This window comes from Psammomys obesus, unplaced genomic scaffold, assembly GCF_907164565.1.
Source record: "Psammomys obesus unplaced genomic scaffold, mPsaObe1.curated_primary_1811, whole genome shotgun sequence".
In the NCBI taxonomy this organism is placed as follows: Eukaryota; Metazoa; Chordata; class Mammalia; order Rodentia; family Muridae; genus Psammomys; species Psammomys obesus.
In genome coordinates this window covers 1,323,138-1,395,226 of record NW_026594428.1, presented here as the reverse complement: position 1 = coordinate 1,395,226, position 72,089 = coordinate 1,323,138, and positions in this window count along the sequence as shown.

The window sequence follows — 72,089 nt, the reverse complement described above, 5'->3', positions numbered from 1 at the left end:
AATTGCTTCTTATATAATATGTTTAATTCACTTGTCTGTTTCAGAATTATGGAGGTACTGGGCTTTTTAAATAATATAAAATGCAGTCTCTCTATATATGATTTAATTAACTGAAATACAGACTTGTAGAATTAATTGAACACACTATTCAAAAGAGTATTAATCTATTAAACATGAAATGAGTAACTTAACAGAAAGTTTTCATTTTGTTTAAATATTCACTTCATGTTTAAATATTGACTTAATATTGAATTGTTTAAAGTTGAATGATATAAAAATGTGAGTGAAATATTTCTCTGCCTTGTTTTTCAGTAGTATCTAAGATCAAATGAAACATGTTTAGACAAAATAAGTCATTATTAGGGCATGCCATTAATAGGTTAATATTTTCATGGGTAGTTTTAAGAGGCATGTGAGCTTTTGAACATGCAGAGTTTTAAATAACACACATTGTGCTATGTGTAAAAAAAAACTGTCAAATGATAAGACAAGACGATAGAAATAAACCATGCCATTTTATAAATGTTGAGAAAGGCAGAAGATGAGCTGTAAGCTGTTCACCTAGAGTAAGGTCTATGGAACACTACATATAAGTTATAGTGCATAATAGGAGACCAAATTAGATGAGGTATATAACGTTCAAAAAAAAACTGAAGTATAAATGTCTAACCATGTTACAGGCTTAGAATTCAGATCAAGGAACCTATGGTGGCATTATCAGTCTGTTCTCTTCCTGGAAACAGGTTTTCCTCTATTTCTTCCATTTTCTTACAGATACTTTGTTCAAGCCTTCAAAATGTCCATATCTGTATCTATCATCATAGTATCTTCTATTGTCTACTAACATCTGTGAATAACTTCTGTCTCCATGCTATGATGCACATGAGGCTATATTTTGATTGTATTAAATAATAAATTATAATCTTCTGACATCAAGATTTATAATGCAGCACTTACAAGAGTTTTCCCATGTAACATAGACAGTTGTAGAGATGTCCACCTTAGTAAGGGCAAGAAATCTTTATTCAGACTCAAATGCCATCAAATAATTTAGTAATAAAATTGATGGGAAGCTAGTCATGATGTTTTATGCTACTATGAGGAAGTACTGATTATTAAGAAAATAGTTTATTGAATTTCATACTAAAAATTCTCTGTGATCTTTATGTTTGATGGCAGTTAAATCAACAATCATAAATATTCAAAGATGGTTTTGTTAGTTGTATGTATTATAGTATTAAGATTATGTCTTAGCCACTGAGTTCATGACAGGGTACAACCCCTGCTCCCCTTATTAGGGTGCACACTTGGGGGGTGCTGACTTGCCAGGCCACAGAGAGATACAATGCAGCCAGTCCTGATGAGACCTGATAGGTTAGAGTCAGATAGAAGAGGAGGAGGAGTGCCCTATCAGTGGGCTATGTGAGGGGGTGGGGGAGAAGGAGGAAGGGTGGGATTGGGAGGAGACAAGAAAGGGGGCAACAGCTGGGATACAAAGTGAATAAATTGTAACAAATATTAAATAAAAAATTAAAAAAGATTATGTCTTTGGTAGTCCCCTAGACAAATTTATCTGAACAACATTTGCCTCTGCTTTGGGGCTTTATTTTGAGAACACAGTTTTCCCTACAATTCAGACAAGTTGGTTTATCCATGAGGTAAAACACTGATATAGGACCACTATGTCAGGCTTCAGCAGGGGTTTTTGAGATAATTATAGCCAAAGTCTCTTCATAGCACAGAGTCCTTCTTAGTGTCTTCTTTGATATTCTTTATCTGCCAACACCCCAATTTTCTTTTGTGTTTTTGTTACTGAGCACCAACCACCTTCTACTTCAATGTTTGAATGCATTAATCCCTATACCTATCATGATAGCTATGGAGAAAATCAGTACCAATGTTTTAACAAATGTCATGAGTAATTTATTTCCTTAACAATTTGAATTACATTCCTAAGCTTCAAATAATTATTCATTATACATTTTTAACTCATCTTAAAAATTTAGAAGCATTTCTTTAAGTGTTTCTCTGCCATTCGATGTTCCTCTTTCGAGAATTCTCTGTTTAGCTCTGTTCCCCATTTTTTAAGTGGATTACTTGGTTTGTTGCTTTTCTGCTTCTTTACTTCTTTATATATACTGGATATTAGCCCTCTGTCAGATAAAGGGTTGGTGAAGATTCTTTCCCAATCTGTAGGCTGTCTATTTATTTTGATGACAGTGTCTTTTGCTTTACAGAAGCTTTTCAGTTTCATGAGGTCCCATTTATTGATTGTTGCTCTTAGAGCCTGTGCTGTTGGTGTTCTGTCCAGGAAGTTGTCTCCTGTGCCAATGAGTTCTAGGCTGTTTCCCACTTTTTTTTCCAGCTGATTTAGAGTATCTGGTTTTATGTTGAGGTCCTTGATCCACTTGGACTTTAGTTTTGTGCAGGGTGATAAATATGCATCTATTTTCATTTTTCTGCATGTAGACATCCAGTTGGTCCAGCACCATTTGTTGAAGATGCTGTCTTTTTTTCCATTGAATGGATTTGGCTTCTTTGTCAAATATTGAGTATTCATAGGTGTGTGGGTTTATTTCTGGGTCTTCTATGCGATTCCATTGATCCTCCTTTCTGTTTCTATGCCAATACCATGCAGTTTTTATTACTGTTGCCCTGTAGTACAGCTTGAGATCGGGAATGGAGATACCTCCAGATGATCTGTTGTTGTACAGGATCGTTTTGGAGATTCTGGGTGTTTTATTTCTCCATATGAAGCTGAGAATCTTTTTTTCAAGGTCTGTAAAGAATTGAGTTGGTATTTTAATGGGAATTGCATTGAATCTGTAGATTGCTTTTGGCAGGATGGCCATTTTCACAATGTTAATCCTACCAATCCATGAGCACGGGAGATCTTTCCATCTTCTGAGATCTTCTTCAATTTCTTTCTTCAAAGAGTTGAAGTTTTTCTCAAACAGGTCTTTCACTTGCTTGGTTAGAGTCACACCAAGGTACATTATGTTATTAGTGGCTATTGTGAAGGGTGTTGTTTCCCTAATTTCTTTCTCAGCGTTTTTGTCTTTGGTATACAAGAGGGCTTCTGATTTTTTTGAGTTGATTTTGTATCCTGCCACTTTGCTGAAGGTGTTTATCAGCTGAAGAAGTTCTCTGGTTGAACATCGAATGGCAGAGAAAATCTTAAAGAAATGTTCAACCTCATTAGCCATTAGGGAAATGCAAATCAAAACGACCCTGATATTTCACCTTACATCCATCAGAATGGCCAAGATGAAAAACTCAAGTGATAGCACATGCTGGAGAGGTTGTGGAGAAAAGGGAACCCTCCTCCATTGCTGGTGGGAATGTAAACTGGTTCAACCACTTTGGAAGTCAATCTGGCGCTTTCTCAAACAACTAGGAGTAGTGCTACCTCAAGACCCAGCTATACCACTCCTAGGTATATACCCAAAATTTGCTCAAGTACACAACAAGGACATTTGTTCAACCATGTTCGTAGCAGCTTTATTTGTAATAGCCAGAACTTGGAAACAACCCAGATGTCCATCAACAGAGGAATGGATACAGAAATTGTGGTATTTTTACACAATGGAATACTACTCAGCAATCAAAAAGGAGGAAATCATGAAATTTGCAGGCAAGTGGTGGGATCTAGAAAAGATCATTCTGAGTGAAGTATCCCAGAAGGAGAAAGACAAACTTGGTATATACTCGCTTATATAGACCTACAAGATATGATAAACATAATGAAATCTACACACCTAAAGAATATAATCAAGAAAGTGGACACAGGCGAAGGTGATTAATCCTCATTTAGAAAGATAAATGGGATGTGCATTGAACTTATGACAGGAGTCTACCACAAAAGGCATCTGAAAGACTCTACCTAGCAGTGTTTCAAAGCAGACACTAAGACTCATAACCAAAACCTCGGCAGAGTGCAGGGAATCATATGAAAGAAGGGAAGTTAGTATGATATGGAAAGGATAGGAGCTCTACAAGGACCAAACATATCTGGGCACAGGGTCTTTTCTGAGACTGACACTCAACCAAGGACCATCTATGGATATAACCTAGAACTTCTGCTCGGATGTGGCCCGTGGTAGCTCAGTAACCAAGTAGTTTTCCAAAGTAAGGGGAACACGGACTATTTCTAACAGGATCTCAAGGGCAGGCTGTTTGACCCCCCCCACCCCAGGGAGGAGCAGTCTGTTAGGCCACAGAGGAGGACTTTGCAGCCAGCCCTGAAGATACCTGATAAAACAGGGTCAGATGAAAGGGGAGGAGGTCCTCCCCTATCAGTGGACTTGGAAAGGGGCAGGGAGGAGACCAGGGAGGGAGTGTGGGGTTGGGGAGGGAATGAGGGAGCGGGATACAGCTGGGACACAGAGTTAACAAAATGTAACTAAAAAGAAAAAAATAATAAAAAAAATAATAAAAAAAATGTAGAAGCAAGGCCAAAGACATCTGGGACCTTGTGAAATTAAGAATGAGAGAAATAGAGAGTAAGGATACATGCATACAATTTTATCTCTTAGCAGAGTGTCAACAATTTTATAACCCTTAGTGTTGTTATTAACTTATTTAAATTAAACTTATGCAAGATGAACTGCTTTAAAATGTTTTACTCTACATCATCAGAGGTTTCTATGGAGTTTTGCATGCTACACTTAGCAGTATTAAATATCTACTCTTAGTTGTTTTTTTTTAATGATAAACATTAACATTTCTTTGTTGACTCTCATTTATAGTCAGAAGTATTTATTTTTGCAAAGTTTTTCTTCTGCTTTTATAATTATTACATGTTATTTTTCATATGTTCATATGGAAATAATGGTTTTAAGTATCAAACATTTAATGCTGAATGTTTATTATAAATAATTAGAGGTTTGTAAACTTAAATCAATTGATTACCCATATTTATTGGCAGTTTGATCATAACTAATATTCCCTATTTGTTATTTATTTTTCCTCTTGTATTAACAATGTAGTTAGGTAGAATTTTATCACTAGAAACAATTTTATTTTAAGGAAAGTGTGCACTGCTAGTTATAGTAGTAATAGATGGTAAATTAACCAGGAAAGTGAAAGTTCTTATCAAATGATATTCCCAGTCCTAGAACTGCCTCAAGGTTCTTGAATTTTCCAGCCCAGGTTCCATAAAAACATCATAGTGGATGGGTAGCACATTGACACTGGGCTCAGACAGAGTGAACTAAATTCTTTTATGGGATGTTTAATTCAAAGGTTATAAATATAGAAGTTTCTTTCTTTAGAGTCCACTTGAAATTAGGTATTTCAACTGGCTATCTTTCTCCAGATATGTTGAAACCTAGCCTACATAAGATTTAAAAAAATAATAAAATTTGCAGACAATCTGCCATCTAATGATGGGAAATGATAATAGTTTCATCATTCTTCATCCAACAGTCATGGAGGATCATTGTGTTATTTAATTTACTTTGTAATTTACATTGTAGTATCTTGTGTAGTATCTTGTTTCAAGATACTACAATGAGAGGGTAAAAGAAAGACAAGAACACTCCTGTCCCTCAGTTTTTTTCAGAACATTTAAAAAAAATTACATGTGATGTAGGACCTCTGTAAGTGTCATTATTTCGCTATTTATTTATTTATCTATTTATTTATTTATTTATTTATTTATTTTTCTTTTTCTTTTTAGTTACAATTTGTTAACTCTGTGTCCCAGCTGTATCCCGCTCCCTCATTCCCTCCCCCTCCCCAACTCCCTCCCTGGTTTCCTCCCTGCCCCTTTCCAAGTCCACTGATAGGGGAGGACCTCCTCCCCTTTCATTTGACCCTGTTTTATCAGGTATCTTCAAGGCTGGCTGCAAAGTCCTCCTCTGTGGCCTAACAGGACTGCTCCTCCCCCCGGGGGGGAGGGGAGGTCAAAGAGCCTGCCCTTGAGATCCTGTTAGAAATAGTCCTTGTTCCTCTTACTTTGGAAAACTACTTGATTACTGAGCTACCACAGGCCACATCCGAGCAGAAGTTCTAGGTTATATCCATAGATGGTCCTTGGTTGAGTGTCAGTCTCAGAAAAGACCCTGTGCCTCGATATATTTGGTACTTGTAGAGCTCCTATCCTTTTCATATCATACTAACTCCCCTTCTTTCATATGATTCTCTGCACTCTGCCAAGGTTTGGTTATGAGTCTTATTGTCTGCTTTGAAACACTGCTAGATGATCTGTCCCTTTGTGAGAGTGGAGTGTTGAAGTCTCTCAGTACTAAGGTGCTAAGATAGACGTGTGATTTAAGCTTTAATAATGTTTCATTTAGAAATACAAGTTCTCTGTGTTTGGGGCATAGATGTTCAGGATTGTGATGTCCTCCTGGTAGATTTTTTCTTTAATGAGAATGAAGTGCCCCTCCTCATCTTTTTTTTATTATTATTAATTTTGGTTGAAAGTCTATTGTATTAGATATTAAGATAGCTACCCAAGCTTGTTTTCTAGGTCCTCTTCCAGCCCTTTACTCTGAGGTAGTGTGTATCTTGGTTACAGAGTTGTGTTTCTTGGATGTAGCATAATGTCAGATCCTATTTCCACAACCCATCCTGCTAGTCTGTGTCATTTTATTGGAGAGTTGAGTCAGCTGATGTTGATAGATAATAGTGATCAACGAATGTTAGTTCCTCTTATTGTGAGGTTGGTGGTGTTACTGTGTTTCAATGTTTGTTTTCTTTTATTTATTTTTGTTGTGAAGTTATCTAGATCTTGTGTTTTCTTGGGTATAGTTGATTTTATTGGAGTTTTCCTTCTAGTATCTTCTGTAGGGCTGGGTTTCTATGCAGATATTATTTAAAGTTTAGTTTTGTCATGGAGTATTTTGTTTTCTCCATTGATGTTGTTTGAAAGCTATGCTGGGTATAGAAGCATGGGTTTGCATCTGTGGTCTCTTAGAGTCTGTATGACATCTCTCCTGGGTAAGATGATCAATCCTCACTCAGGAAGGCAAAATGTACTGACATCAAATGGATCAGGACAGGAGCCGACCACAGAGGGCCTTTGAAAGATTCTACCCAGAAAGGTACCATATGCTGAGATTCATAGCCAAATTTTGGGCAGAATGAATGCAGGGAATCTTATGAAAGAAGTGAAAAATAATAAGAGCTGGAGAAGACAGGAGTTCTGCAAGGAGAGCAACAGAACCAAAAATTTGTGCCCAGGGTTCTTTTCTGAGACAGATACTCCAACCAAGGACCATGCATGGAGATAACCTAGGACCCCTGCACAAATATAACTCATGGAGGTTCAGTGTCCAAGTGTTTTCCCTAGAAAGGTGAACAGGGACAGTCTCTGACATGAACTCAGTGCCTGGTTCTTTGATCACCTTACCATAAGGGGAAAGCAGCCTTAACCAGGCCACAGAGGAAGACAATGCAGCCAGTCCTGATGAGACCTGATAGGCTAGGGTTGGATGAAACAGTGGACATGGGGAGGGGAATGTGAGAAAATGAGGGATGGCAGGTGGCATTGAGAAGGCAGATGGAGGGGGTTACATCTGGGATACAAAATGAATAAACTGTAATTAATTAAAAAATAAATAAAATTTAAAATCATAAAATAAAAATGACATATCTAATTTAATAGACAAAACCAATTCTAATAAAAAATGTAATTTTAAGTATACTACACACTATACAGTTTAGGTATATGTTTCCTGTTAAGCTCTGCTATTGAATATATTTTTCTTAAAATATAAACAGGGAGAGCCTTGAGATATGGTTTAGTGGTTAAGAACTCTGCTCTTCCAGAAGTCCTGAGTTAAATTCCTAGCAATCACATGGTTGCTTATTAAAGTTGATAATGGTATTTGCTTCCCTATTCTGTTATGCATGTAGACAAAGCACCCATATAGATAAAATACATAATCAATATGACTTTATTTTTTTAAAACTTTTAAGCAATGTATTTTCTTTCACTAAATTAAAGAGCCCGATTAATAGATGTAGCCCTTGTGAATGATAGTTTGTCCTTTTGGTTTATTCTGTATCTAAAATATATTAGGTCTTTTCTTCCACATTCACATTTTGCTACCTTGTTATATCACATACAGAGAGGTACCATGTCTTTAAGTTAAATGTAAGATAAGTTTGAAAGAAAAGTGCATGCTCTAATCACCTACCTATTATGTTTCAGAATAAGAATTGAAATTCAGGCAGGTATGATGTCACAAAAGGCCTTGACCAATTTTCTTGTCATCTCATCTTTATACATACTGTGATAATTAACCTCTTTATTTGTTTTGGCCTTTATTTTGACACATTTTGGATAATATCATGTCTTAGTATCAAGATATCCTTAGGAAATTTCTCTCTTTTTCAGAATCAATGGAAAAAATCTAGTATAGAGACATACAGCATTAATCACCAAGATTGGGGTGCAGAGATAGGAGGAGCTCTATGAGTTCAAAGCCTATTGAGAATAAGTTCCTCAACAGCCAGAGCTTGAAGAAGATGAAATAAAGAATGAGAAAAAAAATGTAGATCTAATTTACAGCAGAGACAAAAATGCAAATAAAGCTATTTTTCAATCTCTCATAAAAATCTGATGAAATTTTGAAAAAGAAAGAAATTTTATCAACTCCATTTATTCCACTAAATATTTTTAAGAAATTTTGTTATTATGCCTGTCTGTTAGATAAGAAATGCATTCAAGAATTATTTTCAGTTTTAAATTTAATTGCATGTTTCAGTTCTAAGTAGCATCTTGAAAACATTTCAATTTGTCTAATGTAAAAGTTCTCTTAATATTTAATTTCCAATAAATATAATAGTCAGTCTTTTACAAGTATTCTACTGATAAACTCTATTCCACGAGTCCATTTTAAAAGTACTCAGCAATTAAAAACAAAGAAATCATAAAATTTTCAGGCAATTGGGTAGAGCTAGAAAACATCATCCTGAGTGAGGTAACCTTGAAGCAGAAAGACACACAGGGCACATACTCACTTATAAGTAGATATCAGCCATATGACATAGGATGAACATACTAAAATGTGTAGTTCTAAAAGAAGTTAGGCAACAAGGAGGACCCCAGGAAATGGGTTTAATCCTCATTCTAAAGGGCAAAAAGGATAGACATAGGAAGTAGGAGAAGACAGGGAACAGGACAGGAACCTACCATAGAGGGCCTCTGAAAGACTACCTAGCAGGATATCAGAGCAGATACTGAGACTGATAGCCAAATTTTGGACAGAGTGTAGGGAATCTTATGTATAAAAGAGGAGATACAAACACCTGGAGGTATATACTCACTCATAAGTGGATATTAGCCATATAATATAGGATAAACATACTAAAATATATAGTCCTAAAGAAGCTAAAAAACAAGGAAGACCCTAGGGAAGATGCTCAATCTTCATTCAAAAGGACAAACACGATAGACATCAGAAACAGAAGATGGGGAACACGACAGGAGCCTACAACAAATGGCCTCTGAAAGACTCTACTGATACAGATATTGAAGCAGAGGCTGAGACTTATAACCAAACTTTGGGCAGAATGCATGGAATTTTATGAAAGAAGGGGGAGATAGAAGGACAGTAACTCCAAAAGGGGACCAACAGAGCAACAAAACAAAACAAAACAAACAAAAACAACAACAGCAAAAAACTGAGTCCTGGTGGCCCTGAATTGAATGATACTCTAACCAAGAGTCATGCATGGAAAGGACCTTAAACCCCGGCTCAGATGTAGCCCATAGATTCAGTCTCCAAGTAAATTCGCTGGTGAGGGGAGCAGAGACTTTCTCTGGCATGAACTCAATGACAGGCTCTCTGATCACCTCCTCCTATTGGGTATAGCCTTCCCAGGTCACAGAGGAAGACAATGCAACCAGTCCTGATGAGACGTGATAGTCCAGGGTCAAAAAGAAGGGGAGGAAGACCTCACCTATCAGTGGACTAAGTGAGAGCCATAGGGAGAGAAGAGAGAGGAAGGGTGGGATTGGTAGGAGATGAGGGTGGGGGCCACAGCTGGGATACAAATTGAATAAATTGTAATAAATAAAAAATAATATATATTTATATAAACACAAAAATCCCACAAAATGATTTAAAAACTACATAAAATATCGATAAACAGGGAAAGTGGTAAATAGCCTTGCCTATACAGAATTACAAAGTTCTTAGTAGGAAGATGAGTTTCATTGGCTCTACATCCTTAAGAAAAAGGAAATTCCCTCCTATTCTAAGGAAACTGTGCAAGGAATGAGAAAATAGTGATATAGAAGGAAATGACAAGAAGGCTAAATATTAAAGCACCAAAAATACTCAGGAACACTATGCAAAAAATAAGCTCAACAATAGAAATAGAGTCCTAGGTCTTACTAAGATATCTAATTTCTGTATCCAATATCACAGCCTTCTTATTTAGCAAACTATATGTGTTTCATTACCTGCATTATTTCATAAAGCTTTGAGATATTTTCTTCTTCCAGAAACTCTATTTTCCAGGAAGGTCTAAATTTGAGAGCTTTACCTGAAGATGTATTACCCATCTGTCATTAAACCACCGTCACCATAGTGATGTATGGTCTCAATACATCATCAGATTGCCATCACCTCCATGATGTATTATTTACTCCGAAATAGCTGTCAGGAACAGGTTGTGGAAAACTCAGCAACTTTTAACATATTCTTTTTAAAAAGATAATAAACATTTTTTTTCATGAAAAACTCCATGTTGAATGTACTTTTACTCAAAATGTAATTTTCCTTTGCATTGCAGAGCACAATATACTTGTCCTTCTCTTTGTGGTGACCCATACTTACCATCTGTAACATGATATAATCAGAAATCTCTGAGAAGGCTTACAAGGAAGGACCACTCAATAAGTGATGGATGTTGGTTTGACTTAAAAATTATCTTAACGTGTACTCATCACAATGAGGCATTGTCACTTTCAGAGAAAAGTGAAATTATTTTAATGACTATTTTTTTTTCTCTTTGTGGCTTATACTTTAAAAAAAAAGTCTTTGAAGTGCTTATTTCCAACTCACTTGAATGACAAAAATATTAAAAACGTTGAAGCAGGAAGAGTAGGAGGAGGGTGGGGAACAGAATTATTAGAAATACAGCACTCCAGCATAAAATTCTCAAAAAGGTAAAATATATATATATATATAGCTGCAGATATCTAATTGATTACCTTATTTTCATTCCCTTTTCCATTTTTGGTCAAGACATTTTAATGTCATAAAAATAGACTATAGGACTGACTACATACTGACAAACAAAACTGAATAAATTGGCAAAATTCTTACAACTTTTATAGAATGATTCTTCTAAAACAAATTAAGTCATCAAGTCTTCTTCAGATAAAACAAAGTGCTTATTGGTTTTCTTCCTAATAACAGCTCAACAATTCCTGCTTTTTTTCTTTCTTTTTGTTGGCTTGCTTGTTTACTTACACATTGTTTGTTTGAGACAGGTTTTTACTGCTGATCTGAATCACAATATGTAAAGTAAGTGGCCTAGAAATGGAGATGCTTCTGTGTCTGCCGTCATACTATTGTGAATTAGCATGGTGTTTTTTGCATCTTTACAAAACATATAATAAACAAAGATATATTGATAATTAATATAATAGTATGACAATATAACTTTAAATTAAGTAATTTAATTAATAATTATTAATAGTTATTATTAATAAATAATTAGTGGGAGAAAAATTGAGAGAGTAAAACATAAAGAGAAAAGTTATTGATAGGTTCATAGAGCATTATGGTGAGAAAGAAGAGAAGTAAGGGAGGAGAGAAGGAAAACAAATAGTTATCCCTCCTTCAAAAGGAAAAAAATGTTCCAGAAAGGGCTTTTGTTTCCTCATATATCCATAGTGACAAAAAGTGTATTGCAAATGCAGATTTTGCAATAGAATGGAGAGGGGACAATATTGCTTTGGACTGAAATCAATATGTAATATAAAGAGTATTGAATTATAAATATAAGTGCTGATATTAGCATAGCAACTGTCATTTTGTAAATTGTCTTAGCCTTGTTTAATTGAGTAAATCAAAGAACGTCTAAATTTATTTCAGATTTTCCCTATAAAATGTCTTGCTCTATACTAGGCACACAAGAATAGACACTGTATTCATATTAAACCAGAGTACAAGATCTGCCTGCTCAGTAGTATGAAGTCAGTCTTTATTTCATTAAAAATGTGAATAATATTTTCTTAGGTAAAAACATTAACCTTCAAACTTTTTTGATTTATTTTTATTTTTTATATTTTTATTATTAGTTACATTTTATTAACTCTGTATCCCAGCTGTACCATATTCCCTCTTTTATTCCATTGGATATTACTTATTAAGATTTATTTATTTTATTTTTAAATTTTTTATTTTAATTTTATTAATTACAGTTTATTCACTTTGTATCCTAGCTGTAGCCCCCTCTTCCATCCCCTCTCAAGCCCACGCTCACTTCTTCTCCTCTCTTCTTCTCCTCCAGGCAACTGATAGGGGAGGTCCTCCTCCCCTTTCATCTGACCCTAGTCTATCAGGTCTCATCAGGACTGGCTTGTGCCTATGTATGCTTACTTTTGTCTGGTAACACAAACAAATGTGAACCTGTGAACGTATGTGCATGTGCACATACACACAAGTACGCATATGTAGATACTTATCTGTACATATGCTAGTGTTCATGGTGCCAGAGGCATTGGATCCCTTCTAAAGCTGGAGTCAGAAATTGGTGAGCTGCCGGATATGGCTTCGGAGAAATGAACTCCCTTCTTCTGCAAGATCAGAACTCTCTGAACAGCTGAGCCATATCTCTACTTATCCTTTCGAATTCTGATACTTAAGATGATTTTGTAGTAGCTAAAGAAATATAAACTACACTTGTGCAATGCATAATTTCCCTGGTACACAGAAAGTTAGACTGTGTAGTACTTGGTAAACTAAAGCCAGTAGTGAGTTTATTATTAGAAAATATAATATTTGGCAATAATTTAAAACAAATTGCGCTAATGAAGTTGATCACAAGAATTTTTCTGTAACATAAATCTGCTAGGAATTGTAGAAAGCATGATGAATTGAAGAAGCACCATTACTGCACTTGGTAATTTTCTTTACTCTTTGCAGTTGGAATAGGTCATCTTGCTTCAAGGACTTAGTTTGGATTGGGACTTTCTGTGTATACTTGGTCATCCTTCTATTTCTGTTGTTTCTTCCGCAGACTCCAAAATGCTAAGACTAAAGCAGCACTCCATAGTGGGTGGGGCATACATATTTATTAATGTTATAAAGTTGAAAATTTCTATCTCAATGTAATTTTAGTTCTTTTCATTTTTAAATGAAACTGAACATGACAAGAATGTGTGTTAAAATCACTGCACATCAGAATTACATTAATCAAAATATTACTGTATAAATTCTAAAAATTTGTCATGGTAGAAATATGAGTAGTTCTACATTTATCAAGCAGGAGTAGGTATAATGTACAACCAAACGTGTTGACAAAATATCTGTAATGGTTCAGCTTCACTGGAAACTAGACAGGATTAAGAGCGAACTTGGAAAAGAGCATCACATGAGATCATATTCTGGGGAAAATATTTTCAGATAAAGATTTAATTGAGTTAACCCCTAGTGTTCAGAACCATTCCATAAGCTGCAGAATAATGAAATGTAAGTCAGAAAAAGAAGTAGATGAGATTTTTAGCATTCATCTTTCTGCTTCTTGTCCAAGAAGGCATGAACTTCTTTTTTCTCTGCTTCTCTTACTTACCATTTTGAGTTGAACTATGACTCTTTGTTTTTTATGGTAGCATTATTTATTATTACCAAAGACAAAAACAAATTAAGTGTCCATATATAGATGAATGAATAAGAACCACAAGCGTAGTTAGAATAGATTTTTACTCAGATTTTACAGAAGTGATGTCACGACACATAATGCTACCTGGATGAATCTTTAAAACATACCTGTGTAGAAAAGTTAGTTAAAGTAATATCTGGGAGATTCTTTTTAGATAATAAATTGAACTTAGGCAAAATTGGGAGATTTGAGAATCATATCTGAGATTACCAGTGTTTGTCAGGAAGTTAAAAAAAATGTCCAGGATCATTATTAAAGGGCCACTAGTGTTTATGAAGGACCATGAGAAATTAAAGAGAGCTCTTTATATAGTTTCTCTCCGTTCTTTTTTCTTTTCTTTGCAGCAACCAAATTATCTAATAAAAAAAAGTCCGTCTAAAGTAATGCAATTAAAACTATGAACATTAGAAATAAATTCAGCAAAAGCAGACACAAATATTACCACCTGCTTTTGGTTGAAATCCAGATGATATTTAAATAAATATTTTGGATAAACATGCACGGGCACTATTGATGTAGAAAGAATTAAAATTGCCTAAAAGCAAGGTTTCTCATTTCGTAGTTGTAAAATTAGCAGGGGCATCCTATGGGAGCTAGTTAGAAATGCAATAAGAAGACAAGCCAGAATCCAGCTGGAAAATCATTTCAGCTGGCTAGCTGTCATACTACTGGAAGGCAAGAGAGAAAAGCCGAACCATCTTATGCATTTGAGAGGGTTATGAATGAACTACAATACCCTGCCAGGCAAGATGTCCCCTCTGGTGCAGTAGTGACAGGACTGTTTCAGAGGTCCTGACAGCACTGTGAAGAGATGCCACCTCTGTTCTTCTGGAAGGAATCCATGTCTGATACTGCAACCTAGTCACAGACAAAAGACTGAAAAGAACATAAAGCTTGGGGAAAGGGATACTAATATTATTTTCTTACAATAATAAGCCATCAAACTGCCTTCCATACACTTATGTTATATTCTCAGACAAATGCTAGCTACCTCATCCTTAACTGGAAAAAAAATTATTACTCCTCTCTTGGAGAGAAGTAAATATAAATCCTCTTGTCTGCTCAAGGTTGAGAAATGAAGGAAAGCTGAGTCTTTAGCCCAAAAGCCCATTTATACTACATGTATAATGCTCAATATCTCTCACTGAAAAGGAGGCAGAGAAGACTGAATAACAGAGAGAATCATAGCAAAATATATATTTCCAGGGATAACACAGCCATTGCAATTATGAACTCACAGCAGCCACAGTGGACACCTCTAGGTCTATAGGAGACTGGAAATGTCAAAAATCCTGTCGTGAATGAGGCGACAGAAAGGCTCACAGTGTTTTGCCATTCTATTAAACTATTAGTTACTGAATGATTCCAGCGTAAAGAGTTGTCCTTTTCCCCCATTACATAGTTGATGCTCGTGGTCACGTAGAATGATCTGGTTATGTATATAAAACTGAGTCACAAAACAAAGCACACAAATATGAGAGTAAGACATGCAACGAGGCTAAAGATATAGTAAGGAGAAAAATAAGGAAGGGGGTGAGAAGAAACAGAATACATAAAAACTTTATTAAATTGCCTATAGAACAAATTTAATAAACAAAACAGGAGGAGAAAAGAAAATACATTTGGGTGGCACAGTGGCGTCAGAAACTATGAGAACAGGCACAGTCATCTGGGCTAGTACAAGCTTTCAAAAGGATTCTGAGGCACGCTAAAAGTTGAAAACACAAATTTATAGGACGCAAATAAAAAGAGGATAGTTGAATGGAGAGTAGTAGGATAAATTCTTATATTACATTTTGTAATAAAATAGCAATAGAGTTAAAAGTGTACTTTTAAAGAAACATGACAATAACATTGAGAGTAGTATATGAAAACCATTTTTTTTTCAGTTTTCAGAACCCAAGATGCATTGCTTATGAAAGGTTTTTATAAGAGAGTTATATGATAAATGACCTGGAGTTTTCCCATATGAATGGAGAGATTGAGAAAATGTTTTAAACACAAAGAAAATTCATCTCTTAATAAGGCTAGGCATTGTTTTCTTTTTTTGTTTATTTTATTTATTTTTTTAATTTTTTATTAATTACACTTTATTCATTTTGTATCCCCCCATAAGCCCCTCCCTCCTCCCCTCCCGATCCCACCCTCCCTCTCCTTTCTGCATGCATGCCACTCCCCAAGTCCACTGATAGGGGAGGTTCTCCTCTCCTTTCTGATCTTACTCTATCAGTTCTCATCAAAAGTGGCTGCATTGCCCTCTACCCGAGGCCTGGTAAGGCTGCTCCCCCCTCAGGGGGAGGTGATCAACGAGCAGGCCAATCAGATTATGTCAGAGGCAGTCCTTCTTCCCATTGCTATGTAACCCATTTGGACACTGAACTGCCACGGGCTACACCTGTGCAGGGGTTCTAGGTTATCTCCACGAATAGTACTTGGTTGGAGTATGAGTCTCTGGGAAGTTCCCTGTGTTCAAATTATCTTGTTCTGTTGCTCTCCTTGTGGAGTTCCCGTCCCCTCTAGCTCTTACTATTTCCCACTTCTTACATAAAATTCCATTCACTCTGCCCATCAGTTGGCCATCAGGCTCAGCATCTGCTTTGACAGTCTATACTGCAGAAGCTTTCAGAGGCCCTCTGTGGCAGGTTTCAAGGTTGTTTCCTGTTTTCTTCTGGCTTTCAGAGGCCCTCTGTAGCAGGTTCCGAGGTTGTTTCCTATTTTCTTTTTCTTCTGATGTCCATCCTCTTTGCCTTTCAGGTTGGGGATTGAACATTTTAGTTAGGGTCCTCTCTTTTGCTTAGTTTGTTTAGATGTACAGATTTTAGTGGGTTTATTCTATGTTGTATGTTTATATGAGTGAGTATATACCATGTGTGTCTTTTTGCTTCTGGGACAACTCAGGATGATCCTTTCCAGGTCCCACCATTTACCTGAAAATTTCATGATTTCCTTATTTTTCATTGCTGAGTAATACTCCATTGTATAGATATACCACAGTTTCTGCATTCATTCTTCAGTTGAGGGGCATCTGGGTTGTTTCCAGCTTCTGGCTATTAAAAAATAAAGCTGCTACAAACATGGTTGAGCAAATGTCCTTTTTGTGTACTTGCGCCTCTTTTGGGTATATGCCTAGGAGTGGTATGGCTGGATCTTGAGGAAGCGCTATTCCTAGTTGTCTGAGAAAGCGCCAGATTGATTTCCAGAGTGGTTGTACCAGTTTACATTCCCACCAGCAGTGGAGAAGGGTTCCCCTTTCTCCACAACCTCTCCAGCATGTGTTGTCCCTTGAGTTTTGCATATTGGCGATTCTGATGGGTGTAAGGTGAAATCCCAGGGTTGTTTTGATTTGCATTTCCCTAATGGCTAATGAGGTTGAGCATTTCTTTAAGTGCTTCTCTGCCTTTCGATATTCCTCTACAGAGAATTCTTTCTTTAGCTCTGTTCCCCATTTTTAAGTGGATTACTTGGTTTATTGATTTTCAGCTTGTTTAGTTCTTTATATATATTGGATATGAGTCCTCTGTCAGATAAAGGGTTGGTGATGATTCTTTCCCAATCTGTAGGCAGTCGCTTTGTTTTGATGACGGTGTCTTTTGCTTTACAGAAGCTTTTCAATTTCATGAGGTCCCATTTATTGATTGTTGCTCTTAGAGCCTGTGCTGTTGGTGTTCTGTCCAGGAAGTTTTCTCCTGTACCAATGAGTTCTAGGGTATTCCCCACTTTTTTTTTTTCTAGCCGATTTAATGTGTCTGGTTTTATGTTGAGGTCTTTGATCCACTTGGACTTCAGTTTTGTGCAGGGTGATAAGTATGGATCTATTTTCATTTTTCTACATGTAGACATCCAGTTGGACCAGCACCATTTGTTGAAGATGCTATCTTTTTTCCATTGTATGGTTTTGGCATCTTTGTCAAAAATCAGGTGTCCGTAAGTGTGTGGGTTTATTTCTGGGTCTTCTGTTCGATTCCATTGATCCACCATTCTGTTACTATGCCAGTACCATGCAGTTTTTATAACTGTTGCTCTATAGTATAGCTTGAGATCATGGATGGAGATACCTCCAGATTACTATGATACTATGATACCTCCAGATACTATGATAATTTGATTTCTTCCTTTCCCATCTGTATCTCCTTGATCTCCTTCAACTGTCTTATTGCTCTAGCAAGGACTTCCAGCACTATGTTGAAGAGATATGGAGAGAGTGGGCAGCCTTGTCTTGTCCCTGATTTCAGTGGGATTGTTTTAAGTTTCTCTCCGTTCAGTTTGATGTTGGCTATTGTAGAGGATTGTTTTAGCAATTCTCGGTTTCTTGTTATTCCATACGAAGTTGAGAATTTTTCTTTCCAGGTCTGTAAAGAATTGTGTTGGTAATTTGATGGGAATTGCATTAAATCTGTAGATTGCTTTGAGTAAGATGGCCATTTTTACTATGTTAATCCTGCTAAGACATGAGCATGGGAGATCTTTCCATCTTCTCATATCTTCCTCTAATTCTTTCTTCAGAGACTTGAAATTTTTTTCATACAAGTATTTGACTAGCTTGGTTAGGGTTACACCAAGGTACTTTATGTCATTTGTGGCTATTGTGAATGGTGTTGTTTCTCTAATTTCTTTCTCAGCCCTTTTGTCTTTTGTATACAGGAGTGCTACTGATATTTTTTTTTGAGTTAATTTTGTGTCCAGCCACTTTGCTGAAGGTGTTTATCAGCTGTAGGAGTTCCCTGGTAGAGTTTTTGGGGTCACTCATGTATACTATCATATCATCTGCAAATAGTGATAATTTGACTTCTTCCTTTCCCATCTGTATCCCCTTGATCTCCTTCAACTGTGTTATTGCTCTATCAAGGACTTCCAGCACTATGTTGAAGAGATATGGAGAGTGGGCAGCCTTGTCTTGTCCCTGATTTCAGTGGGATTGCTTTAAGTTTCTCTCCGTTCAGTTTGATGCTGGCTATAGGCTTGCTGTATATTACCTTTACTATGTTTAGATATGTGCCTTGTATCCATGATCTCTCCAGTACTTGAAACATGAATGGATGTTGGATTTTGTTAAATGCTTTTTCAGCATCTAGGGAGATTATCATGTGGTTTTTTTCTTTCAGTTTGTTAATATGGTGGATCACATTGATGGATTTCCGTATATTGAACCACCCCTGCATCCCTGGGATGAAGCCTACTTGGTCATAGTGGATAATATCTTTGATGTGTTCTTGGATTCGGTTTGCAAGTATTTTGTTAAGTATTTTTGCATCAATGTTCATAAGGGAGATTGGCCTGAAATTCTCTTTCTTTGTTGAGTCTTTGTGAGGTTTAGGTACCAAGGTGATTGTGGCTTCATAGAATGAGTTTGGTAATGTTCCTTCTGTTTCTATTTTGTGGAATAGTTTGAAGAGAATTGGAGTTAGCTCTTCTTTGAAGGTCTGGTAGAATTCTGCGCTGAAGCCATCTGGTCCTGGGCTTTTTTTGGATGGGAGACTTTCGATTACTGCTTCTATTTCCTTGGAAGATATAGGACTATTTAATTGATTTACCTGGTCCTGATTCAGCTTTGGTAAGTCGAATAGATCAAGAAAATTGTCCATTGCATTTAGGTTTTTAAATTTAGTAGCATATAGACTTTTGAAGTAAGTCCTAAAGATTGTTTGGATTTCCTCAGTGTCTGTAGTTATGTCCCCCTTTTCTTTCTGATTTTGTTGATTTGGATGGTGTCTCTCTGCCTATTAGTTAGTTTGGCTAAAGGTTTGTAGAACCTGTTGATTTTCTCAAAGAACCAACTTTTGGTTTCATTGATTCTTTGAATTGTTTTATTTTTTTCTAATTGATTGATTTCAGCCCTGAGTTTGATTATTTCCAGCCATCTATTCCTTTTTGGTGTGTCTGCTTCTTCTTTTTCTAGGGTTTTTAGGTGAGCCATTAAGTTGCTTGAATGCGTTGTCTCAAATTTCTTCTTGAAGGCACTTACTGCTATGAAATTTCCTCTTAGCACTGCTTTCATTGTGTCCCACAAGATGGGTATTTTGTGTCTTCATTTCCATTGAGTTCTAGGAAGACTTTAATTTCTTTCTTTATTTCTTTCCTAACCCAGCTGTCATTTAGTAGCTATTCATGTTTAAAGTATTGGAGAGATCAGGGATACAAGGCACATATCTAAACATAGTAAAGGCGATATACAGCAAGCCTATAACCAACATCAAACTGAACGGAGAGAAACTTAAAGCAATCCCACTGAAATTAGGGACAAGACAAGGCTGCCCACTCTCTTCATATCTCTTCAACATAGTTCTGGAAGTCCTTGCTAGAGCAATAAGACAGTTGAAGGAGATCAAGGGGATACAGATGGGAAAGGAAGAAGTCAAATTATCACTATTTGCAGATGATATGATAGTATACATGAGTGACCCCAAAAACTCTACCAGGGAACTCCTACAGCTGATAAACACCTTCAGCAAAGTGGCCAGATACAAAATTAATTCAAAAAAATTAGTAGCCCTCCTATATAAAAAAGACAAAAGGCTGAGAGAGAAATTAGGGAAACAACACCCTTCACAATAGGCACAAATGACATAAAGTAACTTGGAGTAACCCTAACCAAGCAAGTCAAAGAATTATATGAAAAAAATTTCCAGTCTCTGAAGAAAGAATTAGAAGAAGATATCAGAAGATGGAAAGATCTCCCATGCTCATGGCTTGGCAGGTTAATATAGTAAAAATGGCCATTTTACAAAAAGCAATCTACAGATTCAATGCAATTCCCATCAAAATTACCAACACAATTCTTTACAGACCTACAAAGAAAAATTCTCAACTTCATATGGAATAACAAGAAACCCACAATTGCTAAAACAATCTTCTACAATAAAAGATCTTCTGGAGGTATCTCTATCCCTGATTTTATGCTTTACTATAGAGCAACAGTAATAAAAACTGCATGGTACTTGCATAGAAACAGAATGGTGGAACAATGGAAACAGAGGACCCAGAGATAAACCCACACACTTATGGAGACATGATTTTTGACAAAGATGCCAAAACCATACAATGGACAAAAGACAGCATCTTCAACAAATGGTGCTGGTCTAACTGGATGTCTACATGTAGAAAAATGCAAATAGATCTACACTTATCACTCTGCACAAAACTAAAGTCCAAGTGGATCAAAGACCTCAACATAAACCCAGACACACTAAACAGATTAGCAGAAAAAGTGGGGAAGAGCCATGAACTCATTGGCACAGGAGACAACTTCCTGAACAGAACACCAACAGCACAGGCTCTAAGAGCAACAATCAATAAATGGGACCTCATGAAACTGAAAAGCTTCTGTAAAGCAAAGGACACTGTCATCAAAACAAAATGACTGCCTACAGATTGGGAAAGAATCTTCACCAACCCTTTATCTGACAGAGGGCTAATATCCAGTATATATAAAGAACTAAAGAAGCTGAAAAGCAGCAAACCAAGTAATCCAATTAAAAAATGGGGAACAGAGCTAAACAGAGAACTCTCTGTAGAGGAATATCAAATGTCAGAGAAACACTTAAAGAAATGTTGAATGTCATTAGCCATATGGGAAATGCAAATCAAAACAACCCTGAGATTTCACCTTACACCCATCAGAATGGCTAAGATCAAAAACTGAAGTGAGAACACATGCTGGGGAGGTTATGGAGAAAGGAGAACCCTCCTCCACTGCTGGTGGGAATGTAAACTTGTACAACCACTCTGGAAATCAATCTGGCGCTTTCTCAAACAACTAGGAATAGTGCTTCCTCAAGACCCAGCCATACCACGCCTAGGCATATACCCAAAAGAGGCACAAGTACACAAAAAGGACATTTGCTCAACCATGTTTGAGGCAGCTTTATTTGTAATAGCCAGGAGCTGGAAACAGCCCAGATGCCCCTCAACTGAAGAATGCATGCAGAATTTGTGGTACATCTACACAATGGAGTATTACTCAGCAAAGAAAAATAAGGAAATCATGAAATTTTCAGGTAAATGGTGGGACCTGGAAAGGAGCATCCTGAGTGAGCTGTCCCAGAAAAAGAAAGACACACATAGTATATACTCACTCATATAGACATATAACATAGGATAAACCTACTAAAATCTGTACATCTAAAGAAACTAATCAAGAGAGAGGACCCTGACTAAAAAGCTCAGTCCCCATCCTGAAAGGCAGAGGATGGACATCAGAAGAATAAAACAGGAAACAACTTAGGAACCTGCCACAGAGGACCTCTGAAAGGCTTTGTCCTGCAGACTATCAAAGCCGACACTGAGACTCATGGCCCACTTTTGGGCAGAGTGCATGGAATCTTATGTAAGAAGTATGAAATAGTAAGATCTGGAGAGGATAGGAACCTCACAAGAGAGCAACAGAACCAGAAAATTTGAATACAGGGGTTTTCCCAGAGACTTATACTCCAACCAAGTACCAGGCATGGAGATAACATAGACCCCTTGCACAGATGTAGCCCATGGCAGTTTAGTGTCCAAGTGGGTTACATAGTAATGGGAAGAGGGACTGCCTCTGACATAATCTGATTGGCCTGCTCTTTGATCACCTCCCCCCGAGTGGGGAGCAGCCTTACCAGGCCACAGAAGATGACCATGCAGCCACACCTGATGTGATCTGATAGACTAAGATCAGAAGGAAGGAGAGGAGGACTTCCCCTATTAGTGGACGTGGAGAGGGGCATGCATGCGTGAAGAAAGGGGAGGGAGGGTGAGGCCAGGAGAGGAGGAGGGAGGGGCTTAAGGGGGGATACAATGTGAATAAAGTGTAATTAATAAAATAATATTTAGAAAAAAATGTTGGAAAGAAAAAAATAGAAATGAAACCTCCAATGTTTTCTTTACTCATTTGGTGACTTCTCAGTACTTCAAATGCTCAGTGTTACCACTAATTTATTTGAGAATCAACACACTTGCCATTTTCTTTGTTTTGTTTTACATATTGTTCAAAGAAATAAATGACAAAACAAGTGTGTGAGCCCATTACTTCAGTGGCCAGTCGGGTGACTATGCCTGTTTGAAAACAATTTGTACTTCATACTTAGTTCCAAGGATTTTATTAAAAAAAAATAAAATTGTTTGAATCAGAATCAATCCTGGAATAGGAGCCTGATTCTCTGTAATGTTTTGACTCTGTATTTAGAACAGACAACAACTCTACAAAGAACAATGCACGGCCCTTTACATTTTAATAAGACATGCTTATGTGTTCATTGATGGCATGCAAATCTCAGGGTATTTGGTTTTTGTGTGAGATTAGACACTTGTGAGTATGAACGATACATAGAATATTATAAAATCATAATTATTATCTTATTCTTGGAGGTATTTGTATGCATGTGTACCAATTCCTATAGTCACACTTGATTGAAATTAGAATATCAGTAGTCAGAAAATGGATTAATGAATCCTTCTCTTTGATTTTGGAAGAAAGCTTCAGTCAAGTTTTGAGGTTGTGAAAATTATGGCATATGGGAAATCTAGCTCACAACTGAGGAAAGTGAAGAAAAAAACTCAGAGAAAATCCATAAATTCTTTTTGGTATTTGATCCTTTCACTTTAAAGAATATTTCTTCTTTTATGACTTTAAAATAAACATGTACTATATTACTTGGGTGACACTTCTTTCATTTCATTATGTTGTTAACATTTTTTAGCGTGAAACTCTTTTTATCTTGCTCATTTCTATTCCTGACATTTGAGGATATGAAGAAAGCTAAGCTTCATCCACCAACCATGAATAGAATATAGAAACTATAGTTAAGCTAAACAGCTATTGTTTCCAAGAGTGATCTGAATAGAAATTAGTCTTGAATTCTGAGCCATAACAATTAACACTAATTATGTCTACTGGGGCTGCGAAAATGAAGACAATGCAATGCGGGGATGGAGGCCTTCATTCTTCATTCAGATGAGAAAAAAGAAACGTATCTTTTAATTGTTTTTAGTTTGATGAGCTATGTTGTGTTTAGAAATGAAGTCACTTGTAAGGTGAACTTTGCAATAGGGAAGAAGAAATGATAGATAACATAAGAGTGATTAAGTCAAGGAAGAGATTGTGGTTAGTTGTTACTGCTGAGCTCAAATATAAAAACTTTGTCTTGCCTCCTGATATTCCTATTTGTTAATCATTTACTTAACTTTATTGTTTAAATTAGTTTGCATGGGAATTTGCATTACATTCAGTATGTCTTAATGATGCATTTAGTCCTTGCTAAATAACATAACATTTTTGCAGCATGACAATGATACTTACAAAAAAAATTTATGTGGACTTTAGAAAATGTTCATATTATAACCTCTTCAGAAATATTTGAGCATATTCCTTTTTTCATATTTTTATTTTTATTATTTTTTAGTACTAGTAACACTTTATTAACTTTGTATCCCATTATTGACTCTGTATTTTTGACTCTCATACTTTTGGTATTTCCTTTATGAAGTGTCTGACCAGATGCTAACGCTATGCATTATGAATTGTGGACAATATAAAGAAGGTCCGTTGTAATGAGAACTATCATTAATAGAGCCACTTAGGAAAAAAAATCCATCAGAAATTTAGATATGAATAAATACGTTGTAAAAAAGCTATTTGTAAACACAAAAGAAACCAAAATTAAGAGCACTGTTTGTCAATTGGTTTCTCATAGTAGGAGGAACAGGGACTATCTCTGACAGGAACTCAATGACTGGCTCTTTGACTCCCTCCCCGCCCCCCAAGGGAGGAGCAGTCCTGTTAGGCCACAGAGGAAGACTTTGCAGCCAGTCCTGAAGATACCTGATAAAACAGGGTCAGATGAAAGGGGAGGAGGACCTCCCCAGTCAGTGGACTTGGAAAGGGGCAGGGAGGAAATGAGGAAGGGATGGTGGGATTGGGAGAGAATGAGGGAGCAGGATACAGCTGGGATACAGAGTTAATAAAATGTATCTAATAATAAAAAATAAATAAAGAACAGTGTTTTCTGGAAATTTTGCAAGACTCCATGATAATACAGTCTTCGTGCAGAATAAAGTGTATATTTTACATTGTTTTCTTCTTTTAAACTTAGAAGCTACAAAACTGGCTAAGATCATCACATATTACAAGTACTTTCCTTTATTTAAGCTCTAGTGTATTTGATAGACATGTATTACATGTCTACATGTCTGTCAAATACACACACAGACACACTCACACAAGTATCTCCTTTGAAAGACCTAACCTAGTGTTTGGTTGTATAACTGATAACCAAATTGCCAACTGGAAATATATTAAGATTATCACCCCTCATAAAATAGATTCCAAGATGTACTAAGTTGAAAATGTATGCTTGAATTTAAAATACATATCTAAGGTTTCCACAGCATTAGAATAAATTTCAAATTAAAAACACCTATGGGTATCAATAGCATAAAAAATACCAAAAATGACCAATAACTAAAATATAACACTAAATGTAAATGAAATATAGGAACACTGAAGGCAGTGACAGGCCACAGAGGGTTTCTGAGCCATAAGTTAATAAATATCACTGTTAATCAGTACCACATTTCACTCTGCTTTGAAGAAACTCAGAGAAGACCAGCAGTGAGCAAAAGCAACTGTAGGTGGATTATGAACAAAAAAAAAAATTGAAGGTACAGTCTTAATTGGCCTGCTCTTTGATCACCTCCCCCTGAAGGGGGAGCAGCCTTACCAGGCCACAGAAGATGACAATGCAGCCACACCTGTTGTGATCTGATAGACTAAGATCAGAAGGAAGGAGAGGAGGACCTCCCCTATCAGTGGACTTGAGGAGGGGCATGCATGAAGAAGGGGAGGGAGGGTGAGACCAGGAGAGGTGGAGGGAGAGACTTATGGGGGAATACAAAGTGAATAAAATATAATTAATAAAATAAAAGAAAAGAATATGTAAAGGAAAAGAAACTAGAGTGAAACCACATTTATTGAAAGTAACACGAAGAAAGATAAAGGAAGTATCAAGTCTGTGAGTAGAGAATATTTTATGCCTGCAAGTAGGGTTCTGCAAGGCTTTGAGGTTATTTGGATAGAGTCTGCTTTCTTGACACTACATCAGATTCATACATTAAGACGTCCCTTGATTCTCAAGAATGTTCTTACTTCTACAGAGTCTTTAGGCTTATTGGAAGAGCCTTTCTTCATATGCCTACTTGTTTAATCAATTTCAGGAAAATTCTTTCTTTGTATGCCTCAATTTCATGATTGTAACTAATTGTCACATTTTATAATATGTAATTATATAATTATAACTACATGCAATTTGTTGTGGCTAGATTACTTATGCTTGCATACAATATCCAACACTGACAGAGAAATCTTCTTTATACATAATATTCAGAGAAATCTTCCTTTTATACTTAATATTGTTTGGATCATAGTATTTATCTCTGATACAGTGTTGCAATTAGCAGCATCACTACTTTTCATAATTAAAATATCAAATGGTCTTTTTTATAATAACATCAGGTGTCCAAGCCAAATGTTCTTCAAAAACTAGGTATCTCCATCTTGCAGATTCCTACTGTATAATCAGGTTTGTAATCATTAATTTTAATTGGATGTTTGATAAAATTACATGCTGAGTCAGGTCAATCTTAAGTAAAAGATATGATTTGCAGTAAATATAAAATGAAATGTACAAATTTAAAGAAGAAAATTAGTAAATAATCCAGTAGTACAATTTCTGGTCATAAATTTATAGAACATCTATATTCAATGCTCTTTGCTCTTTGTACCAATATTAACAACAAATTATAAGAAATGACAACAGTGTAATAATGTGAAATGTGATGCATATCACATACATATACTCTTCTGTACGCCATAGAATATTATTCAGCTATAGAAATAAGTAAATATATTACTGCATATCCATATAAATGGCATGCATAAACTTGAACTATTTTTCTTTTGGAAAAGTAACGATTGTTTTCTTATAAATAAAAGCTGTAAGGTTTGTGCTAAACTGTGGGGGTCCTTGCAAGTGTCATATCTTTCAAGGAAAAGATCCAGGTGAAGGAAGAATGAAACTCAGTTATTCCAACTTATATAGTGATGACCCAACTTCTGTAGTCCCGAAAGTAGGTTATTTATTTTAGACATATTTAAGCATAGCACAATTTTGGAAAAAAAAGTTTTCTGATGACAATTATCTCAGTCAAGTTTGTACAACAAAGTTTAAGACCTGTTCACATTGAAACTCTTTACAACAAACATATGGTCTGACCTTACAAATAGCAAAATATCACCATGTTGTAAACTACTGCAAACTACATCCTTTTCCAGCATTCTGGAAGACAGATAAACATATCCAGCATATAAAACTTTCCTCACTTCTCTATTGCTTATCTGTGTGCACAAGGCCCTCAAATGCTACACTAAAGGCTGAGAAAAGAGGAGCAAGTTCCATAGAAGTTGATAAATGTATATCAGCCTAGACTATCAAAACAAAAACATTTAAGACAAAGTATTCCAGCAAGAAAAGACAGAACTTCTTATCAATCTTTTGTATTCTCTCAAATTTATGCCTGGGACAAATATTAATTTTAGTTAGGAAGAAAATACCATATGCTGTTTTACAAACTGTTTTAGTACTGCATAAGTTCCAGTGAAAAGTAAGAATTAACAATTCTAATTAAATGTTATGTAAACGTCAGTGTACTTCAGAAACAAACTCCAGTTTGGTGAAACTTTATGCTCAACTTGAGAAATAGAATGGATTCTTTCACACAATGCAGTTCTAGCAGCTGGCCTATGGAATAAGCACAGCAGTGATATTCTGGGATCACAATTGTTTCATCATAATTACTATGTATTTGACTTAGTCTTACATTAACAAATATTCTTTGTGAAGATTTAAAAGTGAGGTTTAAGCCTAACAAGCCGACAAAATGCAGAAAATGTAGTTTCCATCAACTCTGAGAATAAAAACTGTATTCAATCTCTAGGATTCACATGGAGGAATATAGAATAGCAGAAAACCACCTAAAGAAATGCTCAATGTCCTTACCTCTTGCAACTTTAAAGCAGCTTCATGGAAATTTACCCATTATGAGCATTCTTCTATACATGGCTCAATACTTGTAATTTAGCTGACCCTTTCAAGTACAAATTCTAGTAAAGAAAATTTCTTCTTACAGCAAGTATAAAAAAATGATAAATATTTCTTTATTAATGTGACAGAATATGTTAATAATAATCTGTGAAATAAAATAAATAAAAGCTAATTTTCTCTGTCTGATCAGTAGCATGTGAACTTTTATATTTCATACTGAATGCCCACTTAAAATGATGAAGGGATTGTCACTTAGAGGGCAGTTAAAAAGAGGGCTAGAAGGTGATATATTCCATACACTAAAATTTTATTTCCATATGCCATAAATGCAAAATGACTTGCAATGTGACCTCTTTGGTACTTCTTTAGAATTCAGTATTTTAAATGTATAGCAATTTGGAATGCATTGAAAAGTATGCTTGTTATGCAGTTTATTTATTTTTTTTTTTATTTTGTTCTAGTATCTGACTCTAGTTTTTTTGACTATGTGATTATAATCTTTTAGATTACCTTATTCAGGGAGGTCAACTCCATCAATGCTTTCTAAAGAAATCATTTAAAATTTAAAGATGTGTTTCCTTCATTCCTTCACAGCTCTAAAGCAAATAACACAAAAAAATGAGTAGCAATTTTAATTTATACTGCTTATAAATAATTACAGAGAAGACTGCCACTCAAATTTAACATTAATAAAATTAAGAAGTATTAAATGTCTATACTATTTCTCCCGAATTAAAGTTGAATTATCTTAAGTTCCTTTATGAGAAATTGATATCCTCTACCCTACACTGCTTTCTTATGTACTGATTCTCTATCTCCCTATATGTTTATTCCCTTAACATTCTTTTTTAATTTGTTAAATAAGTTTTTTTATTAATTTATTTTTAATTAATTACAATTTATTCATTTTTTTAATTTTATTTTTTTCTTATCAGTTACATTTTATTAACTCTGTATCCCAGCCATGTCCCGCTCCCTCATTCCCTCCCAGTCCCTCCCTCCCTCCCTCCTCTCCACCATGCCCCTTGCCAAGTCCACTGATAGGGGGGACCTCCTCCCCATTCATCTGATCCTGTTTTATCAGGTATCTTCAGGACTGGCTGCAAAGCTCTCCTCTGTGGCCTAACAGAACTGTTCCTCCCTTCGGGGGTGGGGAGGCCAAAGAGCCAGTCATTGAGTTCCTGTTAGAAATAGTCCCTGTTCCCCTCACTATGGGAAACCAATTGGTTACTGAGCTACCACAGGCTACATCTGAGCAGGGGTTCTAGGTTACATTCATACATGGTCCTTGGTTGCATGTCAGTCTCAGAGAAGACCCTGTGCCCAGATATGTTTGGTCCTTGTGGAGCTACTATCCTTTCCTCATCAGAATAACTCCCCTTCTTTCTTATGATTCCCTGTACTCTGCCAAAGGTTTGGTCATGAGTCTTTGTTTTGAAAACACTGCTACTTAGAGTCTTTCAAATACGCTCAGTAGACATCTGTCAATGTTCAATGCGCATCCCCTCTGTCTTTCAACACGAGGATTGATAATCTTACCCAATGTCCGCTCTCTTGATTATCTTTTTTAGGTGTATAGATTTCATTATGTTTATCATATCTTATAGGTCTATATAAGTGAGTATATACCGTGTTTGTCTTTCTCCTTCTGGGATATTTCACTCAGGATGATCTTTTCTAGGTCCCACCATTTGCCTGCAAATTTCATGATTTCCTCCTTTTTGATTGCTGAGTAGTATTCCATTGTGTAAAAATACCACAATTTCTGTACCCATTCCTCCGTTGATGGACATCTGGGTTGTTTCCAGCTTCTGGCTATTACAAATAAAGCTGCTATAAACATGGCTGAGCAAATATCCCTTTTGTGTACTTGAGCAAACTTTGGGTATATACCTAGCAGTGGTATAGCTGGGTCTTGAGGAAGCACTATTCCTAATTGTCTTAGAAAGCGCCAGATAGATTTCCAGAGTGGTTGTATCAGCTTACATTCCCACCAGCAGTGGAGGAGGGTTCCCCTTTCTCCACAGCCTCTCCAGCATGTGTTGTCCCTTGAGTTTTTCATTTTGGCCATTCTGATGGGTGTAAGGTGATATCTCAGGGTCTTTTGATTTGCATTTCCCTGATGGCTAATGAGGATGAGCATTTCTTTAAGTGTTTCTCGGCCATTCGATATTCCTCTACAGAGAATTCTCTGTTTAGCTCTGTTCCCCATTTTTTAATTGGATTACTTGGTTTGCTGCTTTTCAGCTTCTTTAGTTCTTTGTATATACTTGATATTAGTCCTCTGTCAGATAAAGGGTTAGTGAAGATTCTTTCCCAATCTGTAGGCAGGCGTTTTGTTTTGATGACAGTGTCCTTTGCTTTACAGAAGTTTTTCAGTTTCATGAGGTCCCATTTATTGATTGTTGCTCTTAGAGCCTGTGCTGTTGGTGTTCTGTTCAGGAAGTTGTCTCCTGTGCCAATGACTTCTAGGCTGTTCCCCACTTTTTCTTCTAACAGATTTAGAGTATCTGCTTTTATGTCGAGGTCTTTGATCCACTTGGACTTTAGGTTCGTGCAGGGTGATAAATATAGATCTATTTTCATTTTTCTGCATGTGGACATCCAGTTGGACCAGCACCATTTGTTGAAGATGCTGTCTTTTTTCCATTGAATGGTTTTGGCTTCTTTGTCAAAAATCGAGTATTCATAGGTGTGTGGGTTTATTTCTGGATCTTCTATGCGGTTCCATTGATCCTTCTTTCTGTATTTATGCCAATACCATGCAGTTTTTATTACTATTGCTCTGTAGTACAACTTGAAATTGGGGATGAAGATACCTCCAGATGATCTGTTGTTGTACAGAATTGTTTTGGAGATTCTGGGTTTTTTGTTTCTCCATATGAAGCTGAGAATCTTTTTTTCAAGGTCTGTAAAGAATTGAGTTGGTATTTTGATGGGAATTGAATTGAATCTGTAGATTGCTTTTGGCAGGATGTCCATTTTCACAATGTTAATCTTACCAATCCATGAGCACGGGAGATCTTTCCATCTTCTGAGATCTTCTTCAATTTCTTTCTTCAGAGACTTGAAGTTTTTCTCAAACAGGTCTTTCACTTGCTTGGTTAGTGTCACTCCAACGTACTTTATGTGGTTAGTGGCTATTGTAACAGGTGTTGTTTTCCTAATTTCTTTCTCGGCCATTTTGTCTTTGGTATACAGGAGGGCTTCTGATTTGTTTGAGTTGATTTTGTATCCTGCCACTTTGCTGAAGGTGTTTTTCAACTCTAGGAGTTCTCTGGTTGAATTCTTGGGGTCGCTCATATATACTATCATATCATATCATCTGCAAATAGTGACACTTTGACCTCTTCCTTTCCAATTTGTATCCCCTTGATCTCCTTTAGTTGTCTTATTGCTCTGGCTAGGCCTTCAAGAACTATGTTGAAGAGGTAGGGAGAGAGTGGGCAGCCTTGTCTTGTCCCTGATTTCAGTGGGATTGATTTAAGTTTCTCTCCATTGAGTTTGATGTTGGCTATAGGCTTGCTGTATATTGCCTTTACTATGTTTAGGTATGTGCCTTGTATTCCAGATCTCTCCAAGACTTTAAACATGAATGGGTGTTGGACTTTGTCAAATGCTTTTTCAGCATCTAAGGAGATGATCATGTGGTTTTTCTCCTTCAGTTTGTTTATGTGGTGGATTACATTGATGGATTTCCGTATGTTGAACCACCCTTGCATGCCTGGGATGAAGCCTACTTGTTCGTGATGGATGATATCTTTGATGTGTTCTTGAATTCGGTTTGCAAGCATTTTATTGAGTATTTTTGCGTCAATGTTCATAAGAGAGATAGGTCTGAAGTTCTCTTTTTTGTTGGGTCTTTGTGTGGTTTAGGTATCAGGGTGACTTGCTTCATAGAATGAGTTTGGTAATGTACCTTCTGTTTCTATTTTGTGGAATAGTTTGAGGAGAATTGGTGTGAGCACTTCTTTGAAGGTCTGGTAGAATTCTGTGCTGAAACCATCTGGCCCAGGGCTTTTTTTGGAGGGGAGACTGTGAATGACTGCTTCAATTTCCTTGGGGGATATAGGGCTGTTCAGTATTTCGACCTGATCTTGACTTAATGTTGGAAGATGGAATCTATCAAGAAAATATTCCATTTCATTTAGGTTTTCAAATTTTGTGGCATATAGGCTTTTGTAATATGACCTAATGATTGCTTGAATTTCCTCTGTGTCTGTAGTTATGTCACCCTTTTCATCTCTGATTTTGTTGATTTGGATAGATTCTCTCTGCTTTTTAGTTAGTTTGGCTAAGGGTTTGTCTATCTTGTTGATTTTCTCAAAGAACCAGCTTTTTGGTTCATTGATTCTTTGAATAGTTTTATTTGTTTCTAATTGATTGATTTCAGCCCTTAGTTTGATTATTTCCAGCCTTCTGCTCCTCTTGGGTGTATCTGCTTCTTTTTTTTCTAGGGTTTTCAGTTGGGCCATTAAGTTGTTTGTATGTGATGTTACGAATTTCTTCTTGCAGGCACTTAGTGCTATAAATTTTCCCTTGAGCACTGCTTTCAATGTGTCCCATAAATTTGGGTATGTTGTGCCTTCATTTTCATTGAATTCTAGGAAGTCTTTAATTTCTTTCTTTATTTCTTCCTTAACCCAGCTGTCGTTGAGTAACAAGTTGTTCAGTTTCTATGTGTGTGTAGGCAGTTTGTTATTTCTGTTGTTGTTGAGGTCCAGCTTAAGTCCATGGTGGTCAGATAGAATACAAGGGATTATTTCAATCTTTTTGTATCTGTTGAGGCTTGCTTTATGACCAACTATATGGTCTATTTTGGAGAAGGTTCCATGGGGTGCTGAAAAGAAGGTATACTCTTTTGAGTTTGGATGAAAAGATCTGTAGACATCTATTAGGTCCATTTGATTTAGGGTCTCTGTAAGCGTTTTTATTTCCCTATTTGTTTTCTGTCTAGTTGATCTGTCCCTTGGTGAGAGTGGAGTGTTGAAGTCTCCCACTATTAGGGCTTTAGGATTAATGTGTGATTTAAGTTTTAATATTGTTTCATTTACGAATGTAGGTGCTCTTGTATTTGGGGCATAGATATTCAAAATTGTGATGTTCTCTTGGTGGATTTTTCCTTTGATGAGAATATAGTGGCAGTCCTTATCTTTTTTGATTAACTTGGGTTGAAAGTCTATTTTATTAGATATTAGGATGGCTACTCCCGCTTGTTTTCTGGAACCATTTGCTTGAAAGACATTTTTCCAGCCCTTTACTCTGAGGTAGTGTTTATCTTTGTTGCATTTGTGTTTCTTGGATGCAACAGAATGATGGATCCTGTTTCCGCAACCATTCTGTTAGTCTGTGTCTTTTAATTGGCAAATTGAGTCCATTGATGTTGATAGATAAGAGTAACCAATAAATGCTAATTTCTTTTGTATTGGAGTCTGTGTTCTTACTGTGTTTCATTGCTTGTTTTCTTTTCTTTTCTTTAATTACAATTTATTCATTTTGTATCCCCTCCTTCATCCACACCCAATCCCACCCTCTCTTCCTATTCTTCTCCCTGTCCACTGATAGTGGTGGTCCTCCTCCTTTTCCATCTTACCCTAGCCTGTCAGATCTCATAAGGACTGGCTGCATTGTCTTCTTCTGTGGCCTGGAAAGGCTGTTCCAGCTTCAGAGAGAGGTGATCAAAGAGTCAGCCACTGAATTCATATCAGAGACAGTCCATGTTCCCATTACCAGGGAACCCACTTGGAAACTGAGCTGCCAAGGGCCCTATCTGTGCAGGGGTTCTAGGGTATCTCTATACATCCAAAGTATAGAGATAGGAGTATCTCCATACTCCATATCTCTATACTTTCTTGGAGTATCATTCTCAGAAAACACCCCTGGGCCCAGATTATTTGTTTCTGTTGCTCTTGTGTGGAGCTCCTGTTTCCTCCAGGTATTTCTGTCTCCCCCTTCTTACATAAGATTCCCTGCATTCTGTCCAAAGTTTGGCTATGAGTCTCAGCTACAGTTTTGATACCCTGCAGCGTAAAGTCTTTCAGAAGCCCTCTTTGGTATGCTGCTGTCCTTTTCCCTGTTTTCTCCCTCTTCCAATGTCCATCCCATTTACCTTTCTGAATGAGGATTTATCATCTTACCCAGGGTCCTCCATCTTGCTTAGCTTCTTTAGGTGTACAGATTTTAGTATGATTATCCTATATTAGATGTCTAACATCCACTAATAAATGAGTATATAATGTGTGCCTTTTTACTTCTGGGATACCTCACTCAGGATGATCTTTTCTAGTTCCCACCATTGGCCTGCAAATTTCATGATTTCCTAGTTGTTGTTGTTTTTTTTTTTTAATTTTTATTTTTTTAATATTAGTTACAGTTTGTTAACTTTGTATCCCTGCTCTATCCCACTCCCTCTTTCCCTCTCAATCCCACCCTCCCACCCTTATATCCTCCCTGCCCCTTTCCAAGTCCACTGATAAGGGAGAACCTCCTCCCCTTACATCTGATACTGGTTTATCAGGTATCTTCAGGACTGGCTGCAAAGTCCTCCTCTGTGGCCTAGCAAGGCTGCTTCTCCAGGGGGTGGGGAGAGGTCAAAGATCCCACCCTCGAGTTCATGTCAGAAACAGTCCCTGTTCCCCTTATTAGGGTACCCACTTGGATATTGAGCTATCAAGGGCTACATCTGAGCAGAGGCTCTAGGTTATATCCATACATGGTCCTTGTTTGGAGAAACAGTCTCATAAAAGACCCCTGTGCCCAGATGTATTTGGTCCTTGTGGTACTCCTGTCCTCTCCAGGTCATATTAACTCCCTACCCCCTCTTTTTTTTTTTTTTGGTTCCCTGCATTCTGCCGGAGGTTTGGTTATGAGTCTTAATATCTGTTTAAATGCCAATTTCCATCACAATGTATATCTCAGTGTACATTTAATTCATTAAACAGCTACATAAATTACAATTTTAAGTCAGCCTCTTATAAAAATTATCAATTTTTATTGAAAGGCATGTACAAAGATGTTTAAATTCTCACCATGGCAATGCATAGATCTACTCAGTTGTGAAAATTCTTCCATTATGTTGAACATTTAATCAGTCATTAATGACTAGAACAAATTAATATTCATATATGCATTCAAATACTCTTTGTATTCTTGGAATGTACTATTTACTATATACCACATACTGTACAATTTTCTTCTCTGAGTGTCCACAGCTTCCCATACCAATCTTTGTATTTACACGTAATATTGTTATCTTGCTCAATACAATTATATCTCATTATACTGAGTTTAAATATTCTCTGGCCAAATGTAAACAGCTAAGAATCATTCATGTGGAGTCCAAGATGGTGGAGACCACTATGTACCATATCTGAGGGGCATGGTGTCCTGGTGAGTGGAGGTGCAGCCGAAGACAGAACATTAACATTGAGGTTTCCTGGGCAACAGGGGACAAAATATAAGCTGGTACAGCTTGGATCCAGGTCACCTGTGGACATCTCTGGATCCTGGGAGTGGCAAATATTCAACCCTCTGCACTTCCCCTTGCCCCAAGCATTGGCCTCCCTACTTGGTGGCTACAGCTGCAGTTGTATGGGACTTTCAGGTCAGCTGAAACAACAGGCAGGCTGAAACCATCCTTTCTTAGCTGAAACACCAGCATCCACTCTCGAATCCATGGACCTCTCTCATCACCCTAAAGAATACTCCAGACACCAGAAACAGACTGACCCAGTCTGAAGTACAGACTCCAGGAACAAACAGCAAAAGTTACAGATAAACAGATGGTTAGACGTCTGTGTAAGAACATGTCCAACAAAATTAGGACATTATGGCTTCACCAGCAACACCCAAAAATCAATGGCTATTTTGATTCTTTGGAAACACAGGAAAATGCTCTGAAATCTATGCTTATACAGTTATTTGAAGTACATAAAGTGGAGGAAACAAACAGAGTTTAAATACAGCCAAACAAATAAAGGCACATGCACAGGTACAAGTAGAGGCATAGAGAGGAAATGAACAACAACAACAACAAAAATAGAGGCCATCATGGAAAGACAGGGATCCACATCAAACGGATAAAGGAAATGGTGCAAGACATGAAAAACAGAATTATAATCAATTAAAAAAAAAAAAAACCACAAACAGAGAAAACCCTCAGGCTGGAGAACTTAAGAAAAAGGTCAGGAAACATAAAGGTAAACATCACCAACAGAATAAAAGAGATGGAAGAAAGAATTTCAGGCACTAAAAATATAATTGCAGAAACTGATACATCTCTCAAAGGAAAAGTAAAATCAGTAAAGTTCCAAATACAAAACATCCAAGAAATTAAGGATGCCATGAAAAGACAAAATCTCGAAAGAGGAACATCGAATGGCAGAGAAACACTTAGAGAAATGCTCAACTTCATTAGCCATTAGAGAAATGCAAATCAAAACGACCCTGAGATTTCACCTTACACCCATCAGAATGGCCAAGATCAAAAACTCAAGTGACAACACATGCTGGAGAGGTTGTGGTGAAAGGGGAACCCTCCTCCATTGCTGGTGGGAATGTAAATGGGTACAACCACTTTGGAAGTCAATCTAGTGCTTTCTCAGACAATTAGGAGTAGTGCTACCTCAAGACCCAGCTATACCACTCCTAGGTATATACCCAAAATTTGCTCAAGTACACAACAAGGACATTTGTCACCAATAACATAAAGTACCTTGGTGTGACTCTAACCAAGCAAGTGAAAGAAAAAAACTTAAGATATCAGAAGATGGAAAGATCTCCTGTACTCATGGATTGGTAGGATTAACATTGTGAAAATGGCCATCCTTCCAAAAGCAATCTACAGATTCAGTGCAATTCCCATCAAAATACCAACACAATTCTTTACAGAACTTGAAAGAAATATGCTCAACTTCATATGGAAAAACAAAACAACAACAACAACAACAACAAAAAAAAAAAAACAAAAACAGAATTGCCAAAATGATCCTGAAAAACAATTCATGGCTCAGTGAAAATTTTCTGATTATTGTAAATTTTGTTGATAATTCAAGTCATTATACCTATACCTCACATTAACATAAATTACCAAATAAACAAATCAAAACTGCCTACATTTTCTTTCTGTATAGATTTTAGAACACAGAAGGGCAGCCTTTAATATCCCAGTGTTAAGAGAGGGGAAATTTATTTTCCAAGATCTCCAACAGTTAAGTGAAGTTTGAAAATGCAAAATAATATATATACAAATATTTATACATATAAAAATATAATTGTTCTCCTCTTCTGGCTTACAGTTTCTACATATGACCTGAGTATCTTAAGTTGAAAGCAGATCCATGGTTTTAATTTTTAATTGTTCCAAGTCCTTTGTTAAATTTGTTATTTTCAGTTAAACTATATCCATGAGCATATAAGCAATCATTTTAGTTTGAAAAGCCTTAAAATAAACTAAATTTTGTTGATGAAGTGGAAAAATCTGAGTCCAATATAAAACATAATATTTGGATATCTTAGAACGAGACAATAAACAGACCAAGCCTATTTTTCCTGATTTATAATGGGAAAATATATTATACATTGCAGTCAAAATAAATATATAGTCATTATATGTATGTTTGTAAACTATATATATGTTTATAATTTTAATTACACTTTCTAGAGGCAAATTACTTTTTAATTTCTTCTAGTCTTTAGGATTACTTTATAGATACTTATAATTTACATGTTTCTTATGATGAAACTGAATATTTAATGTTTTCAAACTTTACCAAGAAAATAAAAAATACATAAAACACTGCCCGTGCTAAAAAGAGAATGAGTTTATTGTTATGAGAATGCTTTATCTGTGTCATTTACTTTTGCTCAGGTGAGGGTTAGTACATGATGCCCTAGGTTTGTTAACTTTCATAACTTCATTCACTAGCTAGAAATGTGTTTTATAATCTGAACATTGCTATGGTAGTAAGAAAAAGTTGTTGCCAAGAGACAAAAACACCACAATTAAAACCTGATATGAATTATGAGTTATAATTATGCAATATAAATTTATAAATTATGCACTAGACTACCTATTACAATGATGATTTTCTTGCTTTCTGAATCAAATTAGGATTATAGATGAAGACAAAATAACAGAAAAATAACCTTGCTAGTTCCATGAGGAAGGTACTAATCCTTGCTTAGTAGTAACAATAATAAAACAACTAGTAGAATATAAACTATTGATTAACAAAACTCCAACGATGCCTGAGCATTCCTACATCTGAAATGCAAACGAAAAAGAAATTCAGATCATTCAGCTGTCAGCACTGTGACTTACCATGTCAAAATTTGAGACAAGCTGCTATTTTTATGCACTCTATTAACTCAAAAGTTTAGTCTGGTTTTAAAATTAAAGATTAAGTTTTTGACCTCACCTCAAATTACAGTTTGCACTTTCAGTTACATTAACTGGAGAATATTTAACAGAGGTTATTCTATCTAATGTATTATGACAATAAATAATTTTGGTACATTTTAAGCTTAAAGGGGGAGGAGAAAACATAACACTGGTGGGACTGCAGCATTCTAATCATTTTGAAGCACTATACTATAGTGATTTCTGCACTGGATACCAAAGTCATGGCCTCCTGCAGCCTGGAAAAGATCATGTTTAATACCCTATTAAAGATTTTGTTTTTGTTAAATTAGGTATCTCTTTTGTATATCTGCTTGCAAACTTATCTCTTTTCTGATTCTCCTACCTGATTTGTTTTTTCTTTTTTTAAATTGATTTTGTGGAGACCAACGGTTTACTTCTTCAAATTATATGTCAGGCAGGGAGAGAGAGAATTACCAAAGCACTGTGTAGAAAAATGAACCATTTGAAATGCATGCTATGTGTGAATGACTAGATCACTAAAACTACCAACGAATTATGACTTTGTGTTTTATACAATTATTTCTTTTTAAAAAATGTAAAAATCTTTTAGACAGTCATTGGAAAAGAAGTATTTATATGTTGTTAAAAACTATTCCAATATGTCTTAAAAGTCTATGACAGTTTGGATTTAGAATTTATGTACAATAGGTAATTATAGTATGCAATTATGTACAATAGGAAAATTCGATCGCTTGAAATATCTACAATGCAAGAAAGAAATATTATAATGGTTAACAAGAAAATTATACATGTGAATATAAACCAACATTTGTAATTTTTGAAAGGTTCATAGATGTACTTCATATACTGTGATCACATTCATTATTCATTCCAATTTCTTACCCCTCACAGCTTATTGCAGAGTTTAGAATTTTGTAAAGGAGTGAAACCCTTTAGCATCACCTGTAGTCCTTGATAATGCTCTTCTGAGCCTCCTGAACACTTTGAGTCTTTTTAGTTGGAGGACATAGCTGAAAAATAGAAAGAAATGCACGGAGATTCCAAATGGACACTATAATAGACAAACTAATGCAGGTAAAATATTTAGACATATTTCATATCACAGGATTCATGATGGCAGAAGTGTGAGAAAAATGATAATTGAAGGTGGAACTTTCATAAGACCACAGATTAAATTTAAAATGATAGCAATATTAAAATGAATGTCATACCATATCCGTTTTAGATATGTGCTTAAGGCAAGAAAAGTGGGGAACTGGAAGAAAGGAAGGTCACTGAGGCAGTGTTAGAGGCACCACTGCAGAGATGGATATTCACATTCAATTCTTTAGAGCTCATCTATCAGTCTTAATAATTTCACATTTCTGAGAGAAAGTGTTGTGAGGATAACAATCTACTATATTGAATATCTTGTTTTATAGTCAATTTTTTTAAAGATTTTTTATTTATTCTTTATACATCATTCTGTCTGTGCACCAGATCTCACTATAGATGGTTGTGAGCCACCATGTGGATGCTGGGAATTGAACTCAGGACCTTTGGAAGAACAGCCAGTATTCTTAACCTCTGAGCCATCTCTCCAGCCCCTTTATAGTCAATTTTAATGTCACTGGTGGATTTTAATTTATTTGGACACTCATCATTTTCAGTGCATCCCTGAATATCCTGGTATATTCATAGATGTATAAACCTAAAGTTCTTTCTTTTGGCACACTTAAAATGAATACCAAGAAGAAAGAGAAACAAGGGATAAAGTTATAGTTACACTGGAAAAAATATAATAATCCTATCATTGAATCATTTGCCATGAGGCTTTGAGCCACAGCTAATAATTGCAAGTTAGTTAAAATCATTTATTTTAATGAGAAGTTTTTTATATGAGATAGTTAAGTGCGACTAAAAGAGGAGTTACTTCATAGATCACCTGCTTTTGAGAAGAGAAGAAATTACTCCAGAGATTAATAAGGCAAATAAATTAGGAAACAAAATCAGAAAATAGGTATTTGTGCTGAGTGCATGAAAAATACTTGCTCAAACTCAAATTTTATTCCTTTAAAAAATTTTATACATAATGCCTTATTTGAAATTATTACTCATTTTTAAGAACATTCAAAATATTAATCCAGATATCATTTATATTTTTCATGTGGCTTTTCTAACTTTATTTTTCTTTATTATTATTATTATTCATTCATTCATTCATTCATTCATTCATTCATTCATTCACTTTATATCCCAGCTATCTACCTCTCCCTAATCTCCTCCTAGTCCTACCTTCCCTCCATTTTCTCACCCATATGCCCCTCCCCTAATCCAATGACAGGGAAAGTCCACCCTTACTACCTGACTCTAGTCTATCAGGTCTCCTCAGGACTATGGATCCTTTTTCTCAGTGGTGTTGTAGGGCCACCTTGCCAGCCTGAGAAGAACAAAGAACAGGCAACCAATTTCATGCCAGTGACTGCACCTGCTCCCCTTACTAGAGAACCTACATGGAGATTAAGTAGGATAAACATACCAAAATCTATACTCCTAAAGAAGGTAAGTAACAAGGAGAACCCTAGGGAAGATTCTTAATCCTCATTCAGAGGGGCAAACAGAAAGTATAAGAAGACAAAGAACAGGACAGGAGCCTTCCACAAGGGGCCTCCTAAAGACTGCACAACAGAGTATCAACGCAGATGCAGAGATGTGGAGACACATAGCCAAACTTGGGGCAGAGTGTAGGGAATGTTTTGGAAGAAGAGGGAGATAGAAAGATCTGGAGGGTGGGAGAGACAGGAGCTCTACAAGGAAATCAATAGAGCCAAAAATTCTGGACCTTGGGAACCTTACAGAGACTGATGAATCAACCAAAGACCACGCCTGGAGAGGACCTAGACCCAAACTCAAACTCAACTCAAACCCACTGCTCAAACTCAAATTTTAAACCCTTTAATTTTGCTTGTTTTCCTTAGTTATACATTGGCTAATGTAGTTAGTTTCAAAAGAATACTCTAGGCCCTCTCATTATCATCATTAATGAGTGTCTTATTATTCCATTGTAAAAGAATGAATTATTTACCAATTAGCAATAAATCATGCTCTATAATGTCTGATCATGAATTTATATGACCAATGTTAAGGGCACAATGATATTTTTTCCATTATACATGTGAAGAAAATGGAGCTGGGGTCACTGACAATTTCATCCAAATTACATGTCTAACAATGTGAATAGTAGATATAATTAAGTCTTAAAGGTATGTTTTATTTATAGGAAAATATTATAGGCCATCTACAATGTACAATCTAAAGTCTAAGTGGATTAAAGACCTTAACATAAAACCAGACACACTAAACATGTTAGAAGAAAAAGTGGGAAAAAGCCTTGAACTCATTGGTACAGGAGACAACTTCTTGAACACCAGCATCACAGTCTCTAAGATCAACAAAATGTAACCTCATAAAACTAAAAGCTTCTGTAAAGCAAAAGACACTGTCATCAGAACAAAACAACAGCCAACAGATTGAGAAAGGATCTTCACCAACCCTATATCTGACAGAGGGCTTATATCCAGAATATATAAATAACTTAAGAAGTTAAACACCAACAAAACAAGTAATCCAATTAAAAAAATGAATACAGAACGAAACAGAGAATTCTCAATGGAGGAATATCTAATAGCAGAAAAACACTTAAATGTTTAAAATCCTTAGTCATGAGGGAGATGTAAATCAAAACAACCCTGAGATTTCACCACTTTGGAAATCAATCTGGTGCTTTCTCAGAAAATTAGGACTAGTGCTACATCAAGATCTAGCTATACCACTCCTGGGCATATATCTGAAAGATGCTAAACCATACAACAAGGACATTTGCTCAACTATGTTCATAGCAGCTCTATTCTTGATAGCCAGAATCTGGAAACAACCTAAATGTCCCTCGGTGGAGGAATGGATACAGAAATTGTGAAACATATACATTGTAGAATACTACTCAGCTATGAAAAATAAGGAAATCATGAAATTTGCATGCAAATGGTGGGAACTAGAACATATCATCTTGAGTATGGTAACAGAGAAACAGAAAGACATACAAGTGGTTATTAGATATATAAAATAGGATAAACTACCAAAATCTATATTCCTAAAAATCTAAACAACAAGAAAAACCCCAGGGAAGATGCTCAATCTTCTTTCAGAAGGGCAAATGGTATAGACATCAGAAGAAGGAGAAGACAGAAAACAGGACAAGTATCTACCTCAGAGGGCCTCTAAAAGACTCTACTGATCAAGGTATCAAAGCAAAGACTGAGACTTACAGCCAAACTTTGGGCAGAGTGCATGGAATTTTGTGAAAGAAAGGAGAGAGAGAGAAAGACCTGCAGGTGGGATTATGAGGGAATGAGGGAGGGGGCTACAGCTGGGATACAAAAAATGTAATTCATATAAAAATTAAAATTAAAAAAAATCTTTAAGGGACAAGAGCTCCAAAAGGAGACCAACAGAGCCCAAAACAAACAAACAAACAAACAAACAAACAAACAAAACAAAAAAACTGAGTCCTCTTGGCCCTGCAGAGACTGATAACCCAGTCAAGGACCACACATGGAGAGGACCTAAAATTCTGGCTCAGATATAGCCCAAAGACTCCAACTGGATTCCTTAATAAGGGGAGTAGGGACTGTCTCTGTCATGAACTCATTGTCAGGCTCTCCTTCGAGGGTGCAGCCTTACCAGGCCACAGTGTAAGACAATGCAACCAGTTCTGATGAGACCTGATAGGCTAGGGTCAGATAGCAGGAGGGAAGACCTTCCTTATCAGTGGACTAGGGAGGAGCATAGACGGAGGGAGGGAAGAAGAATGGGATTGGGAGGAGACAAGGAGGGGACCACAACCAGGATACAAATTGAATAAATTTTAAGAAATCATAATATTATTTTAAAACACACAAAATTTGGGTACAGCGCTAAGCAGATAATTCTGCACAAAGGAATAAAGAATGGCTGAGAAACACTTAAAGAAATGCTCAGCATCCTTAGTAATCATGGAAATATAAATCAAAACAACTCCGAGATCTTATCTTACACCCATCAGAATGGCTAAGATCAAAACCTCAAGTGACAACACATGCTGCAAAGGATGTTGAGAAAGGAAAACATTCCTCCATTTTTGAGGGATTGCAAACTTGTACAACCACTTTGAAAATAAATCTGGTGCTCTATCTGAAAATTGGGAATAGCACTACCTCACTATCCAGCTATACCACTCCTGGGCATATACTCAATAGATGCCCTACCATTGAATAAGGACATTTGATCAACCATGCTCATAGCAGCTTTATTTATAATAGCCAGAATCTGAAAACAACCTAGATGTGCCTCAATGAAAGAATGGATGCAGAAATTGTGGTACATCTACATGATGGAATACTACTCACCTATTAAAAACAAGGAAATTATGAAATTTGCAAGCAAATATATGGAGCCAAAAGAGATCATCCTGAGTGAGGTAACTCAGAAACAGAAAGACACGTGTGATATATACTCACTTAGAGGCAGATATTAACCAAATGATATAAGATAGCCATCTACAGACTTAAAGAAGCTAAACACTAAGGAAGACCCTAGGAAAGATACTTAAATGTCATTCTGATTGGCAAACAGGATAGACACCAGAAATGGTAGAAGAGAGGAAATAGGATGGAAGCCTCGTATAGAGGGTCCTCTGAAAGGATTCACCTAACAGGCAATGGAGGCAGTTGCTGAGACTCAGGGACAAACTTTGGCAGAGAGTAGGGAGTCTTATGGTAATAGAGGGACATGGAGGGGACAGAACCCCACTAAAAGACCAACAAAACTAAAAGATCTGAGCCCAGGGGGTCATGGAGAGAGGACCTAGACCCCCTGATCCAATGTGGCTGAATGGCAGCTCAGTCAGCATGAGGATTCTGAGTGAGGGGAACAGGGGCTGCATTATCATGAACTCAGTTGACTGCTCTTTGATCTCTGTCTCCTGATGATGTGGCCTTGCCAGGCCAAGGAGGTAAAGGATCCAGGCAATTTTGATGAGACTTAACAAGCTATGGGCAGACAATAGTTGAGAACAAACCCCTTTCAGTTGACTAGAGGAAGGGGATGGGGGGATGAGGGAGGGAAGGTGGGACTGGGAGGAGTTGAAGGAGGGGGCTTCAATTGGGATATATAATAAATAAATTATGAAGAAAAATTAAAAAAAATTAAAAAAACTTCAGTCCAAAGACCACAAAAAGTCAAATTTGATGAATTTTCTCAAAAATATCATATTTGGGGATAGCAAGTCTTAAAGCTTCCACACACAGATATCTGTGATGCAATCAGTTCACAAGAGTTGCAGGTATAAGCAAAGAGTAAAGGTGTAAACACGGTTTGGGAAGATAGATTCAGAACATAGCACAAAGAAAAATGACATTCATGTCTCCTTCTATTCCATTTAAGAACATCTGTTTTTACTGTGTATGTTAGTCATCATGTTCTATGTATCTGTAAAAGAAAAGCAACTTTCATATTGCTCTGCCAACACAAAAGGAACAGAATACTTAACACCAAAAGGCAGTGACTAATGTTCCAGCTCTTCAGTCGGGAAAGGTGTGAATCACTGTGAAGGTGAATCTTGATATCTTTCAGGGGTTGAGGGTTGAGGGTTGAGGGTTGAGGGTTGAGGGTTGAGAGTTGAGGGTTAGGATATTGCTTTGTTTTCTATTTCTTTAATTAATTTATTCACTTGAAATCTCAAACACAGCCCCTCCTTCCTCTCCTAGTCCCACCCTTTCACCCTCTTCCCCTTAGCCCCTCTCATTCTTCTCAGAAAAAAGACAGCCTTTCCTCCCCTTAGGAATCCACTTTGGCACATATAATCACATCAGTTCTAAGCACATTTTTTTTTCACTGAGGCCAGACAAGGCAGCCCAGCTTGGGGCAAGTGACCAAACAACATGCAACTAAGTCCATGTCAGAGACAGGGTCACGTCCACTTTCTAGAGGACACACATGAAAATCAAGCTACACATCAGTTAGTTACTTATGTGTCGGGGGGCCTAGATGCAGTCCATGCTTGCTATCGGTGAGTTAACTCTGTTGGTCTTCTTGTGTAGTTCTTGTCTCCTCCTGGTCCTTTTATCCTTCACCTCACTGTTCCACAAGACCTCCAGAGCACCATCTAATGTTTGGCTGTGGGTTTCAGCATCTGTTTCAATCTTTTGCTGGGTGGAGCCTGAACAGGAAATACAGACTCAAGCATTAGCAACAGAATCTTGATCTGATTTTTAACTTGAGGGAATTTAGAATCTCTGAATTTAGAGAGAGTTAATTGACCTCTGCTCAGATGTAACCCATGGTAGCTCAGTAACCAATTGGTTTCCCTTAGTAAGGGGAACAGGGACTATTTGTGACAGGAACTCAATGGCAGGCTCTTTGACCACCCCACCCCCCAAGGGAGGAGCAGTCCTGTTAGGCCACAGAGGAGAACTTTGCAGCCAGTCCTGGAGATACATGATAAAACAGGGTCAGATGAAAGGGGAGGAGGTCCTCCCTAACCAGTGGACTTGGAAAGGGGCAGGGTGGAGATGAGGGAGAGAGGGTGGGATTGGGAGGGAATGAGGGAGCAGGACACAGCTGGGTTACAGAGTTAATAAAATGTAACTAATAATAAAAATAAAAATAGAGAGAGTTAATTGAGTACCTACATGGATCATTTTTTGCTTCCTGACTGCAAATTCAATGTGACTGGTCAAAAACCCATAGTGAATTCCTTGAATATCAGCTAAAATTAACTATATCCAATGTAACTCTGAGACATTCTTCTTTATATTATATCTTGTCAGGAATTTTCTCACAGCAAAATAAAAGTAACTAATACAGTGTACTATGTAATCATTTTAAAATTTGTGATTTTTTTGGCCCTTGTAGCAATCATTATCTGTTAACACAGTGCTTACAAATTGCTTAGTACAAGATTCATTTTAATATTTAATGATATTTTATTGTAAACTAAATTAGTAATTACCAATTTCAGCTCCATTTAAATATTTATGCTTGGTTAACCACTTTATGATTCCACGATCTTTTATAATTATTTAACACTTTATGTTACATATCCCTTAAAAGTAAAATAATTGTGAAATATACAACTAGTTGTGAATATATACAAATAGTTGTGAAGTAATTAAAGAGCAGGCCAATCAGTTCATGTCAGAGACAGTCCCTGTTCCTATTACAATGGAACCCACTTGGATACTGAACTGTCATGGGATACATCTGTACAGGGGTCTTATATTATCTTCATGCATAGTCATTGGTTGGAGTATCAGTCTCAGGAAAACCCTGTGCTCAGATTTTTTGGTTCTGTTGCTCTCTTTGTGGAGTTCCTGTCCTCTCCAGATCTTACTGTTTCCCACTTCTTTCATAAGATTCCCTGCACTTTGCCCAAAGGTTGCCCATAAATCTCAACATCTGCATTGATAGTCTGCAGGGCAGAGCCTTTCAGAGGTCCTCTGTGTCAGGCTCCTGACTTGTTCCCTCTTTCCTCTTCTTCTGATGTCCAGCCTCTTTGCCTTTCTGGATAGGAATTTAGCATTTTAGCAAGAGTCCTCCCTCTTGATTAATTTCTTTAAGTGTACATATTTTAGTAGGTTTATTCTATATTATGTGTCTATATGAGTGAGTATATACCATAATATTCCATTGTGTAAATGTTCTTCAATTTCTGTATCCATTTCTCAACTGAGGGACAAATGGGTTGTTTCCAGGTTCTGGATATTACAAATTAAAGCGGATATGAACATGGTTAGGCAAATGCCCTTGTAGTATACTTGAACATCTTTTGTATATATGCCCAGGAGATATAGCTGTAGCTTGAGGAAGCACTATTCCTAATTGTCTGAGAAAGCACCAGATTGATTTCCAAAGTGGTTATACAAGTTTACATTCCCACTTGCAATGGAGGAGGGTTCCCCTTTCTCCATACCTTCTCCAGCATGTGTTCTCACATGAGTTTTTGATCTTAGCCATTCTGATGGGCATAAGGTGAAACCTCAGGTTTGTTTTGATTTGCATTTCCCTGATAGCTAAGGATGTTGAGCATTTCTTTAAATGTTTCTCTGCCATTTGATATCCTCTATTGAGAATTCTCTGTTTAGCTCTGTATCCCATTTTTTTTTTTTAATGTGAGTTCTGGGGATTGAATACAGGCCTTTCTGCATATGAATAAACATTTACTGAGTGAGCTATGTCCCTCAGTCTGATTTTTTTTTAATTTTTTATTAATTATACTTTATTCACAAGGAGAACAACAGAACAAGATAATTTGAACACAGGGAACTTCCCAGAGACTCATACTCCAACCAAGGACTTTTCTTAGAGATGACCTGGAACCCCTGCACAGGTGTAGCCCATGGCAGTTCAGTGTCCAAGTGGGTTACATAGCAATGGGAAGAGGGACTGTATCCCATTTTTTATTTGGATTACTAGATTTGTTGCTTTTTAACTTATTGAGTTCTTTATACACTCTGAATATTAGTCTTTCATCAGATATAAGGTTGGTGATGATCCTTTCGCAATCTGTAGACTCTCCTTTATGTAATTTTACATGATTATTATTGTTAAAATTATTTGATGGGCTAATAAAATAGTTCATTGAATACAGGAAACTGTCATAAGACCTGAGTATCTGACTTCAATTCTTATGGAACCATGTAGCAGGAATAAAATCTTCAACTTCACATATAGAAATGGACACACACACACAAACAAACACAGAAAAAACAAATGTTAAAATTATGTATGAAATTGCATGCAATTTACAGTCTTTTAGAAATATTATTACTTTTCCCAGCCTACGAGCAACAGTGGCAAGTTCTGCCCAGGGCCCTCTGTGCCCCACATCAAAGTTCCCATGCCTGTACAATTTCCAGGGACCCACCACAATCTGCAGTCCCAGCTAACATCAAAAATCAGGGAACAGCAGAAAAAAAAACAAAAACAACAACAAAACAAACAAACAAACAAACAAAACAAAAACCAGAGGACTGTGGCCATCTGTGATCATGAGCTTTACCTACAACCCCAGAGACCTACTACCATAAGAGACTAGAGGCCTGCTAATACCAGAGTCAACCAGATAGCCAGTGGTTAGCTTAGGAACATAAGCAAAAATCTATGGGCCATAAGATACCACCAAAACCCAACTTTCTTACCACAGCAAACCTTGACGATAGTATCATACCTGAAGCACAAGAAAATGATCTTCAATCTGAGGTTATGAAAATAATAGAGGCCTTAAAGAATGAAAATACATTCCTTAAATAAATACAGGAATGTACAATCAAACAGGTGAAGGGATTGAATAAATCCCTTCAAGAAATAAAGGAAAATACAACCAGATGGAAGAAGGAAATGAAGAAAACTGTCCAAGACCTAAAAATGGAAATAGAAATAATAAAGAAAACACAACCTGAGGCAGTCCTTAGTAATGAGAACAGGAACTGTAGATAAAAGCATCACCAACAGAATACAAGGGGTGGAAGAGGAATCCAAGATGGCAACACAAATAGCACACTGTGTCTTATCAGCTCAGCAGCAGTGACTGCACAGACTGACTGAAACTGTGCCCCAAAATACCAAAGATTGTGTTCCCCAGGTGAGAGGAAATCCCCTAGTGTGGGAAGCAATTGGGTCCAATCTCAGGTTACCCAGCTAGGTTCATGCAGATGCTCAGTTGTCAGTGTAGGACCACACTCTGCTTGCTCTGCTCACCTTCCCAGACTGTGGGTCCCCAAACACCACACACTAGCTCCCCCAGCTATGTGGAAACGCCACTGAGAGGGAAAAATCAAGTTGGACATCAGGGCACCCAGCAAATCCCTGGAAATTTTGCTGGTTTGCTGCAGTCTAGAGGCCTGTAGCCTCCAGCCACAAGCCTGTGTTTTGTGCTCTCTGGCCACTGATTATCTTTTTTGGTCCTGGAGGACAGAGTGCCAACCTCAGACCTACGGATGCTTGGGAGCCATGGAATCAGCCCCAGAAGCTGCTCCAACTCAACCTGTCTCCCTAGCGAGACCTACCAAAACTCTGATTCTTCTACCTGATTCTTCAAAAAGGCTGTGTCCAACAAACACAGTGTATATGAGCAGCAGTAGCTCATTAAATTCAGAGCAAGAAAGGCAGTGGCAGGGCAGCTGTGACAGGAGAGCCCTGGGCTTTCAAGAAACACAGTTAACCCTCAGGATCATAGACCTGAGGACAGTTGTGATAATTCCATGAGATATACCATAAACACCAGCCATTTGGTGACCATACCCAAAAAGCTGAGGATGGCTCGCTTCTTCAGGAACAACCATCTTCCTGCCAAGGTTATTTTCTGCACCACCTCTGACCTGCAGGACTCAAGCAGGCACCAGAAACTAGCAACCAATGCCTGAGATAGCCAAATGGGTAAAAGCTAGAGTAAAAGGACAATTAACAAAATTCAAAGTGATATAGCATTTCCAGAACACAATTATTCAAGGGCAAACAGCCCTGGATACCCTACCACAGATAGAATTTGTAACCTTTCCGAAAAGTGGCCAAATACTTGGACACCCAACAAGCCTCAAAAAATACAAGAATATTGAAATAACAGCCTGTATTCTATAAAACCAACATGAATTAAAGTTAGATTTCAGCAAGAGAAACAACAGAATGACTACAAACTCATGGCAACTGAACAACTCTCTACTTACTGACTACTGGGTCAGGGAGGAAATAAAGAAAGAAATTAATGACTTTCTGGAATTCAATGAAAATGAAGGCACAACATACCCAAACTATGGAACACAATTAAAGCAGTATTAACAGGAAAGTTCATAGAAATAAGTGCTTTCATAAAAAACACTGAAGAGAGTTCATATTAGCAACTTAACAACTCACCTTAAAGCTCTAGAAAAATGGAAGCAAACATACCCAGGAGGAACCAACAGAGAAAATAATCAAACTCAAGTCTGAAAACATTAACTTAGAAACAAATAGAACAATACAAAGAATCAACAAAATCAAGAGTTAGTTCTTTGAAAAATCAACAAGATAGACAAACTCTTAACCAAAGTAAATAAAAGACAGAGGAAAGTATCCAAATTAATAAAATAAAAAATTAAAATGGGGATATAACAACAGACACCAAGAAAATCTGAACTGTACTTTGAAAACTTGTGCACTACAAAATTAGAATACATAAATGAAATGAATGATTGCTTTGATAGATACCACTTACCAAAGTTTAATCAAGATCAGATTAACAACTTAAATATAACCTGTAAGGATATAGAAGCTTATGTCATCAAAAGCCTCCCCACCAAAAAGAGCCCTGGGACAGATTTTTTAGCACAGAATTCAAACAGACTTTCAAATAAGAACTAACACAAATACTACTAAAACTATTCCACAAAATAGAAACAGAAGGAACATTGCTAAACTCATCATATGAGGCCACAGTCACCTGATAACTAACCACACAAAAACCTAACAAAGAGAAAAATTTCATACCAATCCACCTTATAAACATTAATACAAAATATAAAATAATTACAAAACATATCCAGGAACACAGTAAATATGTCATTTGATCATCGTTTGATGATCAAATAAGCTATATCCTGGGAAGATAGAAATGCTTCAACATATGAAAATCCATCGATTTAATCCACCATATAAACAAACTTAAAAAGAAAAAAAAAAAAAACACATGATCATCTCATTAGATCTGAAAAGGCCTTTGACAAAATCTAACACTTCTTTAAAGTTTTAAAGAGATCAGGGTTGCAAGGCACATACCTAAATACAATGAAGACAATATAGAGTAATCCAATATCCAACATCAATTTAAATGGAGAGAAACTTGAAGTTATCCCACTAAAGTCAGGGAAGACAAGGCTGCTCACTCTCACCATATCTCTTCAGTTTAGTACTTGAAATTCCAGTTAGGTCAATAGGCAAATAAAAGAAATCACATAGATACAATTTGGAAGGGAACAAAGGAAATTGTCGCTCTTGGCAAATAGTAGGAAAGATTACATGTGACCCCTAAGATGTTACCAGAGAAGTCCTACAGCTGGTAAAAACCTTCAGCAAAGTGTCTGGATACAAAAGTCACTCAAAAAAGTCAGTAGCCCTCTGTTAAACAGGTGACAAAAGAGCTGAGAAAGAAATTAAGGAAATAACATCCTGCACAATAGCCACAAATAATATATCTTGGTATAAATCTAACAAAGCAAGTGAAAGACCTCTATGACAAGAACTTCAACTCTTTGAAGAAACAATTTGAGGGATTTTAGAAGATGGAAAGATCTCCCATGCTCATGGATAGGTAGGAATAACATAGTAAAAATGGCCATCTTACCAAAAGCCATCTACAGATTCAACACAATTGCCATCAGAATTCCAACACAATTCTTTAAAAACCTGGAAAGAGCAACCATTAACTTCATATGGAAAAACAAAAGACCCCAGATAGCCAAAACAATAAAACACCCCTGATTTCAAGATATTCTACAGAGCAAGAATAATAAAAACTGCATGGTACTGACATAGAAAAAGACAGGTTCACCAATGGAACTGAGTTGAACACCCAGAAGTCAACCCACACTCCTATGGGCACTTGATTTTTGACAGCAAAGCCAAAACCATACAGTGGAACAAAGAAAGCATGTTCAAGTAATGGTGCTGACCTAACCAGATTTCTGCATGTTTAAATGTGAATAGATCCATATTGATCACCCTACACAAAATTCCAGTCTACATCAAAGACCTTGATATAGAACCAGACACACCATGCTTATTAGAAGACAAAGTTTGGAACTCATTGGCATAGGAGATAACTTTTGGAACAGAACACTAACAGCACAGCCTCTGGGATTAATAATTAATAAATGGGATCTCATGAAACTAAGAAGCTTCTGTGAGTCAAAACAGCAGCCTACAGATTGGGAAAAATCTTCACCAACCCTATTGTATACAGAGAGCTAATATTCAAACATGCAAAGATCATAGGTCATTAAACACCAAGAAATCAAATAAGCCAATTAAAATGGGGTACAGAGCTAGAATTAACAACAGAGCAATCTTGAATGGCGCTGAAGCACTTAAGGAAATATTCAATGTCCTTAGTTATCAAAGAAATACAAATAAAAGCCACAGAGGAAGATGACACAGCTAGCCTTGATGAGACCTGATAAGGTAGGGTCAGATAGAAAGGGAGGAGGACCTCAAGGACAAAGGGGGAGAAGAGGCAAAGTAGGTGAGACTGGGAGGAGATGAGAGAGGAGACTGCAGAGGGAATGTAAAGTGAATAAATTGTAATAAATAAATATGTAAATACAATTAAATTTAAAAAGACTCTAAGATTCTTAGAATCTTAAACCAGCCAGAATGGCTAAGATCTAAACCTCGGGCAGGCGGGGCAAGATGGCGGTGCCAGGAGGACTCTCATTCTGAGGAGCAGCTAAACCTCAATTGATAGCACATGTTGGGAGGATGTGGAGAAAGGGGAACAACTCTTCCATTGCTGGTGGGAGTGCAAACTTCTACAACCTCTCTGGAAATCAATCTGGTGTTTCCCAGAAAACTGGGAATAATCCAACCTCAAGACCCATCTATAACACTTCTGTACATACCCAAAAGATGTTCCACCATCCAAAAGGATGCTTGCTCAACTATGTTCATAGTGGCTTTATTCGTATTAGCCAGGAACTGGAAAACAAAACAAAACATAACAGATTTCCTTCAATGTAAGACTGGATAAAGAAATTGTGGTACATTTACACAATGCAATATTAATCAGCTAGGGAAAAAAAAGGAAAAAATAACATTTTCAGGCAAATGGATGAAACTAGAAAAGATAATTCTGAGTGAGGTATCAGACCCAGAAAGTCATAGCTGGTATGTACTCACTTATAAGTGGTTATTTTTATAGTACAGAATAACCATACTACAAGCCACAGATCCAAAACAATAAGTAACAAAGAGTGTCCAAGTGAGGGTGCCAAAATGTTACTCAGAAAAGGAAAAAGATAGACTGCAAAAGTGAATGAAGAGAGAAAAAAAGGAAGGGGTTCATATTTGGGGAGAACAAGGGTGGGAGGTGAAAGGGCTGGGAGACAGAAGGGTAACTAAATAGGGCATCTCTTTGAGAAGCTGCAGGTGTGCAACAGGGAAGGCTCCTGGGAGGATATGGGTGTGAGTCTAGCTAAGACTCCTCCTAAAAGGGCGAGTGGTGATAAAAAGGCTGAAGTGACCACCTTCTAGCCAGGCAGTACTCCTAGTGAAAGGAGGGGAAAACAATTCACCCACAAAACCTTTGATCCCAAAACTGCTGTGGATATAAAAAGTACAGAGATAAAGGGAAAACAAAGGTTGAGGGAATGTCCAACAAGTGATTGGCCCAATCTGAGACTCACTCCATGGTAGAGAGCCAACTCTGACACTATTAATGATGCTCTGCTATACTTGCAGACAGGAGCCTAACATGACTGTCCTCAGGGAAGATCCAGTCAGGAGCAGATTGAGACAGATGCTGGGACTTGCAGCTATAGATGGGGTGGAGCTTTGGAGGCTCTTTTGGAAGTGTTGGGAGAAAGATGGAAAGATATGGAGGGGTCAAGACTCCCACAAGAAAACAAACAGGGATAGCTAATCCAGTCCCATCGGGGCTTACAGAGACTGGCATATCAACTAAGGAGCATGCATGCTCTGGACCTACGCCCCTTGTAGATATGTAGCCATGGGCAGCTTGCTCTTCATTTGTGTTACCTGGCTAGTAGAAGGGGGTGGGACTGTTCTAACATGGGCTCTATTGTATATGTTTGGATGACTTCCCACTAGCGGGGCTGCCTTAGTTGGCCTCTGGGAATGAGGTTTTGCTCAATTCGGATGTGAATTGATGTGCTGGGGAGGGGAGCTCCCCTTTTCTAGGGGGAAAGAGAAAGTGGAAGGGGGACTGGAGAGAAAAGGAGGGAAGGTGCACCCTTGGGATATAAAGCAAATAAACTTAAATAAAATAATTTTAAAAAGAAATATTACTTTTCAAGTGTACACAGATATTTCACAAGCATTTAATTAGTCATTTCACTTTTCAAAACCTAAAGAAATTATTCCATGTTTACTCTTCAGCCCATAGCTGAGCCACTGGTGCTGTTTGTGCATCAGTGCTTTGGCCACTTCAATATGGATTATCAGGATTTACTCTGAAGCTGAAAACCCCTGTCAATTAACTACACTACTGCACTGAAGGCTTCTATTATTAGAGAAGCTCTATTGGATTCCCTCAGTTCCGCATCATGTGTTCACCTTCTCCTGTATTATTCTCCAGATATCAATGCTTCTGCTTTTTTTTTCCCATGCCAGCCTAGTACTTAGCTTTTCTAATGAAAACTGCACATTGTAACACAAAATTTAGAAATATAAACACAAATTCTCATTAAATTGCTATGGATAACAAGACAAAAGGGGGAAAAAGATACAACTACTATGAAGTGAAAAATGCCCTGTTTTTTTCCCCTTTATTTCTCATAACCAAAAAATTAAAAAGAAGTAACAATGAGTGTGGTATTATAAAACACATTAATTTATATACACTAAAAATGAACTCAAGTCTGCTATTCTATGTAGTTATTTATATACTATCCTATATAATGGCTCTGATGTATTATATGCACATACTTTTTTATTGTCACAGTATTTTGATTTTTGTTCTATATATGTGGAATAAATCTGATTCAAGACACTTTCATTCTGCAGCAACATAAGTGTATATGACCTACTTAGATTGCCATAAGTAAACAGTTTTCTTTAATCCTCCCTCATGCTTTAATGTATTCTTTAATGATTCTTTTTCTTTTTTTATTTACTTTACATCCCAAGGATGCCCTCTCCCTCCTCTCTTCCCAGTCCCCTCCATCACCCCTTCCTCATTTCTCGCTTCCTTTCCTCCCAGTAAAGGGAGCCCCCTCCTCTTTTATCAACCTTCCCCAACAGATCAACTCCCATCAGGACAGAACATATTCACAATAGTATATGTTGTCATTGTATTCTTTCCAAATACATATATAAATATATGAAAATAAAACAAAAACAAAGATCAAAACAAGCAAACTATAAGATAAAAATGCACAAAGAAGGCAAAACAAAAAGCATGTACACAAAATAAAGATATATTTTCTGTTGAACAAGTATTTGGGGATGTTTGACTTACTCTAGAGTATAGTTGAAATGCCCAGTTACACTCCATTGGAAAAAAATGCTTTTCCCTTTCCCAGCAGGCATCAATTGCAAATATTTTTTTTGTTTGTTATTGTATAGGAGGAGACATAATATGAATTATATAACTTGTGCTGCCTAAATTTCCCCAAGAGATATCTGTGTTAAGGAATTTTTTCCTATCACAGATTTAATGGAAAGTGTTGCAAGATTTAAGGTACTAGATATAGGGGGAGATTTTCTGGACATTGGAAGTATGTCTTAGAAGATGACTGGAAACTATTTTTTTCTACATTTTCTCACTATTATTTTTTTTTCTTATGGTTAGTATGCAAGCCAGTACATGTTATTGGGTAAAAAAATAATAATAATGAAACTAATCCTATTCACAAATGTCAGTCTTCATTTAAAACTCTCTTACATTTATTCCTATTACTATCTCATTGGAAAAGAATTTCAATATTGATTAAACCACTGACATACATTCTAACCCTTATTCTCTGCTTGGGTTGTGAGTCACATATGAGAAAATTTACTTTGTCACCCATCCTAGAATTACCAGACTGTCATCCCAAATAAAATATGTCATATTGACTACTGACAGATATCTTTAATTCTCTGCCCTTATATAAATATTTTCTAAAAAAATGACAGCTTCAGATATTTTTAAAATAATGGGAAGCACACAGAAAATGTAAATAATGTATCAAATTTAGATAAAATCAACTAATCAATGTTTTCCATTAATTTTTACATAAATATCACATTAATGTAATATGATAAAAATGCTACAAATATTACCTATAGCTTCATTGAGTAAGCTGAAAACAGAGGAAAACAATATTCAAAATTTTATTTCTGTACATGTTCTCATGAAGAATATCATATTATAGTTTGTGACATGCAAAAATCTGGCTTATTTCTTTTAGAATATTTTACTTATTTTTTTATGTTAGTGGTTCACTGGAAAAACAGTCAATAGCTAAAGACATTTAAGTGAGATTTTTGTTTTGAAAAAGTATGTGTTCAGAATAGTTTTTTTTCTTCTGTTCTCTGAAAGAAAAGATGTAATTATTTCTCTAGTTTGTGAAATTGAGTTCATCCACCACTTTAAAACATATTATGAAATTCTGATTCTGTTCTGCAAAGAGTAATCATGGGAAATGGCAACACTGGAACTGGTCTAGAGCTTTACTTCTTCATTCTCTATGGCAACAAAAGAAATAAACAGACTTGTTTAAACTGCATTTGTAGAAAGATATTGGAGTAACATTATATCTGTAAGCTGTTTGAGGGAAAATTAATTGATGCTGTAGGTCAGGGGAATGTGAGCAAGTTAATGAATATGAATGAGTTCAAGTGGTACTGGATGTTATGAACTCCAACCACAGACATGGAAGTAAAGTAAGGTGTATTTACATATCCAGTTTAGAAATGTGTATAACTGTAGGAACATAAAGACAGAAGCCTTGAAAACAAGTAGGTTTTTGAAATAGATATGCATAGGTGAAGAATACAAAAGCTTTGTCACCAGATCATGTAAATCATGGCTAATGAAGTTGATTAAATTTGAAGAAAAACAAAGATTGTGTTGTCAGCGATATATGCTAGCAAATTTCAAAACGATAAGTTAAAAATCTTTTATTAAGCTAGGGTCAGACTCACGGGGAGGAGGACCTCCCCTATCAATGGACTTGGAAAGAGTCATGGAAGGAGATGAGGGACTGAATGAAGGTAGATTGGATTGGGACAGAATGAGGGAGAGGGCTATAGCTGGGAAACAAAGTGAATAAACTGTAATTAATATAAAAAATAAAAACTAATTGGTTACAAATTTTTTTTTGTATTTTATTTTTTCTTATCAGTTACATTTTATTAACTCTGTATCCCAGCCGTGTCCCGCTCCCTCATTCCCTCCCAGTCCCTTCCTCCCTCCCTCCCTCATCTCCACCGTGCCCCTTGCCAAGTCCACTGATAGGGGGGACCTCCTCCCCATTCATCTGATCCTGTTTTATCAGGTATCTTCAGGACTGGCTGCAAAGCTCTCCTCTGTGGCCTAACAGGACTGCTCCTCCCTTGGGGGATGGGGAGGCCAAAGAGCCAGCCATTGAGTTCCTGTTAGAAATAGTCCTTGTTCCCCTCACTATGGGAAACCAATTGGTTACTGAGCTACCACAGGCTACATCTGAGCAGAGGTTCTAGGTTACATTCATACATGGTCCTTGGTTGCATGTCAGTCTCAGAAAAGACCCTGTGCCCAGATATCTTTGGTTCTTGTGGCGCTCCTATCCTTTCCTCATCAGTCTAACTCCCCTTCTTTCTTATGATTCCCTGTACTCTGCCAGAGGTTTGGTCATGAGTCTTTGCTTTGAAAACACTGCTAGATAGAGTCTTTCCAATGCGCTCAGTAGACTCCTGTCAATGTTCAATGCGTATCCCATCTGTCTTTCAAAACGAGGATTGATAATCTTACCCCATGTCCCCTCTCTTGATTATCTTTTTTAGGTGTATAGATTTCATTATGTTTATTATATCTTTTATTTATAATTACAAAAAATTTTCTGAAGATTAGGAGTAGAAGAAAAAAATTCTCTTAGCCTTATCTTCATGATAATGTAATAATATTATTGGAAAGATTGCCATGCCCAGCTTCAATCTAAAAAGTTTTAGCTCATGTTATTATATTTTATTTTGTCCTGTTTTGTTACTATCTCTTATAAGTATGTTCTTTTCTAATGAGAGAGACAAAAAGAAAGTGGTTTGGATAGGAGTGGAGGGCAGGTGAAAAGGAATGTGGAGAAGTGGATAAAGGAGACACTATTATCAAAATATATTGTATAAGAGAGGAATTTTCATTAAAAATAGTATATGACAGGATGAACTAATATTTATGATGGGTTTTTAACAATATTACTGGGTAGTTATAAAGTATCATAAATACTACCCAAATTGTGTTTCACATCAGAGTTTTAAATTTGAATATAGTTTTTAAATCTGTTTATATGTATATATTAAGGGATTCAAATTTCTAGTAGACTTAAATATAGCATGTTGTTTACTGTTATGACCATAATTTGTGAATAAGCACTTAAAATATTGTTTAAGATAATAATTGGGCAATAATAAAAAAATGTTGTTTTTACATTGTGGAGAGCTGCTTATTTATCAAGGTGTTTTGTTATTGAGCTCTCAAAGAAAAACATGTTTTTACCCTGGCCTTCACCTGGAACCTGGAATAGGCAGGATGTTTTGTGATGCACACTTCACTTTTTTTGAGAGAGTAGACAAATTGTTTTGCCAATTTTACTTCCTTTTATTTGTGTGAGGATCAATGTAAACAATTTTGACTTCTTGATGAACCCCTTCATTGTATCTATGTGCTTTACTCTGACTATAAAAAGGGATTGTGGAATAAACCAGTGCGACAGTTTCTACTTGCAGCCCTCTTGAACTGATCTCATGTGTAGTGTTTTTGTTTGTTTGTTTGTTTGTTCAATTCTCACTCCCCACAACAGAACTGTTCTATTCGACTCTGCTTGTGGGCTCCAGCATTACATTTCCTTTTTTTTTAATAAAAAGATTAAGAGACATTCATTCTCAATCATGAGTCCCATGTAAATACTAAAGTAATAGCTATAATGTATATGCATAGGACCTGACTTAGACCCATGAAGTCCCTGGCTTTTCTTTTTCAGACTTTGTGAGCTCATATGCACTTTGCCTACTTGATTCAGGAGGCTGTGTTCCCCAGATGTTCTCCCTCCCTTTTGAATTTTATACTCATTTCATACCCTTTTCTGGAGGGTTCCCTGAGCTCTGAGAAAGGAATTTGATGGAGACCTCTAATTTTGCTTTTCTCTCGCTGCATATGTTTCCATCTGTTGAAAGGGGATACCTTTCCGATGTTGATTGGATAAGGAAATGATTATATATAACAGATATCATTAGGAGTTTTTTTGTTTGTTTTTTGGTTGTTTTGTTTTGTTGAGTGTGTGTGTGTGTGTCTTTTTTAACCAGTTATGTTCTATTTTACCTAGTCTCTAATTCTTGGTTACCCAATTAGTGTCAGGTATACGTTCCTTTTCATGGATTAAGCCATAGGTGAAGTCAGAAATTGTTTTGCTTGCTACACAAGTTCTCTGGTACAATTGCCCAAGCATACTACATAGGCAGGACAGATTGTTGGTCAAAGATTTTTTGTGGCTGGGTTGCTGTCCATGTCTTTCTTCAGTAGCCTGGAGAGTTTCTCTTTATCCCCTTGTCTCTCATAAGGAGAGATGCCTTCCCCACCTCACTCCTGGGCATCTGCCTCAGGATAAAGGGCTAACACTGAGGTCATAAGATGTGGAGAGCTTGCCCCTGGCCAGGAGAGAGGGTGCTGAACACTAGAGAGGGCCTCTGGTGCTGTGGGTGCACAAGTGATCTGGTCCTGAGGGCATGAGAATGGGAGACCTGACCTGTCCCTTGCTGAATCAGAAGTTTCTGAGAACTCAGGATAATCCAACTGAGTTTTCAGCTTTCACTGATTTGTCTCAATCTTCTGAATCATGCTGATGCATATTGCTGCTTGGTGTTGGCCTTTGGGCTGGACTACTGATATCCAGACAATGAAAAGTAGACTCATCCCAAAGAACTACTTTTAAAAAGACCTATAACCTCTTTTACCTAATAGCCTTCTTTCTCCTCTACCTTTGGTCACTGTGCGGAAGGGAGGTAGAAGTATTTTAGGAACACTAAATAAAATAGGTTTGGTGAAAATTCTAAGCCTATACCTTTCCAACATATCATTGGGTAAGCTACCTAGCAGAAGCAGTGCTAGAGAGCTAATAATGGTGGTGAGGGTGCAGGAGAACTGGTGGAACTGTCCATCTCAACCTGGAGGAGATCCAGAGCTATGAGTTATTCTACTCCAATATATAACTCATCTATGAATTGCTGGAGCACATGAAGAGACCTCACCTACAGATCCAAAGTTGCAGGATCTCCATGACACAAGGCAACAAAAGGTTATCTTAGAAAAGCCCCGATGGGGATCCACTGTTGATAGTGTAGCAGTAGCCAGATCCTTTAAACCAGACCAATGACTCATTTCCACGAACATTAGCAATTAAAGAGGTATGGACAAAAGGCTCTACTGTCTGTCATACTGTGTACTGCTTCCTTGAGGAGGTGTTTTGTTTTTTTGTTTTAATTTATTTTATTTATTTTATTTTATTTTGCTTGTTTTTTTAATTTCTTATTAATTACACTTTATTCATTTTGTATCCCCCCATAAGCCCCTCCCTCCTCCTTTCCCTATCCCACCATCCCTCCCCTTTCTGCATGCATGTCACTCCCCAAGTCCACTGATAGGGGAGGTTCTCCTCTTCTTTCTGATCTTAGTCTATCAGTTCTCATCAAAAGTGGCTGCATTGTCCTCTACTGTGGCCTGGTAAGGCTGCTCCCCCCTCAGGGGGAAGTGATTAATGAGCAGGCCAATCAGATTATATCAGAGGCAGTCCCTCTTCTCATTACTATGTAAACCACTTGGACACTGAACTGCCATGGGCTACATCTGTGCAGGGGTTCTAGGTTATCTCCATGAATAGTCCTTGGTTGGAGTATGAGTCTCTGGGAAGTTCCCTGTGTTCAAATTATTTTGTTCTGTTGCTCTCCTTGTGGAGTTCCCGTCCCCTCCAGCTCTTACTATTTCCCACTTCTTACATAAAATTCCATTCACTCTACCCATCAGTTGGCCATCAGGCTCAGCATCTGCTTTGACAGTCTATACTGCAGAAGCTTTCAGAGGCCCTCTGTGGCAGGTTTCAAGGTTGTTTCCTGTTTTCTTCTGGCTTTCAGAGGCCCTCTGTAGCAGGTTCTGAGGTTGTTTCCTATTTTCTTTTTCTTCTGTTGTCCATCTTCTTTGCCTTTCAGGATGGGGATTGAACATTTTAGTTAGGGTCCTCTCTTTTGCTTAGTTTGTTTAGATGTACAGATTTTAGTGGGTTAATTTATATTGTATGTTTATATGAGTGAGTATATACCATGCATGTCTTTTTGCTTCTGGGACAACTCACTCAGGATGATCCTTTCCAGGTCCCACCATTTACCTGCAAATTTCATGATTTCCTTATTTTTCATTGCTGAATAATACTCCATTGTATAGATGTACCACAGTTTCTGCATCCATTCTTCAGTTGAGGGGCATCTGGGTTGTTTCCAGCTTCTGGCTATTACAAATAAAGCTGCTACAAACATGGTTGAGCAAATGTCCTTTTTGTGTACTTGTGCCTCTTTTGGGTATATGCCTAGAAGTGGTATGGCTGGATCTTGAGGAAGCGCTATTCATAGTTGTCTGAGAAAGTGCCAGATTGATTTCCAGAGTGGTTGTACCAGTTTACATTCCCACCATCAGTGGAGAAGGGTTCCCCTTTCTCCACAACCTCTCCAGCATGTGTTGTCACTTGAGTTTTTCATCTTGGCCATTCTGATGGGTGTAAGGTGAAATCTCAGGGTTGTTTTGATTTACATTTCCCTAATGGCTAATGAGGTTGAGCATTTCTTTAAGTGCTTCTCTGCCATTTGATATTCCTCTGTAGAGAATTCTCTCTTTAGCTCTGTTCCCCATCTGCAAATAGTGATAATTTGACTTCTTCCTTTCCCATCTGTATCCCCTTGATCTCCTTCGACTGTCTTATTGCTCTAGCAAGGACTTCCAGCACTATGTTGAAGAGATATGGAAACAGTGGGCAGCCTTGTCTTGTCCCTGATTTCAGTGGGATTGCTTTAAGTTTCTCTCTGTTCAGTTTGATGTTGGCTATAGGCTTGCTGTATATCGCCTTTACTATGTTTAGATATGTGCCTTGTATCCCTGATCTCTCCAGTACTTTAAACATGAATGGATGTTGGATTTTGTCAAATGCTTTTTCAGCATCTAGGGAGATTATCATGTGGTTTTTTTCTTTCAGTTTGTTAATATGGTGGATCACATTGATGGATTTCTGTATATTGAACCACCCCTGCATCCCTGGGATGAAGCCTACTTGGTCATAGTGGATAATATCTTTGATGTGTTCTTGGATCCGGTTTGCAAGTATTTTGTTAAGTATTTTTGCATCAGTGTTCATAAGGGAGATTGGCCTGAAATTCTCTTTCTTTGTTGAGTGTTTGTGAGGTTTAGGTACCAAGGTGATTGTGGCTTCATAGAATGAGTTTGGTCATGTTCCTTCTGTTTCTATTTTGTGGAATAGTTTGAAGAGATTTGGAGTTAGCTCTTCTTGAAGGTCTGGTAGAATTCTGTGCTGAAGCCATCTGGTCCTGTGCTTTTTTTGGATGGGAGACTTTTGATGACTGCTTCTATTTCTTTGGGGGATATAGGACTATTTAATTGATTTACCTGGTCCTGATTCAGCTTTGGTAAGTCAAATCGATCAAGAAAATTATCCATTTCATTTAGATTTTCAAATTTTGTAGCATATAGACTTTTGAAGTAAGTCCTAATGATTGTTTGGATTTCCTCAGTGTCTGTAGTTATGTCCCCCTTTTCATTTCTGATTTTGTTCATTTGGGTGGTGTCTCTCTGCCTTTTAGTTAGCTTGGCTAAGGGTTTGTCGATCTTGTTGATTTTCTCAAAGATCCAGCTCTTGGTTTCATTGATTCTTTGAATTGTTTTATTTGTTTCTAATTGATTGATTTCAGCCCTGAGTTTGATTATTTCCAGCCGTCTACTCCTTTTTGGTGTGTCTGCTTCTTCTTTTTCTAGGGTTTTTAAGTGGGCCATTAAGTTGCTTGAATGAGCTGTCTCGAATTTCTTCTTGAAGGCACTTAGTGCTATGAACTTTCCTCTTAGCACTGCTTTCATTGTGTCCCACAAGTTAGGGTATGTTGTGTCTTCATTTTCATTGAGCATGTTTGAAGAAGCTAGATGAAAACCCGCCATAAGATTTCTTACATATGTATTTCTGAAAGAGACTTTCATTGGAGTTACCTTACACTGGAGACTAATGCTTCTCCAATGTGCCACAAGTTAAACACACACACACACAAAAAAAAAAAAAAAAGAAAAGAAAAAGAAAAAGAAAAAAAAATACAACAAAAACCTCAGATCTATGGTATCCATCATCCACATTATTGATAAGTGGCTCATAGACTAATAAAACATTGCATAATACTTCCATTACACTTGACTGCCCACAAGAACTTGATGGTAATATTCATTGCCAAAAACACTGCATATTTTGATAGAAAAATATCCATCTGATATTGATCAGGAAGTTTCCTTTTTGGCTGGGCATCTTTCAAAAATATTGGGAGGTATTAAGCAGGCCCTGTGACCCCTACAAACTACAGCATTGACTGAGTTTGCAAAGTGTCTCCCAGATCTATTGCTGTTACAAAACACTATGAGCAAATCAACTAATAAAAAGAATAATTAACTAGATGTAGTTTTACAGATTCAGAAAACAGGTCCACGGATATCATAGTGTGGAACATGGCAGCTGGCAGGCATAGAAATGGGTAGAGACACAGAGAGACAAAGACACAGAGAGAAAGACACAGTGAGAGACACAGAGAGACACAGAGATACAGAGAGACAGACTCAGGAAGAGACAAAGACAGACAGAGAGACATACAAGATATAGAGGCATACAGAGAGAATCAGAGACAGAGAGGAAGATAAAAATGATAGATAGATAGCTATCTAGATAGATAGATAGATAGGGCATAGCATGCCATGGCCTTTTAAATCTGCAGTCCCACACACAGTGATACATCACATCCAAGGACACACCACTTAATATTTCCCACAGTTCCACCAACTAGAGTGTACATTCAAACATAAAAACTTATGTGCACCATACCCTTCAAAAATCATTCTTACCCTTCAAAAATCATAATTACCCTCTTATGTAATATTGGTATAAATATTATACAAAAAGCAAACCTCTTTTTTTTACTTTAATTACCACCTTACCCAAAGCAACTAATGCTTGGTACTGTAATATTCACCAAGAAACATGGATCCTAGGGATTTAGACAATAAAAAAAAAAAAAGAAGCTGTTACTGTTATTTTGTTTAAAAAAAAAAAAGTATTAAATCATCCTTAGTGCAACTCTTATTCATTACCAGAGAAGCTTCTTTCTGCACAGCATGATTACTACAGATAGAGAACTGTTTAAAGTGTAAAGAACAAGCAACTGAGGGGTGCTAAGTCCTAATTTCAACATCTGTATTCCAACTAAGGCTCAGTGAAAATCATGGATAAGGGACTAGAAAGCTTCAGAGCAAGAGGTCATTGAGGGATCCTGGTAAAAATTATCTTATGGACAAGACAGGGCACTAGCCCTACTGAACTCACAGCAGCAATGGTTTCCTGCCCAAGATCTATTGAATATAAAGCCAGTAAACATCCCATCATGGCTATTGAAGAGACACATTCTTAGATGAGTACCTAATGGCACATAATATCACCTAGGAGAGAGAGAATCAGTTGTCCTTGAGCATGTGGCATTGTGCAGGTTGCCCATGACCCAGAGGATGGCAGGGTAACTACTTGATAATGGGCAGTTCTTGTACAAAGTGTGTTTTTGAAAATAAAAAGAAAAAAGAAAAAAAAATGTCATTGGAAAATGTACAGATTGGAGAGCAGTCCAGGAAGAAGTGAAGGGGGTTAGTGGAAGTGCAGATAAGTAAAAAATGTACATTGTACACATGTATAAAATTCTCAAGAAAAATACTTTTAAACATTATTTAAAGTCTTAAAAATATTCCAAAACTTCATATTAGAATGCAATTTCTTGATAGATTAGAAGATATTTAATTTGCTGTTTTGAGCATTTTTAAAAATTTTATTATATCATACATTAGAATGTTTTTTTCAAGAAAAATTGCTAACCTATGTAATATTAAAAGTGAATTTAATTTTTCTTCATGTTTATTTACCTTATAAAATAATTTTATGATCATTCAATATAAAATAATATTAACTATGTTTTATTTTTCTAAGAGAAAATAAATATAAATTTCTTGTTAACTTACAGTCTGACAAGACAGGAATAGAGCTGAATATTTTAGCAAGCTACAGTTTGGCTTGTTAGGATTCTCATAGAAAAAAAATCAATACTGTCACAGCAGGAGATACTTTACTGTCAATGGAATGTGGTAATAGGGCTCTGAGGATGAAAAAACACACCAACAACTCTCAGCTTGGTCTTATGTAATGAGCAGGTTGCTATTAAGAAAACTAAACTACTTTTCCAAGAACTTAATGTGCTGATCACAAGGCTTAAATGCCACATTGTCATTATATTTCCATGTTTAGTTCTTGAGTTTGTGTAATAAACTGGGTATATAAAATGTGAAATATTTGCAGAATCAAGTGAAAATTTACACATTATGTGTACTGTGCAATTAATTAGTGGTAGAAAACAAATCAAGAGCCTTTAAATTTTCATTTTTTAATTTTTATTGACTCTGTGAATTATACATCATGCACCACAATCCAAGTCTTTCTCCTATCCTTCCATATCTGTTTTCTAACCTTGTAACCATCCCAACCCCACCAAAAATGATCTCACATGGAAGTTGTGGAATGTCTTGGAGGGTCACAGGACACACAGTATACAGTTTTCTCCCAACCCCCAACAAAAGGCTTACTTAAAAATGTTCATTGCAGTGAGTCCTTGTACAAGACCAAGGACTCAACACTTCTGCAACACTAATAATAATAGACACTCAGTACATGATTGCACTTTCCTCTTTCTCTCTAATTTTACTTTCTTTAATGGTGATGTTTTTATTTTCCTTATTTTTTCTAAAAATCTTGGATATAATGTATATTGTAGAATGGATATGCATATATGATTGTTTCAATTTTAAGTAACTCATTTCTCATCTAAACACCCTCTGTGGTAGGTTCCTGTCCTGTTCCCTATTTTCTCCCTCCCCCGATGTCTATCCTCTTTGCCTTTCTGAATGTGGATTGAGTATCTTAGCCCTAGTCCTCCTCCATAATTACCTTCCTTAGGTGTACAGATTTTGGTATGTTTATCCTATATTATATGTCTAGTATCCACTTATGAGTGAGTATATACCCTGTGTGTCTTACTGCTTCTGGGATACCTCACTCAGGATGATCTTTTCTAGTTCCCACCATTTACCTGCAAATTTCATGATTTCCTTGTTGTTGTTGTTATTTTTTTTATCTCTGAGTAATATGTCATTGTGTAGGTGTACCACAATTTCTGTATCCATTCCTCAACTGAGGGACATCTGGCCTGTTTCCAGCTTCTAGCTATTAAAAATAAAGCTGGAACGAACATGGTTGAGATGTCCTTGTGGTATACTTGAGCATCTTTTGGATATATGCCTAGCTGTGGTATAGCTGGATCTTGAGGAAACACTATTCCTAATTGTCTGAGAAAGCGCCAGATTGATTTCCAAAGTTTACATTCCCACCAGCAGTGGAGGAGGGTTCCACTTTCTCCACATCCTCTCTGGCATGTGTTTTCACTTGACTTATTCATCTTAGCCATTCTGATGGGTGTAAGATGAAATCTCAGGGTCGTTTTGATTTGCATTTTCCTGATAGCTAAGGATGCTGAGCATTTCTTTCTTTCTTTCTTTCTTTCTTTCTTTCTTTCTTTCTTTCTTTCTTTCTTTTTTCTGAGCATTTCTTTAAGTGTTTTTCTGCCATTTGATATTCCTCTATTGGGAATTCCCTGTTTAGCACTGTACCCGATTTTTTTCTTTTTTTTTAATTTAATTTTATTTTTAATTACACTTTATTTACTTTGTATCCCCCCTCTAGTATCCTCCCGCCTCACCTCCCAAACCCTTCCTTCCTTCCCCTTCTCCAAACATGCCCCTCCCCAACTACACTGATAGGGGAGGATTTATTTTTCTTCCTTCTGATCCTAGTCTGTTAGGTCTCATCAGGAGTGGGTGCAGTGTCTTCAGATGTGGCCTGATAAGGTTGCTCCCCCCTCAGGGGGAGGTGATCAAAGATCAGTACATGTCAGAGGCAGTCCCTATTCACATTACTGTGGAACCCACTTGGACACTAAACTGCCATGGGCTACATCTGTGCAGGGGCTCTAGGTTATCACCATGCATAGTACTTGGTTGGAGTATGAGTCTTAGGAAAGACACCTGTGCTCAATTTTTTTGGTTCTGTTGCTCTCTTTGTAGACCTCCTGTCCTGTAGAGATCTTACTATTATTTCCCACTTCTCTGATAAGATTCCCTGCATTCTGCCCAAAGTACCCATTTTTTAATTGAATTATTTGGCTTGTTGCTGTTTAACATCTTGAGTTCTTTTAGATATACTGAATATTAGCCCTCTGTCTGATACAGGGTTGGTGAAGATTCTTTCCCAAACTTTAGGTAGTCATTTTGTTTTGATGACAGTGTCCTTTGCTTTACAGAAACTTTTCAGATTCACAAGGTTCCATTTGTGGATTGTTGCTCTTAGAGCTTGTGCTGTTGGTGTTCTGTCCAGGAAGTTTTCTCCTGTACCAATGAGTTCTAGGGCATTCCCCACTTTTTTTTCTAGCCGATTTAATGTGTCTGGTTTTATGTTGAGGTCTTTGATCCACTTGGACTTCAGTATTGTGAAGAGTGATAAGTACGGATCTATTTTCATTTTTCTACATGTAGACATCCAGTTAGACCAGCACCATTTTTTGAAGATGCTATCTATCTTTTGCCCATTGTATGGTTTTGGCATCTTTGTCAAAGATCAGGTGTTCATAAGTTTGTGGGTTTATTTCTGAGTCTTCTATTCCATTCCAGTGATCCACCATTCTGTTTTTATGCCAGTACCATGTAGTTTTTATTACTATTGCTCTATAGTACAGCTTAAGAACAGGGACGGAGATACCTCCAGAAGATCTTTTATTGTAGAGGATTGTTTTAGCAATTCTGGCTTTCTTGTTATTCCATATGAAATTGAGAATTTTTCTTTCCAGGTCTGTAAAGAATTGTGTTAGTAATTTGATGGGAATTGCATTGAATCTGCAGATTGCTTTTGGTAAAATGGTCATTTTTACTATGTTAATGCTGCCAAATCCATGAGCATGGGAGATATTTCCATATTCTGATATCATTTTCTAATTCTTTCTTCAGAGACTTGAAATTTTTTCATACAAGTCTCTGAATTGCTTGGTTAGGTTCACACTAAGGTACTTTATGTCATTTGTGGCTATCATGAAAGGTGTTCTTTCCCCTATTTCTTTCTCAGCCCTTTTTTTCTTTTGTATACAGGAAGGCTACTGATTTTTTGATTCATTTTGTATCCCGCCACTTTGCTGAGGGTGTTTATCAGCTGTAGGAGTTTCCTGGTAGAAGTTTTGGGGTCACTAATGTATACTATCATATCATCTGCATATAGTCATACTTTGACTTCTTCCTTTCCAATTTGTATCCCCTTGATCTCCTTCAATTGAATTATTGCTCTAGCAAGGACTTCCAAAACTATGTTGAAGAAATATGGAGAGAGGTGGTAGCCTTGCCTCATCCCTGATTTCAATGGGATTGCTTTAAGTTTCTCTCCATTTAGTTTGATGTTGGCTATAGGCTTGCTAGATATTGCCTTTACTATGTTTATGTATGTTCCTTGTATCCCTTATTTCTCCAATACTTTAAACATGATTGAAAGTTGGATTTTGTCAAATGTGCTTTCAACATCTAAGGAGACTATGATGTGTTTTTTTTCTTTCAGTTTGTTAATATGGTGGATCACATTGATGGATTTCTGTATATTGAACCATCCCTGAAAACCTAAGATGAAGCCTACTTGGTCACATTGGATGATATATTTGATGTGTTCTTGGATATGGCTTGCAAGCATTTGGTTGAGTATTTTTGCATCAATGTTCATAAGGGAAATTGGCCTGAAATTCTTTCTTTGTTGGGTCTTTGTGAGGTTTAGGTACCAAGGTGACTTCATAGAATGAGTTTGGTAGTGTTTCTTCTGTTTTTATTTTATGAATAGTATGAAGAGAACTGGACTTAGCTCTTCTTTGAAGGTCTGGTAGAATTATGCACTAAAACCATTTAGCTTTGGGCTTTTGTTTTTTGGAAGGGAGACGTTTGATGACGACTTCTATTTCCTTAGGGGATATAGAACTATTTAATTGATTTACCTGGTCTTGTTACAGCTTTGGTAAGTGGAATTGATAAAGAAAATTGTCCATTTCAGTTAGATTTTCAAATTTTGTGGCATATAGACTTTTGAAGTAAGTCCTAATGATTGTTTGGATTTCCTCATGTCTATTTGTATGTTTCATTTCTGGTTTTGTTAATTTGGATAGTCTCTCTGCCTTTTAGTTAGTTTGGCTAAGGGTTTGTCTATCTTGTTGATTTTCCCAAAGAACCAGCTCGTGGTTTCATTGATTCCTTGAATTGTTTTATTTGTTACTCATTTATTGATTTTAGCCCTGAGTTTGATTATTTCTAGCTGTCTACTCCTTTTTGGTGTGTCTGCTTCTTGTTTTTTTAGGGCTTTGATGTGAGCCATTAAGTTGCTTCAATGAAATGTTTTGAATTTCTTCTTGAAGTCATTTATTGATATGAAATTTCTTCTTAGAACTGCTTTCATTGTGTCCCATAAGTTTTGGGTATGTTGTGTCTTCATTTCCATTGAATTCTAGGAAGTCTTTAATTTATTTCTTTATTTCTTCCCTGACTAAACTTTCGTTTAGTAGCGAGTTGTTCAGTTTCCATGTGTGTGTAGACATTTGCTGTTTCTCTTGTTGTTGAGGTCCAGCTTTAGTCCATGGTGATCAGGAAGATACAAGGGATTATTTCAATCTTCTTGTATCTGTGGATGCTTGCTTTGTGACCAACCATATGGTCTATTTTGGAGAAGGTTCCATGAGGTGCTGAGAAGAAGGTAAATTATTTTGTGTTTGAGTGTAAGGCTTTTTAGATATTTGTTAGCTCCATTTTATTAATGACCTCTGTTAGAGTTATTGTTTCTTCATTTAATTTCTCTTTTGTTGACCTGTCTTTGGTTGAGAGTGGGTGTTGAAGTGGGTGGGGATATGTGTGGTTTAAGTTTTATTAATGTTTCTTTTACAAATATGGGTGCCCTTTTATTTGGGGCATAGATGTTCAGGATTGTGATGTCTTCTTGGTGGAATTTTCCCTTGATGAGTATGAAGTGTCCTTCACCATCTCTTTTTATTAATTTTGGTTGAAAGTGTATTTCATCAATATTAGAATGGCTACTCCTGCTTGTTTCTTGGGTCCATTTGCTTGGAAAATGGTCTTCCAGCCCTTTACCCTTAGATAATGCCTTTCTTTGTGTCTTAGGTGTGTTTCTTGTATGCAACAGATTTTTGGGTCTTGTTTATGTATCCATTCTGTTAGTCTGTGTCTTTTTATTGGAGAATTGAGTCCATTGATATTGAGAGAGATTAATGACCAGTGGCTGTTAGATCCTTTGATTTTGATGTTGTCTGTGGTAATAAGTTTGTGTGCTTGGTTATTTTTTGTTTTACTGTAGTGAGGTTAATTATTTCCTGTGTTTTCTTGAAAGTAGTTAATTTTCTTGTGTTGTATTTTTCCTTCTGGTATCTTCTGTAACATTGGATTTGTGTGTAGGTATTATTGAAATTTGTTTTTGGCATTGATTATCTTGTTTTCTCCATCTATGAGGACTAAGAGTCTTGTGGGGTATAGTAGCCTGGGCTAACATCTGTGTTCTCTTAAGGCCTGCATGATAGCTGTCCAGGCCCTTCTGGCTTTCATAGTCTCTGTTGAGAAGTCAGGTATGATGGGTTTGCCATTATATGTTACTTGGCCTTTTTCCCTTGCAGCTTTAAGTATTTTTTTCTTTGTTCTGTACACTTACTGTTTTGATTATTATGTGGCGGGAGGATTTTCTTGTCTGGTCTAATTTATTGGGTGTTCTGTAGGCCTCTTGTATTCTTACAGGCCTCTATTTTAAGTTGGGGAAATTTTCTTTAAAGATTTTGTTGAAAATATTTTCTGGGCCTTGGAGCAGGGAATCTTCTTTTTCCTCTCTTCCTATTATTCTTAGGTTTTGTGTTTTCATGTTGTCTTGGATTTCTTGGATGGTCTGTGTCAGGAATTTTTTAGATTTAACTTCTTTGACTGATACATGGATTTCTTCCACTGTATCTTCCACACCTGAGATTCTTTCTTCCATCACTTGTAGTCTATTGATTATGCTAACCTTTGTAGTTCTTGTTTTCTTCCTAAGTTTTTTCTCTCCACAATTTCCTCCATTTGTGTTTTCTTTAATTTTTCCAATTCTATCTTCAGATCTTGAGCCATTTTGTTGATTTCCTTCACCTGTCTGAGTGTGATTTCTTGGTTTTCCTTCAATTACTTTAGCTGTTTGTTTGAGTAATCCTCTGTTTCTCTTATTTCTTTCAGTGATTTAAGTATTTCCTCTCTAAAGGCCACAAATTGTTTGGCTGTAACTTCCTGTATTTATTTAGGGATGGCCATAATTTGTTTGACTTTATCTTCCTTTATTTCTTATGCATTTTATTTGTTTCCTATATTGTCCTCTTCATAAGCATAGATG